The 63734-nt window shown below is 41.6% G+C and overlaps 3 protein-coding genes, 2 long non-coding RNA genes and 4 other non-coding genes across 14 annotated transcripts; 5 read left to right on the top strand and 4 right to left on the bottom strand.

Moving 5' to 3' along the window:
* Positions 1–7018: 7018 nt before the first annotated feature.
* LOC110530060 (uncharacterized) lies at positions 7019–10082 on the bottom strand. Its single transcript, XR_016482433.1, has 5 exons — positions 9676–10082; positions 9006–9116; positions 8835–8911; positions 8099–8198; positions 7019–7854 (listed from the first exon to the last, which is right to left on the bottom strand). It is a non-coding gene; the product is annotated as an uncharacterized LOC110530060 (long non-coding RNA).
* A 5085-nt stretch (positions 10083–15167) lies between these two features.
* dcun1d1 (DCN1, defective in cullin neddylation 1, domain containing 1 (S. cerevisiae)) lies at positions 15168–18827 on the bottom strand. Its single transcript, XM_021612846.3, has 7 exons — positions 18319–18827; positions 17277–17490; positions 16952–17120; positions 16576–16706; positions 16390–16472; positions 16123–16219; positions 15168–15811 (listed from the first exon to the last, which is right to left on the bottom strand). Exons 1-7 carry the CDS (start codon positions 18319–18321, stop codon positions 15735–15737), a joined length of 774 nt encoding a protein of 257 aa, XP_021468521.1. The 5' UTR covers positions 18322–18827; the 3' UTR covers positions 15168–15734.
* Positions 18828–21295: 2468 nt separating this feature from the next.
* Positions 21296–24614, bottom strand: LOC149981689 (uncharacterized). The gene is made up of 2 exons (XR_016482432.1): positions 24281–24614; positions 21296–22232 (listed from the first exon to the last, which is right to left on the bottom strand). It is a non-coding gene; the product is annotated as an uncharacterized LOC149981689 (long non-coding RNA).
* Positions 23681–33481, top strand: eif4a2 (eukaryotic translation initiation factor 4A2). 5 transcript variants are annotated; one of them, XM_090181895.1, is made up of 12 exons: positions 23860–23989; positions 24895–24955; positions 25296–25428; positions 25613–25752; positions 26156–26324; positions 26459–26568; positions 26957–27043; positions 31431–31574; positions 31906–32043; positions 32172–32261; positions 32555–32634; positions 32732–33481. In XM_090181895.1, exons 1-12 carry the CDS (start codon positions 23940–23942, stop codon positions 32874–32876), a joined length of 1347 nt encoding a protein of 448 aa, XP_090038021.1. In that variant the 5' UTR covers positions 23860–23939; the 3' UTR covers positions 32877–33481. The 5 variants fall into 5 exon arrangements, with proteins under 5 accessions (XP_090038019.1, XP_021468520.2, XP_090038021.1 ...); XM_090181893.1 differs by lacking the exon at positions 26957–27043 and having other exon boundaries at positions 23681–23989; positions 26156–26340; XM_021612845.3 differs by lacking the exon at positions 26957–27043 and having other exon boundaries at positions 23754–23989.
* Positions 24689–24759, top strand: LOC118965690 (small nucleolar RNA SNORD2). Its single transcript, XR_005053068.2, has one exon. It is a non-coding gene; the product is annotated as a small nucleolar RNA SNORD2 (small nucleolar RNA).
* LOC118965691 (small nucleolar RNA SNORD2) lies at positions 25125–25195 on the top strand. The gene has a single exon (XR_005053069.2). It is a non-coding gene; the product is annotated as a small nucleolar RNA SNORD2 (small nucleolar RNA).
* LOC118965644 (small nucleolar RNA SNORD2) lies at positions 25486–25555 on the top strand. The gene has a single exon (XR_005053027.1). It is a non-coding gene; the product is annotated as a small nucleolar RNA SNORD2 (small nucleolar RNA).
* LOC118965689 (small nucleolar RNA SNORD2) lies at positions 26012–26082 on the top strand. Its single transcript, XR_005053067.1, has one exon. It is a non-coding gene; the product is annotated as a small nucleolar RNA SNORD2 (small nucleolar RNA).
* Positions 33482–39531: 6050 nt separating the features above from the next.
* Positions 39532–50815, bottom strand: LOC110530057 (lactosylceramide 1,3-N-acetyl-beta-D-glucosaminyltransferase A). Of its 2 annotated transcripts, none has more exons than XM_021612843.3 (2): positions 50394–50815; positions 39532–42073 (listed from the first exon to the last, which is right to left on the bottom strand). In XM_021612843.3, exon 2 carries the CDS (start codon positions 41734–41736, stop codon positions 40573–40575), a length of 1164 nt encoding a protein of 387 aa, XP_021468518.3. In that variant the 5' UTR covers positions 41737–42073; positions 50394–50815; the 3' UTR covers positions 39532–40572. The 2 variants fall into 2 exon arrangements, with proteins under 2 accessions (XP_021468518.3, XP_021468519.3); XM_021612844.3 differs by having other exon boundaries at positions 50263–50725.
* Positions 50816–63734: the final 12919 nt, after the last annotated feature.

The raw sequence follows: 63734 nt of genomic DNA, 5'->3' as shown, positions 1-63734 counted from the left end.
ACCATTCAATTAAATAATTAAGACAATACAAGTAAAAGTTGTGTCTAGTAAAATTGTAATGCCGAGTTCCAGGTCTCTCTCCATTCAGTGACAAGCATGTCTGTAGTCTGGACTTCATAACATCATCTTGCAAATCTCCATGTGCTGGCTCCATACATGTTTCTGTGAACACATACACACAGAGTCACTGTTCTATTACCAAAGGCAGTTAGGGATAGGTGATATCTGACACACAAACTTATATTGCGTTGAAGGTTGAACAGGTCAGATAAAACCTACCCAATTATGGTCTCCCCATCAAACGACCGAGGCCGGCATCTGGCAAAATCATCTACAGTCCTCTCCATCTGTAGAAATGGGCAGAGTTGAGGCAGAGTTCACTAGTGACACATGGTATGACAAGGATGTTGCAAATACTGTCCATTTCTCCTGTACTGTATTATTAGTAATCACCTTCAGTTCCACATTGTGGATGTGTTGAGTGCCAGGTCTCTCTCCATTCAGAGAAGTCAGCATCAAGCCTGTCAGTCAGGACTCAATCACATTGTCTTGCAAGTCTCCAAGTGCTGTCTTCATAGATGCATCTGTGAACACATACACAGTCACTTTTATATTACAATTGTTAAGATAGGTGATATCTGACAAACAAACATATACTATGTTGAAGTTTGAACAGGTCAGACTTAACCTACCTAATTCTGGTCTCCCCATCAACGACCGTTGGTGAGCAGGTAAGAGGTGATGTCTACGCCAGCACTCCGTTGTTGGGCATTACAGGCTAGGTTATGCCCTGGATATTATATGCATCTAAGAAGTAGAAAATAAACAACCAATAATGTCCGTTTACATAAATTAGGGTTTCACAATTTGGTTATCAAATGTATAAAAGTAATTGAAGTGGGTTACCTTCTGTATTTGAGGAGGAGCCTGTGAAAGCAGTTGCTGCTGACAGGTGAAGGTTGCTGGCCGGACACTTCCCAACATGTACAGTTGAAGTCAGAAGTTTACATACACTTAGGTTGGAGTCATTAAAACTTGTTTTTCAACCACTCCACAAATTTCTTGTTAACAAACTATAGTTTTGGCAAGTTGGTTAGCACATCTACTTTGTGCATGACACAAGTCATTTTTCCAACAATTGTTTACAGACATATTATTTCACTTATAATTCACTGCATCACAGTTCCAGTGGGTCAGAAGTTTACATACACTAAGTTGACTGTGCCTTTAAAAAGCTTGGAAAATTCAAGAAAATTATGTCATGGCTTTAGAAACTTCTGATAGGCTGATTGACATCATTTGAGTCAATTTGAGGTGTACCTGTGGGTGTATTTCAAGGCCTACCTTCAAATGCAGTGCCTCTTTGCTTGACATCATGGGATAATCAAAAGAAATCAGCCAAGACCTCAGAAAAAAATTGTAGACCTCCACAAGCCAAGTTCATCCTTGGGAGCAATTTCCAAATGCCTGAAGGCACGTTCATCTGTACAAACAATAGTACACAGGTATAAACACCATGGGACCACGCAGCCGTCATACCGCTCAGGAAGGAGACGAAAGTAGAGATGAATGTACTTATGTGCAAATCAATCAAATAACAACAGCAAAGAACCTTGTGAAGATGCTGGAGGAAACAGGTACAAAAGTATCTATATCCACAGTAAAACAGGTCCTATATCGACATAATCTGAAAGGCCGCTCAGCAAAGAAGAAGCCACTGCTACAAAACCGCCATAAAAAAGCCAGACTACGGTTTGCAACTGCACATGGGGACAAAGAGCATACTTTTTGTAGGAATGTCCTTTGGTCTGATGAAACAAAAATATAACTGTTTGGTCATAATGACCATTGTTATGTTTGGAGGAAAAAGGGAGAGGCTTGCAAGTCGAAGAACACCATCCCAACCATGAAGCACAGGGGTGGCAGCATCATGTTGTGGGGGTGCTTTGCTGCAGGAGGGACTGGTGCACTTCACAAAATAGATGGCATCATGAAGATGGAAAATGTGTGGATATATTGAAGCAACATCTCAAGACATCAGTCAGGAAGTTAAAGCTTGGTCGCAAATGGGTCTTCCAAATGGACAATGATCCCAAGCACACTTCCAAAGTTGTGGCAAAATTGCTTAAAGACAACAAAGTCAAGGTCTTGGAGTGGCCATCACAAAGCCCTGACCTCAATCCCATAGAACATTTGTGGGCAGAACTGAAAAAGCGTGCAAGCAAGGAGGCCAACAAACCTGACTCAGTTACCAGCTCTGACAGGAGGAATGGGCCAAAATTCCCTCAACTTATTGTAGGAAGCTTGTGGAAGGCTACCTGAAACGTTTGACCCAAGTTAAACAATTTAAAGGCAATGCAACCAAATACTAATTACGTGTATGTAAACTTCTGACCCACTGGGAATGTGATGAAATAAATAAAAGCTGAAATAAATCATTATTCTGACATTTCACATTCTTAAAATAAAGTGGTGATACTAACTGCCCTAAGACAGGGAATTTTTACTAGGGTTAAATGTCAGGAATTGTGAAAAACTGAGTTTAAATGTATTTGGCTAAGGTGTATGTAAACTTCCAACTTCAACTGTACTTGTGTCGCATGACACACTTTTATTCTGAGGTTTTGCCTGACAAGCTGTGAAAATAGCAAGTGAACAGTGAATTGAATTATTGTTGGTGGTCGCTAAACCATAGCAATCACATTGCTGGACATGTTATGATACTCAAATGTGCTCCTTCTGGTAGTTCCCGGCATCCGTTCATGACCAGGGAATCAGTCTAAGCACCCAGCTGTGCACTTTGTCTAACAGAAAAACATGGTCAACAATTGTGATCATCCCTCAATTATTAACATAGTTTGAGAAATAGCATAATATTGTTTGAAAGCTAATTCTATGCTTTACTGATATAGACTGACTGGGTCCAGGTTCGACTGAGGGTGGTGACGTCGTTATACTATGCAACCAACTGTTTTGCTACGGCCCCTGGGTTGGTTTGGTGTTATTGCTGCTAGTTAGTACAATGTTGTCGTCAGACATGAGTTAGCTAGTACCACCATAGCTGCAGCCAATATGTATTTGTGCCCTAGACTTTGGTTGCACCTTGGAGGCTAATGTGACTGTTTCATCTACAGTGGGGCAAAAAAGTATTTCGCCAGCCACCAATTGTGCAAGTTCTCCCACTTAAAAAGATGAGAGAGGCCTGTAATTTTCATCATAGGTACACTTCAACTGTGACAGACAAAATGAGAAAAAAAATCCAGAAAATCACATTGTAGGATTTTTAATGAATTTATTTGCAAATTATGGTGGAAAATAAGTATTTGGTCACCTACAAACAAGCAAGATTTCTGGCTCTGCACAATTGGTGGCTGACTAAATACTATTTTGCCCCACTGTATATTGCATTAACTTATGGTGGCATGGAAATACAATGACATTGCTAAAGTCCACAAATAATTAGTAAGAAACAATTTTGCAATATGTCATTAAATTGAACAAAACTGGAACTCAACACATCCACAATGTGGGACTGAAGGTGATTGCTAATAATACAGTACAGCAGAAATGGACAGTATTTGCAACATCCTTTTCATAAGCCGTTTTCAAAGGGATTCGTTGTTTCTTTATGGGCAGTCGCTCTTTACGTTTTCCCAGCCAAGCCGCATTTTGTATAGCAACAATGAGACACCACACAACTCCATGTATAGCCTGCATATAGCCATAGCCATCATGTTCATTCTCACTATCAGGAAATGTCATGTTGTTTAAATGTAATCAGGCTCTGAGGGGTGGCCAGTCCTCTTCTTGCTGTGCCGGGTGGAGATTATAAGAGTACATGGCCATTACGGTCAGATTGTTCTTCAAGATGTTCAAACATGACCAGCAGGGTCAAATAATAATCACAGTGGTTATGAAGGGTGCAACAGGTCAGCACCTCAGGAGTAAATGTCAGTTGGCTTTTCATGGCCGAGCATTGAGAGGTCGAGACAGCAAGTGCAGTAGAGAGAGAGAGAGAGCGAGAGAGAGAGAGAGAGGGTCAAAACAGCAGGTCCAGAATAAGGTAGCTGGTCCGGTGAACAGGTCAGGGTTCCATAACTGCAAGCAGAAACTGGACATTGACCGACAAGGTAGCACATCCGGTGATTGATTACCTTTAGGTTTTATTTTCCTCTCCCTATCCCAACATAAATAGGGTAAAGGAAGCATTCTCTTTTTTATGTGCATAGCTGACTATTTTATTATATATTAAATTAAAACAAATGCTCATATCTTTGAGTTACTGTACTTACTTTATGTTTGCATATAAGCAATGTAAAGAGGCTGTGTATTCTACGGGGAAACCCCTAAAAAAAATCTTGTTTTATTGTAACATTGTATATTATATTTATTGTATTTCATATTGCATTGCCGTCTAACTCAAAAAAAAGTTGCATGAAAAAGAATCAAATCAAATAACTCAGGTGAGTGTTTTGTTGAAAAAGGTGCACTGTACTCGTGGTCATATTGCAAAGAAACTTTCAGCCTTGAATCCCTCCCATTTTGTGGTGCTGAATTAAACCAAAATGAATATAGAACTGTTGTTTCCGATCAACAAATATGTTAGAATTAATGTTGTTGTATTGTACTGGAATACATGACAGCAAACTATAATTTAATGGGTTCAAATAAGAAAAACTATTCTAATAAGATTCTGACTGGGGGGCCAAGACTATTGGATCCAACAGGATTACTTTGGATTTCCAATAGGAAAAAGGTAATCCAATAGGATTCTGATAGAGGTGACAAAAATCCTATATGATTGTTAGAATCCTATAGGATTCTATTGGAAAAATCACTATTCCTATAGGATTTTTTTGACTAGGGTCATATAATTGTATTGTTATATAGAGGCAATTCCATTTTGGATGCTTCCCAATCTACTTAAAAGACTACTGAGAGATGCTGGCATTTAAGCCATTGTTGTAATATCCAGAGTCAGATGATCTGGTGGATACCATTTTTATGTCTCTGCGAGCTGATTGAAGGATTTTGGCGGTAGTTTCATGTGCTAATGCTAACTAGCATTAGCGCAATGACTGGAAGTCTACAGATATGGTAGCAATGCTACTGGAATCCACAAGTTCATCTTTCTCTGGGTCAGTAGAACAAGGGCTTGAATGCCAGAACCTCGCAGTATCCCTTTAAATACTGTCGGGAATTAATCTTGCCTTGGTCTGCAAATGCGATTAAAGATGTGCATTAGCCTATTATAAAGGCCATATGAGCAGCTGCAAGGAGTGTTGTTAGTGAAATAATTCAAGTTTAATTAAAAACTGTATTTTGTTGTGTCATGTAGGTAGCAAGCCATGCATGATACAAATATACTGAGCTGTCCATAGTGCTGAAGTTAGAGATCAATGTACCTGTAATGCAGAAGCCTACAGATCGCCAGCAGGCCACATCAACTCGTGGCACGTGGCCATGGGTACGTGCAGGGCCTTCAGAAAGTATTCACACCCCATTACTTTTTCCACATTTTGTTGTATTACAGATTAATTTAGAATGGATTCAATTGAGATTTTGTGTCACTGGCATACATACAATACCCCATAATGTTAAAGTGGAATTATGTTTTTAGAAATGTTACAAATGAATACAACATTTAAAGCTGAAATGTCAATAAGCCTTCAACCCCTTTTTTATGGCAACCCTACATAACTTCAGGAGTCAAATTTTGCTTAACAAGTCACATAATAAGTTGCATGGACTTACTGTGTGCAATAATAGTGTTCAACATTATTTTTTGAATGACTACTTCATCGCCAAGAAAAATAAAAGAGCTAAGCACAGGCAAAATCCTAGAGGAAAACATCTGCTTTCCAACAGACACTGGGAAACAAATTCACCTTTCAGCAGGACAATAACCTAGGACATTGAATGTCCCTGAGTGGCGTAGTTAGAGTTTTGACTTAAATTGGCTTGAAAATGGCTGTTTAGCCATGATCAACAATCAACTTGACAGAGCTTGAAGAATTTTTAAAGAATAATGGAAAACATACTGTACAATCCAGGTGTACAAAGCTCTAAGAGACTTACCCAGAAAGACTCACAGTTGCCATAGTGAAGATATCAACACGAGGAAATAACACATATGGAATCATGTAGTAACCAAAAAAGTGTTAAACAAATCAAAATATATTTTGAGATTCTTCAAAGTAGCCACCCTTAGCTTTGCACACTCTTGGCATTTTCTCAACCAGCTTCATGAGGTAGTCACCTAGAATGCATTTCAACTAACAGGTGTGCCTTGTTAAAAGTTCATTTGTGGAATTTCTTTCCTTCTTAATGCATTTGAGCCAATCAGTTTTGTTGTGACAAGGTAGGGGTGGTATACAGAAGATTTGCCCTATTTGCCCTATTTGGTAAAAGACCAAGTCTATAAGCAAAGAGAAAAAAAATAAGCAAAGGGAAACGACAGTCCATCATTACTTTAAGACATGAAGGTCAGTCAATATGGAAAATTTCAAGAACTTTGAAAGTTTCTTCAAGTGCAATCGCAAAAACCGCTATGATGAAACTGGCTCTCATGAGGACCGCCACAGGAACGGAAGACCCAGAGTTACCTCTGCTGCGGAAGATAAGTTCATTAGAGTCATCAGCCTCAGACTGCCATCCAAATAAATCCTTCACAGAGTTCAAGTAACAAACACATCTCAACATCAACTGTTCAGAGGAGACTGCGTGAATAAATACTTCATGGTCGAATTGCAGTAACTCGATAAGAACCGTATTCTCCTTCAATAATTATGAATGCCAACATGAGTTGACACATAGCCCTAAATATATGCAAGTGCAAGCAAACAAGCTGCTCTGAGGTAGGCCTTCCTTCAGCACTTTCAAAATGGATACCGACAGCAATTCAGGTAGATGTTAGGTCAGATAAATTCAGCAAGATGTTGACGCCTTAACTTCACTCTTCTTTAAGTCACCACACACACAGAGAGAGAGAGAGAAAGAGAGAGATGCGGTTAGCTTCTTGAAGCTTCTTGAAGTATTTTATTAGGCCTATTTTGGTCTAAAAAGGAAGGAAAACACAATCACGAGGATCCACTTTTATAGACAATATACAGACGCACAGACAGCGCATTGCGCAAACAAAACAACCCTCCAAATATTATCTGAAATCACATGTGTCCATTACTTAACTTTTTGTTGAAAAAAAATATTTGAATGGGAAGAGACTATCACTGGCAAACATGGTTACAGACCCAACAACATTATATAGTATCCCCTCCTAGCGGAAGAAAAGCACATGAGCTAATTATAATACACAAAGTAAGCAAAACAATGAAATGCATAATTCCAACATTGTTTAAAATTATTAGATACTAATGAGATAGACCTATATAACAATTGAGATGTACAAACTATGGCATAAGGGAACGATGAGCGGATAAGAGGCAAGCCGTAATTTCGATTAAGACATTAATGATGAGCAAGCCAAGACCTATTTGTTCAACACTTTTGAAATGGTCAGCGACAGCATTCAGAACATCAGCCATTCTTACAGTATTTTGCCTGTATAGCCAAGTCAGAACTGTAGGATAAATAACGGGGGCATATAAGGAGACAATGAAAGCTCTTATAATATTCGATGATGACATTTCTCTAAAACAGGCTAATCAGTCCACCAAGTCAGAACACGAGGCTAAATTCTGAGAGGGAAAGAGTGTGATTTAGGGTGACACACATGGGCTACTAACAGCTTACTACACAACATCAGGTGGCATGGCAGTCCTTCTTGTGGGCAAACTTTGTCATCAAAGTCTGGCATACTCTGGATTTATGGTGCTTTCAAGACAACTGGGAACGCTGAAAAAAACGAGGTTGAATCATGACGTCAGTGACCTTCAGGTCAAAAAGTCGGAGCTCTAGAAAGAGGCCCGAGTTCTCGACTTGGAATTCAGAGTCGAATACAAACCTCTGTAGCATCTCTTTAAAAAATGTTTACTGAAACAGAATTAAAAATATTGTAGAAAATTCAGTAAGTAGTATAATAGTTCAAATCGGCACACTGTATAAGTTGCAGCACATGATGTGCCATAAAAATGTTAACCTGTTATGCATTGAATCATAATCCATCAAATCTTCTGGACAGTTTTCACAGTCAGCTGAAATTCCAGATTAGGTTGCTGCGCACCAATGACGTCATAGAGCTAGAAGAGAGAATATTTGACGTAATCTTAAACTCATCTGATCCATATCTTATTCCAACAGAAATAATATTATTATAATAGATAACTAATATTCAGTGGAACTATATATAAACTATATACATACAGTACATTGCTACCAGGGAAATACACAAAACAAAAATATAAACACAACAGGTAGTGTTGGTCCCATGCTTCATGAGCTGAATTAAAAGATTCCAGAAATTTTCCAGAAGCATAAAAAGCTTATTTTTCTCACATTTTGTGCACAAATATTTGAGCATTTCTCCTTTGCCAAGATAATTCATCCACCTGACTGGTGTGGCATATTACGAAGCTGATTAAACAGCATGATCATTACACAGGTGCACCTTGTGCTGGGGACAATAAAAGGCCACTCTAAAATGTGCAGTTTTGTCACACAACGCCACAGGTGTCTCAAGTTTTGAGGAAGTGTGCAATTGGCATGCTTTATTGCAAGGATGTCCACCAGAGATGTTGCCAGAGAATTGAATGTTAATTTCAATGAAATTGTTGCATGTTGCGTTTATATTTTTGTTCAGCAGATGCATCACTGTTAGGGTTGAGTTTTTTTTTTTTTATCAAGCAGACCACCATAATTGCAGAAGGAAACATTACCTGACTCAAGACTGGATCAACTGTAGTCTTATTTAGCTCCTGATAAGAAGTGACAGCTGTTCGAAGAATTGCAAATCCTATTAGGGTAAGAGTATTAGATTAATTCAGTACATAAAGACAATTATTAAAGTATCATAATTAAAAGCATGTACTTCATGCTTATATACCCACCACTAGTAGCTGTGTCAGTACCAAAAGGTGGGTCCACATATGGAGTAGTAGGAGCTGGAGGTGTTGTTACCTGTGTTGTACTGTTCACTTGTCCCATTGAAGGTGTTGGAGCTGATGGGGAAAATATTGATGTGAAATTGTATTTCATTAGCCTGAATTCCAGACCTGTTTTATACTAACGTTTCACTCCTTGTACCCAGTGTCATTATGGAAAACATTACAAAGATGACAAGGAGTGGAATGTTAGCCCGAACAGACCCAGTCTAGTATCTCATATCTACTGTATGACCACAACCAGCAATAAAAAAACATGTTTTCCACAGTAATCATCACACTTCTCTACTTTCTTCTAGAATTTTAAATTCCATACACAAAATGATCCAGTTTCAATGATCTGATTCTACCTTTATTTAACTAGGCAAGTCAGTTAAGAACAAATTAACCACTAACCACTAGGCAACCTGCCGTCCTATTGCATTGTTCTATTATTTTCCAACCATAATAAATAAGTTAGACTTACTCATGACTGGAAGACCCACTGACTATTCCATGTCTTCACTGATGTCTGGGTTTGGTCATACTTTAGCAATCATTGTCCTCTGGACTAAAGGTCTCACACACCTTTATTTAGATCATAAACACAAAATAAAATATTAAATGGATAACTTACCAAAGGTTTGCCCTGCAGACAACGCAAAACATCCGCCACAAAATAATAGGAACAGCATTATGTTGTTTCAGATGACAGAACACAGACTGTGCTCTGGTGTGACAAGATTCAGTTCAGCGAGTCTGTCTGACAATCTTTGTGAGGCACAAGGAAGTGGTCGCCTCTTTTCTTTGGGGAAGGGAGTTGCCTTTTGAACAATGCCCAGGTTTTCAAAGAAATCATTTGTGGCACAAGTGATTTGAGCCAAAAAATCAGGCAGCCTCTTCTTGAACCTATTTGAATAGCTATGAGGAAGTTGTTTCATATATCAGACACACCGTTTTATATTTTTTTGCATTTTAACGCCTTTTTCGTTCTCATCGCTGCAACTCCCCAAAAGGGCTCGGGAGGCGAAGGTTTCGTCCTCTGAAACATGACCCGCCAAACCGCGCTTCTTAACACCCGCCCGCTCAAACCGGAAGCCAGCCGCACCAATGTTTCAGAGGAAACACCGTCCAACTGACGACAGAGGTCAGTCTGCAGGCGCCCGGCCCACACAAGGAGTTGCTAGGGCTTGACGAGACAAGTCACCCCCCCCCCCAGCCAAACCATCCCCTAACCCGGATAATGCTGGGCCAATTGTGTGGGCCCTATGGGACTCCCGATCACGGTTGGTTGTGATACAACCCGGGACCAAACCCAGGTCTGTAGTGATGCCTCTAGCACTGCGATGCAGTGCCTTAGACCACTGCACCATTCGGGAGCTCCTTTACCCATTGTATATCAAGACCTCAAACAGCCACTCCTCAGTAAAAAGCACATGACAGCCTGCTTGGAGTTTGCCAAAAGGCACCTAAAGACGCTCAGACGATGAGAAACAAGATTCCCTGGTCTGATGAAACCAAGATTGAACTCTTTGGCCTGAATGCCAAGCGTCGCGTCTGGAGGAAACCTGGCACCATCCCTACGGTAAAACATGGTGGCGGCAGCATCATGCTGTGGGGATGTTATTCAGCACTATTATGCTGAAACATGAGGTGATGGCGGTGGATGAATGGCACGACAATGGACTTCAGGATCTGTGCATTCAAATTGCCATCAATAAAATGCAATTGCGTTTGTTGTCCGTAACCTATTGTTATAGCACATGACATTAGTGGTTATGTACCCTGTGTTATAGAGGCAGTTGACATAAGGGCACATTACAACAAAGTTGCCTGTCATCGATAGCAATCATTATCACTGCCTACGACAGACATAACGTCTTATGTAACTGTTATAAAGGTTTTATTATGAATGCATACATAAGGGGGACTACAGTAAAGTGTTACCCAATATTTCAATGTTTTGCAATTCATGGTTTGTTTTCTGTCATAGAATAATGGTAACACACTTGTTATCATGCTGGGAAACCAGTTCTTTGTTCATGGACAGGATCCGTGACTAGGTCTCTTCAGTCCTATCGTTCAGAAACGCCCCCTTGAAGCAGGCTGTGGAGTGTATTGTTCATGCCCTAACGATAGAAACCTCAAACAAACAAACACGTAAATACACACACACCCGCACGCACAAACATACAGACGACACACGCACAGATTTGATTGTACTGTCAGGTAGTTAAGAGTGAGTTGTCAGAGGAGTCTATTTTCGACCTCTATTGTTCTTGGGACGCGAGGGAATGTTATTAACACAAGCAGCCAATGTAAGCCAGGTAATGAACAAAAAAGGAGAGAGATAATGATAGGGCTTAGGACAAATCTAGAACACTGCACATGAGAAAGGCAGAGAAAGAGAGAAAGAAAGAGAATGGTAAAGTAACACAAAATGGAAATTAAGTACACAAAAGGCGATTACAAACTGGGTGGTTCGAGCCCGGAATGCTGATTGGCTGAAAGCCGTGTTAAATCAGACTACAGGCTGTATCCAGGCACTCCGCGTTGTGTCGTGCATAAGAACAGCCCTTAGCCGTGTTATATTGTCCATATACCATACCACCTCGGGCCTTATTGCTTAATTATACTCCAGGTTCATAAACGTGTGAGGAGAAGATGATGGCCCAGTGGAAAACCCACGCTCACGTAATGGCTAGGGCCAGGAGTTTTTCCCTGGTCAGGTCCATGTCGTCTCCTGATACTCCTCACCTTCAAAACACAACAGGCATAGAGGCCTGAGCTGTAGGAATCAGGTTGTCTCACTAGGAACGTTTCCTCATACTGTACGTACTGGATTCAGTCACTTGGTTGAAGGATTTGCGATAGGTTGTATCGTGCCTGTTGACGACGTGGAGCGTGTTCTCCAGTGCTCGGATCACCTTCTCCTCTTTCTCTCGGTCAGCCTTACAAGAAGCACATCACCCATGCTAGAAACATTATCAGTTGATTTGGAAACAAAGTTCCATTCTCTTAAAACAATTAACACAAATGTCAAAACTAAACTCAGCAAAAAAAGAAACGTCTCTTTCTCAGGACCCTGTCGTTCAAAGATAATTCGTAAAAATCCAAATAACTTCACAGATCTTCATTGTAAAGGGTTTAAACACTGTTTCCCATGATTGTTCAATGAACCATAAACAATTAATTAATATGCACCTGTGGAATGGTCGTTAAGAAACTAACAGCTTACAGACAGTGGGCAATTAAGGTAACAGTTATGAAAACTTAGGACACTAAAGAGGCCTTTCTACTGACTCTTAAAAACACAAAAAGAAAGATGCCCAGGGTCCCTGCTCATCTGCGTGAACGTGCCTGAGGCATGCTGCAAGGAGGCATGAGGACTGCAGATGTGGTCAGGGCAATAAATTGCCATGTCCGTACTGTGAGACACCTACGACAGCGCTACAGGGAGACAGGACGAACAGCTGATCGTCCTCGCAGTGGCAGACCACGTGTAACAACCCCTGCACAGGATCAGAACATCACACCTGCGGGACAGGTACAGGATTGGCAACAACTGCCTGGAGGGTCTGTCATGGTCTGGGGCGGTGTGTCACAGCATCATTGGACTGAGCTTGTCTTCATTGCAGGCAATCTCAACACTGTGCGTTACAGGGAAGTCATCCTCCTCCCTCATGTGGTACCCTTCCTGCAGGCTCATCTTGACATGACTCTCCAGCATGACAATGCCACCAGCCATAGTGCTCGTTCTGTGCGTGATTTCCTGCAAGACAGGAATGTCAGTGTTCTGCCATGGCCAGCGAAGAGCCCAAATCTCAAACCCATTGAGCACGTCTGGGTCCTGTTGGATCGGAGGGTGAGGGCTAGGGCCATTCCCCCCAGAAATGTCAGGGAACTTGCAGGTGCCTTGGTGGAAGAGTGGGGTAACTTCTCACAGCAAGAACTGGAAAATCTGGTGCAGTCCATGAGGAGGTGGCCACACCAGATACTGGCTGTTACTTTTGATTTTGACCACCCTTTGTTCAAGGACACATTATTCAATTTCTGTTAGTCACATGTCTGTGGAACATGTTCAGTTTATGTCTCAGTTGTTGAATCTTATGTTCATATAAATATTTACACATGTTACGTTTGCTGAAACACCATTAACAGTGAGAGGACGTTCTTTTTTTGCTGAGTTTACATAGCATAGTCAAAAGTCAAAATTGGCTTTATCGTAAAAATGTATGAAAACTAAAATATTTTTCTTGGTCTAAATTTAAGGTTAGGGTTAGTAATGAGGTTGTTTAAAATCAGATGTTAATAAGACAAATTGTAGAAATATATTAAATATACACGTCTACCAGCCTTGCGACTGTGATATATAGGCCTAAAGGCCGAGACAATAAGAAGACACGGTGGCAGAATAAATTCAACCACACCGTTGTTGTTTCACAAAACGAGATAGCAACCTCTTTCCAATGAAGTCCACAAAGCATATTGAAATGTACAGTAACAAACAATTACATGACCTACAGCATGATCATGCAAGTTAATGTTTCCGAAATTTTACAACCACTAAACAACTATTGATTAAGAACCACAGGGAGTTACCGCAAGTCGCAAAGAAAACAGGGGCTGCCTCCACTATTCCAGCATCATCAAATCACCTCTACTTAGTCTAATAGTGACAACTAAAATATATTTTAAAACAATTTAGTCCAATCAACGTAAGCTAAATATGATCTGGCTGGCCATGGTTCTGTACGCTCCTGCAAGTAGAAAAACATGTTGACTCACTTTACTTGTAGAGAAACGCCAATACCATCCTCCTCTCATGTTGATGAAACGGTCTGTCACTCAGAAGGTTTTATTTTTTGTTGTCTTAAGATATCTGGCTAAAATGCTTGCTCGCCAACCTAACTTCCATTCATGGGCAACATTAGCTAGTTAACAGTAGCCTTCTACATCTAGCTACATATTGAACTTCCATCCTCTCAGGTCAGGGGCACAACAATGTATGAATTAATGGTTGGATCAGAATTGCCATTTTAGCTAGCTGGCTAGCTAGCCACCAGACGACAACATCACAACGAGATGTAACAATTCTATTTTATGTCTATATGCTCTAAATGGGATTTGATAGGAGTGATGCCAAATCCAAGCTGGTTTCCCATGACACTTTTTGTTGGTGCGCCAGGACCATTCACGGTTGAGCTCGCTCAGTTTAATGCAAGGCTGATTTGTCAGGGGAGGCCAGATGCTCGCTGGCTTCCCTTTCAGTCAATGCTACGGGCGGCAACAATTTCGTACTCAGTTGGACAGCATCAGATAAATGGCCTAGACGTAGAGAGATAGTGGGGCGCTGTTTCGCTCGCTCGGATGCTTTCTCCTGTGAGATACATTCAGCCTCTTACAAACACAGACGAAAGACGCTTTTTTGGGGCGGAGCCTGGCTTCCCTTGGCATCCAAGAATATACGCCACTGTACGTTGATGAGAGGTCGAAGGAGAATGGCAAGAATCATGCAAACTAACCACAAACAGGTAAATAATTGCACAGTGCAACAGTGGTGTGCAGAACGGTATCTCAGAACGCACTTGTCGGTCATTGTCACGGATGGGCTATTGCCGCAGACTACCACATCTGGTTCTACTCCTATCAGCTAAGAACAAAAGCAGCTCCAGTGGGCACGCGATCACCAACACTTGAGTGAAACAACATCACCTAGTCCGACTAATCCCTGACCCTGTTGCGTCATGCTGATGGCAGAACCAGGATTTGGCGTAAAGAGCAGAGTCCATGGCCGCATCCTACCTGGTGTCAACGGAATATAATCACTCATTTGTAGAATGCAAATTGACAGCAAGAAGCCCAAACAGATGTCATATTTGACTAAAACAATTTAAAACTTTTCTTAGTATACGATCACATCTCTCTACTAGTGGGAATATTTTGGAACATAATTTTTTAATTTAAAAAAAATATATAACCCCCCCCAAAATTGGAAGAATAGTACATCCTTTCAGCATATGCCAGACAAGTTCATATGAAATGCAACTTTCCGGTATAAACTTTTGCATATAAAAATGACAGACAAGTGTGCATCATCAACACACAAAGAGCCTTGGACACATTAAAGAGATACCAAATTGAAACATTTTATTACCTTATACATGTGTATTGAAAAGCATTATGCTTAAAACCAAAAAAAAAATATTACAATCAATGCTTTTGTACTGGTCAGTCACACAAATGTCTCATAAAACAAAATTCATAGCAGGAATGCACACAAAGTATTAAAATTCTATTTCATATTTAAAGAATGACATTCCCTCACGGACCCTTGTATTTAGAATACGATACAATTGTATTTGTCTTTTCGGGGTGTTGGTTTGCTTCACGCGAACCTTGACCGCGTATACTAAACACTGGGACAGGAACTGTAAGGTCCAGGATGGCGACTCCTCTCCAGGAGGCTAGAGTCGACGCAAAAAAGCCCCATACTAAAGATAAAAGCCCAAACCACCACAAGACGACCGACGAGGAGACATGCCTTTTATATAGTCTTTGTGTAAAACATCTCAGTCCTGAGGGTTGGAAAAGGCAACATAGATCTCAGCTCAGTGCAGTCCCCTGTACTCCGTTTCACCGCCTTGGTTGTGTTTTTTGTATAAACAAACGTATGGACGTTCCGAGTTTGGGAACCTAGACTGCTGTGCTTTTGGTACCGATGTGCGGCCGCGCAAACTCCACAAAATCGTCAATGAGGACTGGCCACGCTCCTTGGAGGGAAGAGACAAAAATGACAGAAAAACAATGAAATGTCTCTATTAGACCCATGAGGTAGAACATTGACTAGACAATATTCTCACTAATGTTTCATGCTTAAAATGAAACTTGCTTTATCTTAAAAATGGAAGCACAAAAGATGCTGGGTTAAGAAAGAAAACAAACTTTAATATCTAGTGATTATTGGAAGAGGCAACAAGTGGGCTGACTCCATATTGTTCTATTCACAACAAATTCCATTGTCATGCACACGACCTGAGGCAATGGATAGCTATAGTTTAGTTCAATTTTAAAAAACACAAACCTTCCTCGTCATAATTGGACATGTCATCAGTTATCATTGTGCTGAAGTCTAACAAGAGGTTCCAGGTGTCCTTAGGGATTGATCGTTTATGGTGCTCCTGCAGGGGAAGTAGAGGAAAACATCCAAATGAGCATCAAGAGAAACAACTAACCTCCATTTATCGTCCAACATGTTTATTGAAGCCTTCAACTGAAGCAAACCCACCATTCCATTTCCCTTCGGGGGACCAATAAAATGTATTAAATTAAGTGAAAATAAATAACTTACCACTAAAAATGTATTCCACAGGTCCAGGAATTTGAATCTTCCAGCCAGTACTAAATTCCAATACGCAATTGCCATTTCTAAGTCTAGAAAATGCACAACAATGAGCACATGTCTGAGAGAAATCCAAGTCCAAGGAGCAGAGTAGACTATGAAAATAGATCAGGAGAGTCAAAATTGATTGCTTACCCAAACCTTTCTGGCCAGGATTCTTTGCAAAGTTAAATGTAAATTGGTAAAAGTCCTTAAATTTCCCTTGGTCCTTTAACTCTTGCTCCATTTTTGGTAGTTGGGCTTTTAGTTTCTCTATACTGTCACACCTGAGGAGAACAAAATAAGCTTTAGCACCAATTACTGGTTTAAGTGTTAGCCTACCCGATGTGGAGAAAGAGCTTAACCTACATTCGGTTACACAACTAAATGGCTGATAGTGATGGATGATGGATGACAATTTCCTCTATAGTTACATGATGAAACCAGGTAACACAAAAACATGTCACTTAGAGTCTGTCAAATTGGACACAGAAATAAAGTGAAACCTATCTCTTGCAAAGCTAGTCCTCACCCTTGTTCTGCCATCCCGTCCATGAACTCCTGTCTGGAGAACTCGCACTGTGTTGCTGCCCGGAACTTCCAGGCAATGAGGAGCACACTAATACTGGCCGGGTCCAGGCCCAAGTCGTCACAGAACTGCTGGATGCCATCTATACCGATCTTGTTGTCATCTTGTGGGTCTAAGTAAAGGATAAAGGGGGTGGGTTCAATTAATACTTTCATCACTGTGAGCAACAGCATGCATGGCATACAGCAGTTTTTATGTTTACAGCCAGTAATACTGCTGTTGTTTTTACTGTCTTAAAACCTTCACAACCTTGAGTTATGACACTTACCTCTGTATCTGTTGTAGAGCTGTTCTAACTTTTTCTTGTCTAATGCTCCTTTTAGATTCGAATGGTAGAGGTCTGGATTTTGGAAAAAGTTGTCTGTGGCGACATCTAGTTTCCAGTCATTCTGTGACAGACAGGTCAATGCAGTCTTCTCATTCGATTGTGTGAAGATCATGAACTGTCGAACTTTATCCTTCTGTGAGGACTTCAGCTTGTTCTGTGTAAAGAGACATTTTCAGGACAAACTATATGGAGTACGCAGGTTAAAAGACAACCTGTAGCTTTCATGCTGACAATGCTTTGTCAAAACCATTCATTTTAACTCCTGCGCATTTTCCAAATGACACCCTGAAGTATAGCTCTACTCAGGCTCAGAATTGTGAGAACTTTCAAAACTGTATAGCCTTAGGTAGAAATGCCATTCCTGGCATCATTCAGCAAACCTAACAATACATGCATCCATTGCACACTTCTTCTGATGGTATCTTGTCAATAAGCACAACATTCAATGCATGTAGTCATTTAGTTTTGTAATGACTTTCCTCTAGGTTTCTACTCAACATAACGTAACACTGCTTAGTCGACTATGCATGCGAGGTTTGGGTGCAGAACATTGTTACCATGACATACAGAGTACAACAATTAAGTTGTAAGGCCTACTCAAAGCTATGATCCGCGACGGCGCATACATGTTCATTTTAACGACAAGCTAGCGGAGATTGGTCGGCTTCTTTAGCAAAGTTAGATTGCTAAATTGACTCTCTAGTATATGTTGTTGGCTATAGCGGTCTGACAACCTAGCTATGCTGCATTATTGACACGCTAGCTAGCCTGGTTGTTCAATGACAATGAACCGAAATCCAGCCGAGTTGCTAAAAAACTAGCTAGCTAGCGTTAGCAATGTTTAGGATGAAAAACAAAGGTAACAGATAACCGTTTACGCAAGTTTGTTTGAATTCAGTGTTCATTGTGTTAATGTCATAAACTAAAGAGGGGATAACTACAAATAGACACCAAAACGAAATAAACAGAACATATTCCTCACCATGTTTGTAATTGCCCGACTCTCGTTTTCCCACCGCTGTGAAGCAGGCAAGAATAACTAGCTAAACTCTTCCGGGTCACGGATTTTTGCAACCCTTCAGAATAATGGTGTGTTCGTAAATTCACTTTGGAATGCCTGAATGAGATCTGAGCGTTCATATATTCAGAGCTTTCGCTCTCGGAGCGCACACTGGACCCTCTGGCCGAGGAGTAGGGTTGATCCGAGCGTTCTGACCTCACAACGGCAGTCAAGCACCCAAGCTAAAGTTGGCTGGCTAGCTAGCTAGAAACTTACATACACAAGTGAGAGAACTCACTCTGACAATTTTACTCGCCTTAGCATACTTAACTCGCATGTAACTGTGCTGCTGGCAACAGTTTAATTACGTTTTGTTACACCGGTCATATTGAGCGTTCGTAACTTCATCAGTTTTTCTGCACTCTGGCACATTCAGACGAGAGCGCTCTGAAATAGGAGTAGATAGCCAGAGCGAATTTACGAACGCACCCTAAGAAATGTATGTAATTTTTAGGAAGTCCTGTCCTGTTAACTTTGTAAATGAATTATTATGGGAAATGGGGACCATTGTCGATATATTTTACAATAGTTATCATACAAATAATGATTAAAAATATTTCTATAAAATGTGGTTTTTTTCAAGACTAAATTATCAACACATGTTTTGTGTGTGTAATCTTATAATTTATTGGACTGTACACAATTTTCTGTACGTTGTGTCGCAGTGAAATGGTGGCCCATTCTACTCAGGAGTATTTCTACACTCCAAATCATTGTGCACAGTGGAAACCCGTCATTCAAATCAGCTTTTGCAGTTCCGATTTTTTCGCGGCAAAAATCATTCTTCATTGACAGCATGGCCAATTTTGAATGTTTATCATTTTAAACTAAGAAAATAGAACCTTAATCTTAGACTTGGGACCACACAGCCACTCTGCTGAATAGCAGGCTAATGATTGGACCTGTTTTGAGCTCCACATTTTTACTAAACCATTTTTGGGGGGGGGGCTTGCCTGTTTTGCATGTTATTTTGGCATTAAAATCAGTTTGCAACAATGTAAAAATATATATATATATCACTGAGTTAATAAAGCCACATACAAACATGGTCTCTTATTTGTTTTCTTGAGTAAGGCAGCTTCAAAATGCAGGTGTTTCAGCCTAGCTCAGTGCTTTCTGTGGTGGTGCCAAGTCTAAAATTAATTCGATAATTCAAGCCCCTTGGGTGCTGCCATAAGAGTTACATTAGAAGTGCCCATCCACGAAGGCTCAAGGTCCTTGGCCACAGATCAAATGATGTCAAATCACGTTATATCTACAGTAGTTTTGATTGGACTTTCAAAATCTTAGCTAGCAGTCATCATCATGAATCAAGTCAACAATCTACTGGCAAATCCTTTTTAATCCTTGTCATATGAAATAATGAAGAGAAATTATATATAAACTGTATCGGTGCTCATCGTCCATTGAACATAAACATTACACAAGTTGGAAATTCAACAATGAGTGGTTTGGAAGGAATCAGTGTCTAACTGCAAGCATTGCAAAGCAATCATTAGCCTGCTATTCAGTGGAGTGGCTGTGTGGTCCCAAGTCTAAGATCAAGGGTCTCTTTTCCTAGTTTACAATGATAAACATTCAACATTGGCCATGCTGTCAATGAAGAATGTTTGTGCCCCATGTAGGTTATAGGCTACATGTGGTGCACATGTAGCCTATAACCTGTTTTTAAGAAACTTAATCATTGAATATTGTAAGAGCTTTCATTGTCAGCTCATATACCCCCTTTATTTATCCTACGGTTCTGACTTGGTGTACAGGGAGAACACTGTAAGAAAGCTCCATGTTCTGAATTCTGTCGCTGTGCATTTCAAAAGTGCTGAACAAATATTTATATTGACTACATCCGTCCGAACTCGTCCATTAATGTCTTAATCGAAATTACGGATTACCTCTTATCCGCTTTTCGTCCCCTTATGCCATAGTTTGTACATCTCAATTGTCAGTAGAAACCACATTTGTTTAAGCAAGTCAGCCATATCAGCTATGTTTTTTTTAAAGGCAGTAAATGAGGCTGAATTAACGGTTTCACTGCCAGACAAGGCTCCACTAATGGCCAGGTGTAGCAGTGGTATAGTGCGATTAATGTATTGTTTAGTCTTGTGTTGTGTAATGATTTTGCTGGCATGCATCCCACATCTAATTTTTTTTTGCCCCAAAGATTTACTTGCTAAAATCGACACTGATTGTGTGGCCCTTAAGGCCAGTTACTCTAGATTTTTTGTTTGTTGCATCTACCTATCAATTTTGCATTTTGTTGGTATTTTGGTCCATTAACATTAGTATTTTCAAAAGGTAAACTGAACAATTTCCAAAACTTTAGGAAAATGTATATGTCTTTAGTTTGTCATACTAATTTTAAATTGTGTTACATTTAGATTTTTTTTGTCACTGGCCTACACACAATACCCCATAATATCAAAGTAGAATTATATTTAGAAATTAATTAAAAATGAAAAGCTGGAAAGTCTTGAGTCAATAAGTATTCAAACCACTTGTTATGGCAAGCCTAAATCAGTTCAGGAATAACAATTTGCTTAACAATTCACACATTGTGTGCAATAATAGTGTTTCTCATGATTTTTGAATGACTACCTCATCTCTGTACCCCACACATACGATTATCTGAAAGGTCCCTGGGTCGAGCAGTACATTTCAAACACAGATTCAACCATAAATACCAGGGAGTTATTCCAATGCCTTGCAAAGAAGGGCACCTATTGGTAGATGGGTAAAAAAAAAGCAGACATTAAATATCCCTGTGAGCGTGGTGATGTTACAAAATACACTTTGGATGATGTATCAATACACCTAGTCATTACAAAGATACAGGTGTCCGTCCTAACTCATTGCCAGAGAGGAAGGAGCCCGCTCAGGGATTTCACCATGAGCCCAATGGTGACTTTAAAACAGATACAGAGTTTAATGGCTGTGATAGGAGAAGCTGAGGCTGGATCAACAAAATCGTAGTTACTCCACAATACTAACCTAATTGACAGAGTGAGAAGGAAGTCTGTACAGAATAAAAATATTTCAAAACATACATCATGTTTGCACCAAAGCAATAAAGTAATACTGGAAAACAAATGTGACAGAGTAATTCGTTTTTTGTCCTGAATACAAAGTGTTACATTTCAGGCATATCCAATACAACACATTACTGAGGACCACTCTCCATATTTTCAAGCATAGTGGTGGCTGCATCATGTTATAGGTGTGCTTGTAATCACTAAGGACTGGGGAGTGTTTTAGAATAAAAAGGAAACAGTATGAAGCTAAGAACAGGAAAAATCTTAGAGGAAAACCTGGTGCAGTCTGCTTTCCACCAGACACTAGGAGATGAATTTGCCTTTCAGCAGGACAATAACCTATAACACAAGGCCAAATCTACACTGGAGTTGCTTACCAAGAAGACAGTGAATGTTCCTGAGTTGCCGAGTTACAGTTAAATCTACAGTCGTGGCCAACAGTTTTGAGAATGACACAAATATAAATTTTCACAAAGTCTGCTGCCTCAGTTTGTATGATGGCAATTTGCATATACTCCAGAATGTTATGAAGAGTGATTATATGAATTGCAATTCATTGCAAAGTCTCTCTTTGCCATGCAAATGAACTGAATCTCCCAAAAACATTTCCACTGCATTTCAGCCCTGCCACAAAAGGACCAGCTGACATCATGTCAGTGATTCTCTCATTAACACAGGTGTGAGTGTTGAGGAGGACAAGGCTGGAGATCACTCTGTCATGCTGATTGAGTTTGAATAACAGACTGGAAGCTTCAAAAGGAGGGTGGTGCTTGGAATCATTGTTCTTCCTCTGTCATCCATGGTTACCTGCAAGGAAACACGTGCCATCATCATTGCTTTGCACAAAAAGGGCTTCACAGGCAAGGATATTGCAACCAGTAAGATTGCACCAAAATTAACCATTTATCGGATCATCAAGAACTTCAAGGAGAGCGGTTCAATTGTTGTGAAGAAGGCTTCAGAGCGCCCAAGAAAGTCCAGCAAGCGCCAGGACCGTCTCCTAAAGTTGATTCAGCTGCGGGATTGGGGCACCACCAGTACAGAGCTTGCTCAGGAATGGCAGCAGGCATTTTCATCTCACTGTGCGTGCAGATGCACGCACAGTGAGATTAAAACTTTTGGAGGATGGCCTGGTGTCAAGAAGGGCAGCAAAGAAGCCACTTCTCTCCAGGAAAAACATCAGGGATAGATTGATATTCTGCAAAAGGTTCATGGATTGGACTGCTGAGGACTGGGTTAAAGTTATTTTCTCTGATGAATCCCCTTTCCGATTGTTTGAGGCATCTGGAAAAAAGCATGTCCGGAGAAGACAAGGTGAGCTCTACCATCAGTCCTGTGTCATGACAACAGTAAAGCATCCTGAGACCATTCATGTGTGGGGTTGCTTCTCAGCCAAGGGAGTGGGCTCACTCACAATTTTGCCTAAGAACACAGCCATGAATAAAGAATGGTACAACACATCCTCCGAGAGCAACTTCTCCCAACCATCCAGGAACAGTTTGGTGACAAACAGCCTTTTCCAGCATGATGGAGCACCTTGCCATAAGGCAAACGTGATAATTAAGTGGCTCGGGGAACAAAACATCAATATTTTGGGTCCATGGCCAGGAAACTCCCCAGACCTTAATCCCATTGAGAACTTGTGGTCAATCCTCAAGAGGTGGGTGGTCAAACATAAACCCACAAATTCTGACACACTCCAAGCATTGATTATGCAGGAATGGGCTGCCATCAGTCAGGATGTGGCCCAGAAGTTAATTGACAGCATGCCAGGGAGGATTGCAGAGGTCTTGAAAAAGAAGGGACAACACTGCAAATATTGACTCTTTGCATCAACTTCATGTAATTGTCACTAAAAGCCTTTGACACTTATGAAATGCTTGTAATTTTTATTTTTCCTTTATTTAACTAGGCAAGTCAGTTAAGAACAAATTCTTATTTTCAATGACGGCCTAGGAACAGTGGGTTAACTGCCTGTTCAGGGGTAGAACGACAGATTTGTACCTTGTCAGCTCGGGGGTTTGAACTTGCAACCTTCCGGTTACTAGTCCAACGCTCTAACCACTTGGCTACCATTATACTTCAGTGGTACTATACATGAGAAATGAGGAACAGAGGAGACTGTGTGAGGTTAGACATTTTTTCATAAAGTTGATATGTTGTCTTGGCAAAGGTGCATGCACAATTTTGAGTAAATTCCCCATAGAATTTAGCATGCCATAAATTTTGACATGATGAGAACGCCGTAGTAACCCAAACACATGCAACTTGTGCTGCAATATCCTTCCGCTATAAAATATAGTCTACCTATTTTGTTGTTTTCGCGTTGTAGAACGCAGCTTCACAGTATCAACACATAAAACACAAATATTAGTGTACTAAAAATATTGTCTTTGTGTGGAGAATGTCTTGTCTGTCCCGAAAAATGACCAGATTGACTCTTTACATAGCAGTGAAAATAGTCCGGCCATATAAAATCGCTTGTCCTCCTCGCTGTAGATCTTTTCCAGTCGCATGTTGAAGTTTGAACTGATCATGTCTAGCGATTCTCCTGATTACAACAGGTAAAAGCCTTGTTTCCTGGCGTCACCTTAAAATGACATGCATTTTCCATTAATCTTGTAGCTATTCGTAGAAAACTAGCTAGCTAGGTGGTTTACAACGCCGGACCCCATTGCCATTAGCTTGCTAGCTAAACGTTAGTTAACGTTAGCTAGCCACGTTAGTGTTCTGTCAATATGGTAGTTCACGTCCGCCTCATGGTTCGCTGATGCAAAGAACATGCAGGAAAATATACAATTTGATTATCTAGACACAATTTTGACATGCCTACAGTCAGTGAATGTGATGCTTACCACTAAAACCAGCTAGACAACGTCATATGGTGTCAACGGCCTAGTTCCAACCTAGGTTGACTTAAGTTTCAGCCAGACTAGAGTAATCAATTTATGGCTTTGACTCCAGCTAGTTTGGCTAAAGGATCTAGGTAGTTGGCTGACGTTAGCTAGTCAGCTTGCAAACATTTCAACGCACTGACTGAGTTGGCCGCAGGAATAGAAGAGGAGAAACTGTTTGTTGATCTTATTGAATTTCATAGGCTTATCAGCCCCAACGAAGATTAGTTAGCTAATGTTATGTAACTTGTGCCCCATCGGGATGTTGACACGTGCGAGACAAACCAACCAAATCGGTGACGTTGGGACACCACAGGTCTTACTCCATAAGCAACACTAGCTAAATGTAATTTAGATTCTACTGATGTAGTGTGGGATGATGGCACACCATCTTTCGGGACTGACCCTGGAATTTCAACTTTGTATTTTACTCATCACACTTTCATGTTAAACTTGGCTGATGTGGATTTTCCTGTCATTTATCCACCAACCCTCTCCCAATAACCATATTCAGGTTAATCTGAATGTTTTGGTTGCTCCGTTTGTCTGACTCTGCCCCTTATTTTCACCTATAGCTCAAGAGATCGTGAGCATGACGCAGGGCCAGAGGGGATGGAGCCTGATGGTGTCATCGAGGTACGTTTTCAACTCACTCCTTGCTAAATACAAATTACTTTGGTTAAAATAAATGCTGGATCAGATTATTGGTGTAATCTCTTCATGACTGCGTTGGTCTGAAAGTTTACCCGACTCCTTGCACACCACTTGTTAAAGAGGATTTCAGTTCCCTTCTGTAACAAGGGTTGAGTGAAATGATGGCTTTTCATCTTTCGGGACAGACCTGATGATGGTGACTACTTTTTATTCTGATCACTCAACCTCCAGCATAGACCTGCAGTTGACTCCCTGTAATAAACTACTTTTGTCGTCTTTATAATTTGTACACTGTAAACTAAATACTAATGTCATTGTGCAGAGCAACTGGAATGAGATTACAGACAACTTTGATGACATGGTCCTGAAGGAGACACTCCTTAGGGGTATTTATGCGTATGGTTTTGAGAAGCCATCGGCCATTCAACAGAGGGCAATCATTCCTTGTATCAAAGGTATGTAAATCAATGGTTTGTTTATACCAATAAATGAAAGTTAAACATCCTCTTATTCATTGAAATGATGGCATACCATCGTTCGGGACTGCAGTGGAGAACTACTTTTTAGTCTTACTGATCACTCAAGTGAATGAGGACTTAATTTGCATTCTGATCATGAAACCCCTTTGCTCCCACCCAGGCTACGATGTCATTGCCCAAGCCCAGTCGGGCACTGGCAAGACTGCCACGTTTGCCATCTCTATTTTGCAGCAACTGGACATGGAGCAGAAAGAGACCCAGGCTTTGGTACTGGCCCCCACCAGGGAGCTGGCTCAGCAGGTATGCTGTACCTGAGGTCAGGATAAACTTAAGTGTGTATCAGACCAAGGCGGCATATTAAATCTCAAACAAAAAGGTATTTATATTTTCCCCACTTCCTTCCTTCATGCAAAATCAACAAATTGGACTAAAGGAGGTGACGGATCTCTTAGGATCGGTGTAGTCTCTGTCCATGGCTGCATTGCTCTGAAAGTTGACCTGACTCCTTGCACACCACTTGTTATGGGGGGGGTTTCAGTTCCCTTCTGTAACGGGGGTTGAGTGAAATGATGGCATTTCATCTTTCGGGACAGACCTGATAATGGTGACTACTTTTTAGACTGATCACTCGAGAAACCCTCAAGTCAATATAATGCATTGATGTCAAGCGTAACTCACCATTAAACATTTTGACTCGTTTCAGATCCAGAAGGTGATTCTGGCTCTGGGAGACTACATGGGGGCTGCCTGCCACGCCTGCATTGGGGGCACCAACGTCCGCAACGAGATGCAGAAGCTGACGGCCGAGGCCCCCCACATAGTGGTTGGGACTCCAGGCCGGGTGTTTGACATGCTTAACAGGAGATACCTGTGTAAGTACTCATCAGTGTAAGTATCTGCCATCTGACCAACTCATTTCTCTCGTCCATTGGTAATCTTTAGAGGCCTTCCTAGCTTGTTGATAAAATGCATGTGCTAAATTGCAGTCTTGTCTACTATATTATAGCTCCAAAATGCATCAAGATGTTTGTCCTGGACGAAGCTGATGAGATGCTGAGTCGTGGTTTTAAGGATCAGATCTATGAGATCTTTCAGAAACTGAGCACAAACATTCAAGTAGGTCTCCTCTTTATATACACACGGAACATGTATACATACACACATACATGTAAAGTGTTGGTTTCGTGAGCTGAAATGAAAAGATCCCAGAAAATGACCATACTAAAAGCTTGTGTTTCAAATGTGGTGCACAAATTTGTTTACATCCCTGTTAGTGAGCATTTTTCCTTTGCCAAGCTGATCCATCCACCCGACAGGTGCTGCATATCAAGAAGCTGATTAACAGGGATGCAAACTAGTCGCCTTTCAGCGAAATGTATCGTTTTGAATCCAAAACGGGTAACCTACGTGATCTGTGTAGATCAGATGAAAAAAGGCTCAGCCAATTGTTTACGTAACCGAATCCAGCACGTGACTGAAGAGACAACCAACTTGCTAGTTACAGCATCAGCGTGCGTTCTGGAAAGACCGCGGCAAGTGGAAAGGCAGTTTGCCCGTTAGAGCAGCGCGTCCCCTGAATGATAACGAAGAGGTAGGTGAGAAGCCTGACCACGGGGGTGGGAAGGTGATAACGTGTACTTCATGAGCTGTAACCGAAAAACACTGGCGTTATTTGGAAAGTTTGAGTTGCGGGAGCAAGTGTGGTGGAACAAGAATTGTTAGCATTAAGTATCTTGCTAGCTGGATTGAATTCTCCATTAGCTAGCCAGAGAAATGTTGAGCAACTTAGCTGATCAAATAATTGAGTTTGATGTGAAAATTAACTGGATAATAGTCAGACCGCTTGCTAACGTTAGTAACATAAACAATTCGCTATAGTATTAAGTGGTATACGACTCCTTGACAATCCTCAAGTTAGTTGCGTACTGGACCCTGGCAATCTTTGTGAAATGTTAGTTTCTCTATGAACTAATGTCTTCCTTCTACGGTATGTGGTTAATTTTCAGGGTGAAGAATTGGGTCAAAAATTAGGCGGTAGTTGTCAGAAAAGTGGATTCAGGGATCAAGTGTAGCTGGAGCTGGGCCTGGCTTAAGCTGGATGCCACTATAGAGGTGAAGGGAACACCACACTTCCCCCTCTTTCTCGCTTGTTCACTTTTTCAATACAGTGGATAAAAAGAGCTGTGCCAACAAAGGGGCTCTTGTTGGCACATTGTAGAACCCATGTACACTTTGCCTGTGGAAAATGTAATAACGTGCAGTGTAGCCCAGAGATATTGCTTTTGTTGTGTTGAACTTGACAGTAACACGTGTGGGAAGGGGGATTATTATGTTTTTATTCAGTGAACGTTTTTGCACACATGTAGCCTTGTGCACTTGATTGACTTTTTTCTGTAGTTGTCGCTATAAAAGAGCAAAAATAGAATGCCTATTTCATTCTATTTCTGACTGTCTCAGATACCGCAGGTGAATGAATTTCTACTCGAACAGTGTCAGGGAAGCTCATCTGCATGGTCGTCCTCAGTAGGGTCTTGACCTGACTGCAGTTTGGCGTCGTAACTGACTTCAGTGGGGAAAATGCTCACCTCCGATGGCCACTGGCACGCTGGAGAAGTGTGCTCTTCACAGATGAGTGTTTCAACAGTACCGAGCACACTGTATGCTGTCGTGTGGGCAAGTTGTTTGCTGAAGTTAACGTTGTGACGCGTGGCCCATGGTGGAGGTAGGGTTATGGTATGGGCAGGAATTAGCTATGAACAGTGTTTTTTATCAATGGCAATTTGAATGCAGAGACAGTGACGAGATCCTGAGGCCCATTGTCGTGCCATTTAATCCGCTGCCATAACCTCATGTTTCAGCATAATGCTTGAAGGATCTGTACACAATTCCTGGAAGCTGAACATTTCCCAGTTCCATGGCCTGCATACTAACCAGACATGTCACCCATCGATAATATTAGGGATGCTCTGGGTCGATGTTATCCAGCAACTGCAAAACCTGGACCCGTACAAATCAGCTGGGCTTGACAATCTGGACCCTCTATTTCTGAAACTATCCGCCGCCATTGTCGCAACCCCTATTACCAGCCTGTTCAACCTCTCTTATCATATCGTCTGAGATCCCCAAGGATTGGAAAGCTGCCGCAGTCATCCCCCTCTTCAAAGGGGGAGACACCCTGGACCCAAACTGTTACAGACCTATATCCATCCTGCCCAGCCTATCTAAGGTCTTCGAAAGCCAAGTCAACAAACAGATCACTGACCATCTTGAATCCCACCGTACCTTCTCCGCTATGCAATCTGGTTTCCGAGCCGGTCACGGGTGCACCTCAGCCACGCTCAAGGTACTAAACGATATAACCGCTATCGATAAAAGACAGTACTGTGCAGCCGTCTTCATCGACCTGGCCAAGGCTTTCGACTCTGTCAATCACCATATTCTTATCGGCAGACTCAGTAGCCTCGGTTTTTCCAATGACTGCCTTGCCTGGTTCACCGACTACTTTGCAGACAGAGTTCAGTGTGTCAAATCGGAGGGCATGTTGTCCGGTCCTCTGGCAGTCTCTATGGGGGTGCCACAGGGTTCAATTCTCGGGCCGACTCTTTTCTCTGTATAAATCAATGATGTTGCTCTTGCTGCGGGCGATTCCCTGATCCACCTCTACGCAGACGACACCATTCTCTATACATCCGGCCCTTCCTTGGACACTGTGCTATCTAACCTCCAAACGAGCTTCAATGCCATTCAACACTCCTTCCGTGGCCTCCAACTGTTCTTAAACGCTAGTAAAACCAAATGCATGCTTTTCAACTGTTCGCTGCCTGTTCGCTTCAGAGCTCGGGTATTTTCTGTGTACCAGGGAGCTAGTTTCTTATGAGAAATGTTTTTAGTTTTTAGGGGTGCAACAGCATCTAGGGTATTGCGCAAGGTTAAATTGAGTTCCTCAGTTAGGTGGTTAACTGATTTTTGTCCTCTGGCGTCCTTTGGTAGACAGAGAGAATCTGGAAGGACATCAAGGAATCTTTGTGTTGTCTGTGAATTTATAGCACGACTTTTGATGTTCCTTGGTTGGGGTCTAAGCAGATTATTTGTTGCAATTGCAAACGTAATAAAATGGTGGTCCGATAGTCCAGGATTATGAGGAAAAACATTAACATCCACAACATTTATTCCATGGGACAAAACTAGGTACAGAGTATGACTGACAGTGAGTGGGTCCAGAGACATGTTGGACAAAACCCACTGAGTCGATGATGGCTCCGAAAGCCTTTTGGAGTGGGTCTGTGGACTTTTCCATGTGAATATTAAAGTCACCAAAGATTAGAATATTATCTGCTATGACTACAAGGTCCGAGGAATTCAGGGAACTCAATGAGGAACGCTGTATATGGCCCAGGAGGCCTGTAAACAGTAGCTATAAAAAGTGATTGAGTAGGCTGCATAAATTTGACTAGAAACTCAAAAGACGAAAACGTCTTTTTTTTTTTGTAAATTGAAACGTCTGCATTTGCATCTGAAGCTGGGCTTGTAGCACAGCTATCCTCACCGTAAGGCGATCGTTCTCCTGTATATTAGGAGTACAGTGACTGCAATTAGAAGGCATCATGTTAATGTTACTACTTAGCTTCGGCTGTTGGAGGTCCTGACGAACCATGTCCAGATAAAGCGTCCGGAGTGAAAAAGTTGAGGGGGAAAAAAATATAAACGGTAATTAAAAAGTAAAAACCGTAAAGTTGTCAGGTAGCAAAATAGGTTGGCAACAAAATGTACAGCAACACGTAAACAAGTCTAAGCTGGATGTGGAGGATCTGGGCTGGCGCGGTTACACGTGGCCTGTGGTTGTGAGGCCGTTTTGGCTGTACTACCAAATTCTCAAACTGTTCAAATCAAATTTTATTTGTCACATACACATGGTTAGCAGATGTTAATGCGAGTGTAGCGAAATGCTTGTGCTTCTAGTTCCGACAATGCAGTAATAACAAGTAATCTAACTAACAATTCCAAAACTACTGTCTTGTACACAGTGTAAGGGGATAAAGAATATGTACATAAGGATATATGAATGAGTGATGGTACAGAGCAGCATAGGCAAGATACAGTAGATGGTATCGGGTACAGTATGTACAAATGAGATGAGTATGTAAACAAAGTGGCATAGTATAGTATAAAGTGGCTAGTGATACATGTATTACATAAGGATACCGTCGATGATATAGAGTACAGTATATACGTATGCATATGAGATGAATAATGTAGGGTAAGTAACATTTATATAAGGTAGCATTGTTCGAGGTGGCTTATGGTAGATTAACATTAAAATCTCAGACAACAGCTCTGGTGAACGTTCCTGCAGTTTGCATGCCAATTACACACTCCCTCAACCTGAGACATTTGTGGCATTGTGTCCCCAGCACAAGGTGCATCTGTAATGATCATGCTGTTTAGTCAGCTTTTTGAAGTGCTACATGTGTCAGTGCTACATGATTATCTTGGCAAAATAAGAAATGCTGATGTAAACCATTTTATACACAATTTTTGGTTTGGACATTTTCTGGGGTCTTCAGCTCAAACATGGGACCAACATTTTACATGTTGCATTTTTAACATTTTTGTACAGTAACTCAGTAAAATGTTGTGCAAGTATACACAACTGTTTTGCAGTCTTTGCTGAAGAGCATAGAAGCTGAATATGTGACCTTATATTCACAAGGCAATCATATGGGATTGTTTTCCCTAGTCACTTTATGTGGAAGTGGGGTGACTGGTTAGCTTGGTTTCTGCCATAATGCCAGCAGAGTATTGCGTGGAGGGAGAGCACTACGCGCTGTGCTGGAAATGCGTCGGGGTCTAACCTCATTCTTAATATTCGTTAACTTCTGTCTCGAGGCCCAGTGCGACAATGAATCGGCCACTTTGGATGACAAAGTGCATGTCTCCAGTTCACCTTGTTACAAGTGTTTTCTCCGGTATATCCACAGGTGGTCCTCCTCTCTGCTACCATGCCTGCGGATGTCCTGGAGGTGACCAAGAAGTTCATGCGAGAGCCCATTCGCATCCTGGTGAAGAAGGAGGAGCTTACCCTGGAGGGTATCAAGCAGTTCTACATCAATGTAGAGCGCGAGGTGGGTTGTGCTCACCAACACCATGGCTCCACATTTATTCAGTTGCAAATATTGAGTTCCTGTAGTCCAACCAAGTATATAGCATTTAAAGCACCCCGCTAAAATTGTCGGGGGTGAAGCCTCTGGGCTTGACCCTTGTGAGCATGGGTACACCAAAGGAAGAGAAGTGAAGGCAGCGCCGCCAATGAGACTAGGGCGAGCCATTTACTGTCCGGTGTCTTGTGTCTCAAGGTTCTGTGCTACAATCTAATGATCCATTTAGAAATAATTTGTCATAAGGCTAGCCAGGCCTGCTCAGTAAAATGACCTGTACCCTTCCTGTTTCTTCCAGGAGTGGAAGTTGGACACGCTGTGTGACCTGTACGAGACTCTGACAATCACTCAGGCAGTCATCTTCCTCAACACCAGGAGGAAGGTTGACTGGCTGACGGAGAAGATGCACGCAAGGGACTTCACTGTCTCTGCTCTTGTAAGATCACCAAACACATTGCTATGAGAATTATAATGGAGATCAAAATGCCTTCATGTTGGACAGTTGTATTGTAAAGTTCAGGTTGAATGAACATGTTTTAAATGTGTTTTTCTTTCTTTTTTTAGCATGGAGACATGGATCAGAAGGAAAGGGATGTGATCATGAGGGAGTTCCGATCTGGCTCCAGCAGAGTGCTCATCACTACTGACTTACTGGTGAGGCTAGAATATCACTGCTCTGTCATTAGTGATGATTTTTAACATGGGTACATGTTGCGTTATCCCAAAATGCAACCCCAAAGGATTTTTCCTCTGCGATGGCCCTGTTATGGCTTTGAGCTAATATCTTTTGGGAGATGAAAGGTCTGTTCTCCACCACGGGTTTCTCTCGCTGTAGGAATCTGTTACTTAATGTCAGACTACATTTCAAAATCAATTGTGCTTTTGATATTCATGTCGGTGCCTCAACTTTGCTTCTTTCTAACTAGTGTTATGTGTTGCTATTCCAGGCTCGAGGAATTGATGTGCAGCAGGTTTCCCTTGTCATAAACTATGACCTTCCTACAAACCGAGAGAATTATATTCACCGGTATGTAGTTTGAAGTAGATGCCTTGTGGTATGACTTGAGTCTTTAATGTAGTTGCCAAGTTTGGACCTGATATTGTGTTCCCCCTCATTTCTACAGAATTGGTCGCGGTGGCCGTTTTGGCCGAAAAGGCGTGGCTATTAACTTTGTGACCGAAGAGGACAAGCGTATCCTTCGGGATATCGAGACGTTTTACAATACGACAGTTGATGAGATGCCTTTGAACGTGGCTGACCTGATTTGAACCAGTGGTTTGAGAATTTTAATTTTTAGCGCGGTGCTAGCGGTCGTACACTTGCATTGTGCTTACGTTAATTGTTCGAGGTAAACTTCTCTCAATGCTATGCCTGAATCAGACTTTGGATATTTTGTAGGATAAGGCGACGTCGAATGGTCTCTGGTGGACAGTTGTAGATTCAAACCTTTTTTAAAGAGTTTGTTGGTCAGAGCTACGAAAGCCTTGGCGACAGGTAATATTATGGTTCTCATCACTTTATTTCGGTGTTCAACAAAGGTTTGTGTAGTAGATGTGCTTGACCGTTTAGTGATCTTCTTGTGGACAAAACGGTATAAGTGCTGTATTAATAAGTCTGCCAATTATGTTACGCTAACAAATGTTCTGTGTAATTGCAATTCTGCACTATTTGTTATAGATTTAACCCTCTATTTTATGCAATGTGTCAATTTAAGTGTACTCTATTTTATCACTTTGTCCAAGTCCTTGGTTTTACCATATTTTGCTCACATGCAGTTTACCTCTTAGTTTTTCCAGAACACAACGTTTAGAGCGTGTAGCTATTCTCCCTTAAACTATGAATGTATTAATAAAACCGAACTTGCTGTACTAAATGATAGCATGCATTGTAATTTATTACATGTTTTAAATCGTTGGCGAATTACCTACTTTTCAAACCTCTCCCTGGGGACCTCAAGCAGTTTCATGCATTTATCTATACCGGAGCTACTAGCGCACCTGATTTTTATCTTGTCAGCTGATATCCAGCCCTTGTTTAGATCTAATCAGGTGTTCTATTTCAGGGCTACAATCAGGGAGGGAGGCTTCAGTGTTGTAATTTTTTGAATTTATTTTTGAATTAAAAAAATAAATAAATTGTGCGCATTTTCTGACACGTTACATTGGTGTCAAGTGATCGGACCTTGCAGCCACGACAGTGCGTGCGCTTGGCCAGTGAGCGCCTATAATACCCTGAATACATCTGCAAAAATAAATGTAGAAATCTGTTATTCAGTTATTGCACCCACACTGCTCGCGGGTGTCAACAAGCGTCTGCGTTGCCACGGGCTAAAATAGAAGTGCTTTCTATTTTTGGCGCAGATTGCGCTGCAAGTCCTGCCTCTCCCATCTCCTCGGTTTATAGAAGCAGATACCCACGTGCCAGCTCATTGATTATACCCACGTGGGTGATTGAGAGATGAGCTGTGTTGCCTGTCGTGGTGGTGAAACTATGAAAGTTTAGATAAACCACAACCATGGTTAAGTTCTCTCTCACTCACCTCAACACCAGTTCCACTGCTTTTCATTGTTCCCCTCTGAACAGGGACTAATTTAGACCTGGGACACCAGGTGGGTGCATTAATTCAGGTAGAACAGAACAGCAGGCTCTGGACCTCGTATTGTAAGCGTTTGAAGACCCCTGGTGTAGTTGATACGTTATCTTGTCCAATGAGAACATGACTTCTTAGGGTGTTTTCACACTTGGTCCCTTTCAGACAGTTTTTGTGAACTGTTCACTTACATATTTTTAGGGCAATGTGAACACAAAGCTCCCCAGGTTTGCTTGTCATGATTCCCACACCACACACTAGACTAATGCAACACCGTTTCCCCTGACACAACCTCTCGCATTGGTGCCACAAAAGAGAAGATTTTGACGGTTGTGCTATTTTTTTGGATATTGATTAGCGATTGTCAAGGACACAGGTTTTTAGTTCAGATTCTTTGTTTGCAATTTATAAGCTAAGAGAGCTTCTGAAGCTGTTGATTGAGTGTGGGAAGATGACATCTTTTGGTGACATCACAATCTATTCTCCCTCTTAAATGCGCAGTAGCCTAACTTGGGTGTACAATATAATTACGGCGTTATTTGATATTTAGTTTTTATTTGCTATTTATTCTGTTAGCAGAAAATGTACATGTAATCAGAAGATACTATTAACAACTCATGTCTCATATTTCAATTTAATCGCATTCTATTAGCTTCCGAAGTGCAAGTAGGTGTATATCTAGCTGTCCGATAACACATTCTGATTGAATGTCTAGTCTTGCACTTTGTAAAAACCCAGAGTGCATTTTGGGAAAAGATCTTGATTCCTTTCTAAAGGATTCGGTCCACAAAATGGGTGAAGTGAACTGGCAAAAGAGTTGCCGACTCATTCAAAAGCAAGGGCAGTGTGACTACGAAGAGAACTGAGTTATTTTGTTTCTTTTTGACCCCGCTTTAAAGAGGACTGAGATCGGTTATTTTAAAGAGAACTATATTTAAAAACACCCTTAGTTTCATGTTCATGTCAGTTCAGCATCTTCTGCTGTGCCGTACGGAACTGAGGCCTTTCTCAGCTCAATGTTGCCACCTAGTGGATCAAAGCTAGCATAAATTGTGGAGAACCTTTTGGTGTGTCCTATTACACCAATCAAGGACAACCAGTAGATCTATGCTCACTGAGTATTAGGATATTGTTGCAGAAGGCTGCTAGTGGATTTTCCTGCTAATGATTTCCAAAATTGTATCTTGGTGAACAAATGGTTTCTCTTATGATTTGACTAAGCGATTAGTAGTCAATGGATAACTATTGAGTACTTGTAGACTTACAGGTGCCATGCTTTAGTAAACATTACATATGGGAGCATAGACACATCTGTATGTCACAACACAAATGGCCTACATGGACTGTTTACTCAGAGATTATGGATATACTCAGATTGTCCCAGATTTGAGACCATACTTGAATTCAGGACAGTCGAGTTAGTATGATATGTTTACGTTTGATATGGTTATGAGACAGAAGGTTAATTAAGGCAAAAACAAGAGGGTGGTTGATCGGGCATATAACATGAACATCCAAAAGTTGCGTGTTCGAATGTCATCACTGACAATTTGAGCTATTTAGCAACTTTGAAACTACTTGGCATGTCAGCTAACCTTAATCCTTTTAGCTGAAATTTAACCGAAATCCTAACCTTAACCCCTTGTCTAGCTGACATTAGCCACAACCAATTGGAATTCGTAACATGCGCATCTTGCAAATTAGTAACATATTGTACGAATTGCAATTCATAACATATCATACGAAATAGATGATGGACATCGACAAACTAACACATATCATACAAATCAAGTATCCATATCTCTGTGCATGTGTATAGGTCTGAGGCAGGCAGGCAGGTTAGTTATAATTATAGTCTGCCTCGGGGGCACTGAGCAGCTCAGTGACTGCGTAATTGGCTATGATATGTGCATTTATTTTTAGCACATTAACTCTGTTCTTTGACTCCCACGTTCACAGAAGTCAATGCAATTATGCTGGCAGGGTCGCTTCGGGAGGGAGGAGAAAAATCTATTAACTCATATTGGATATTTAGATGACTTCAGAGTGTCTGATCCTGCTTGGCCCGGTTTTCCTTGCAGAGAAGCCAGTCTTCCAAAGGACTGGAGGACTGGAAAGAAACATGGAAATACAATGTTTATTATTGTAAAGCTACAATCTTAAAGTGACAACCAACTAAAAGGATTATGTTTGGGTAGTTTTGTCATTCTGAACAGGACGTTACAATAGCAACCCAAGGGCAAGATGAATGTTAAAGCTAAATGTCCAGTATAGTGGCTATGAATTGTTTGCGTTAGGTTGTTGGAGCCTGTTTTGGGCTCTTCTTTGAACCATTTGAGTGAATTATTTTCTCTGGCGTTGCCTTGGAAACAGGCCCACTGTTTGGAGAGTGGCTAATCTCAAAGATATCCCTACGCACCTCTTTCAGCACGAGTGGTGGGCCATCAGGCATAGAAAACACACAAAAGGAAAAAGGCTCAAGAGAAAATGGATGCGAGGGATATACACTATATATACAAAAGTATGTGGACACCCCTTCAAATTGGTGGATTTGGCTATTTCAGCCACACTAATTTCTGACAGGTGTATAAAATCAAGCACGCAGCCATGCAATCTTTTTAGACAAACATTGGCAGTAGAATAGCCCGTACTGAAGAGCTCAGTGACTTTCAACGTGCCACCTTTCCAACAAGTCAGTTTCTCAAATGTCTGCCCTGCTGGAACGGCCCTGTCAACTTTAAGTGCTGTGATTGTGAATTGAAAACATCTTGGAGCAACAACGGCTCAGCCCCGAAGTGGTAGGTCACACAAGCTCACAGAACCGGACCGCCAAGTGCTGTGCGGTTCGTAAAAATCGCCTGTCCTCGGTTGCAACACTCACTACAGAGTTCCAAACGGCCTCTGGAAGCAACGTTGGCACAAGTACAATTTTTACGCACTCGGCGGTCCCGTTCTGTGAGGGGCAGCTCTAGCAGGGCAGAAAGGACGAACTGACTTGTTGGAAAGGCGGAATCCTATGACTGTGCCACTTTGGAAGTCACTGAGCTCTTCAGTAAGGCCATTCTCCTGCCAATGTTTGTTCCTGGAGATTGCATGGCTGTGTGATCGATTTTTATACACAACGCTGTGGCTGAAATAGCCGAATCCACTAATTTGAAGGGGTGTGCAAATACTTTTGTAAATATAGTGTACATAAGGGTTACATTTTATTTTATTATTTTTGTACAATTCAACCACTTATCTTACTCAAGCCACATATCAGAAATGCACTCACTCAAAACAATTGTAGATTGTTATTGTGGAGACTGAAAAGCCCAGTTTTAATGTCTTATATCAACAGAAATAGAGCTCCAGTTTTTAGGCTACTGTCACTGAGGACCTGAAATTGTCCCGTCACGCAACAGCTCCTCTTCAACCTCAGCAGGCTGAAGAAATTTGGCTTGGCCCCTAAGACTCTCACAAACTTATACAGATGCACCATTGAGAGTATTCTGTCGGGCTGTATCACTGCCTGGTATGGCAACTGCATCTCCCGCAACCGCAGGGCTCCCCAGAGGGTGGTTAGCCAAACGCACCATCGGGGGCACACTGCCTGCCCTCCAGGACATTGACAGCACCCGGTGTCAAAGGAAGGCCAATAGGATCATCAAGGACCTCAATCTCCTGAGCCACCCAGTTTCCATCTAGAAGGCGGAGACAGTACAGATGCATCAAAGCGGGGACCGAGAGACTGATAAACAGCTTCTGTCTCCAGGCCCTCTGACTGTTGAACAGTCATCACTAGCCGGCCTATGCCCGGTACCCTGCCCTGAGCCTTAGAGACTGCTGCCCTATGTACACAAAGTCATTGAACATTGCTCACGTTAATAATGTTTACATACTGCTTTACCCACTTTATGTGTATATACTATATTCTAGTCATGGCTCATCCTATATAACTACTGATGTACACACCTTTTCTATACACACACCAGAGTTGTGGCCCCACCATGCGGGTCATTTGTTTTAGTGGCCCCCGCTCTTGACGGCAGAGATACGTTTTCTGCAGTTCTATACATTTTGGGGTGGAGAAAAATTTTGGCTATTTTATTTCAAATGTCATGCAATTCAATTAACTTTGCTACGGGGCAGAGAGACATTTTTGCAGTTTTAAAGCCAATTTCCTGCACTTCTACTAATTTTTCCATAACTTATGCCATGTTAATGATATCTGAAGGAGAGTGACTAATGGTACAGACACACTGCAAAATCTGACTGCCGATAGGTACTTATGAGGCCGTTACTTCTCTTGATAGAACAAAAGATGTCCCTGCTGTGTACCGACCTGGTACCGACGAACCTGCTGTTTCTACTGTAGAAAAACAATGCTTGTTAGTGGCTGAGAATTTGACTTTGAACCAATTAGAAAGCACGAACCTCCACGTGGGGAGCCGACAGATGGCTAGTGTCAACAATAGCTTACTACAAATTCTAGCTAGCTAGCAACAACATTAGCCACAGAAGGGACAAGCAAAACAAACTGCTCCCACCATATGGTGTGGAGTATTTAAAACAAAGCAAATCAGAGGTAAAACTTTTCTATATGAGAAACAATAAGTTAACTGCCGACACTCTGGGCAGAAGTGCTAAGTACCCATCAGCAGTCAGATTTCTCAGTGTGTCTGACCCTTAACAAAAATCAATGGGGGCCTCCTGGAGGTCATGGCCCCTGGGCACGTGCTCTGTGTGCATGGTCGGTATTCGGCCATAATTACTGCAGGTTTAGATAACTGGCAAGACTCATTTACCAATCAAAAAATTGGTAGCTGACATGGCTAATTGAGTGACTGTCAGCGACTGACAAAACAAGAGAAGAACTGCGGATGAACAACCAAATTTCAACAGTAAGTTGAGACCCAGTCTGAGTTCCCCCTCAAAAATAACTCAAAATAGTTCATCCTTGGAGCTGGCCCTGAGTCTATCACATTTCAGTCTACCTGGAAGCCCATTGTTTGTTTCCTGTTTACTTTGCGACAGGTTGAAAAGGCTGCCAATATGCTTTGGGCTGGGTTTCCAAATGAAATAAAAAAGAAATTGCTTGAAAGCTGCTGTATATTTCACCTGCATCCTCACGTAATTTACAGAACAATTCATTAATTAAGAAGAAGCAATCAGCTGACATGCACAATACTTTGAATCTGCAGGTGGAATTTTGCACCTCGCAACATAGACATTTTTGGCACTCACACATAATACAGTGTGTGTCAGTGTCACTATTCACCACTAACAACTCACACATAGGCTACACATTAATGTACTGCTACACCCCAGACAGCTTACACCTTACGACTGCAGAGTTTGTAAGACTTTTATTAACCTCAGTTTCAAATGACTGCTTGCAGTTTCATACTGCCGGCCAACCATATGGACTGTTAAGTTATAATAAAGTTATAAACAGTCTCTTCTCGTTAACCTTAGCTAACCTTACCGGGAAACGACAGACAATGAGCCAATTGTGTTCATGCGCAGTTAGTTTTAAACCGCATAATCAACAGAGTTCAAGGCCAGGGAAACATTCTCTCAATCAGTTTAACGGAAAGAGATGGGGGAGTGGGAGAAGAAATTCACTGTGAATCCTATGTTTCAACATAATGTCTGGACAGCATCTCCTTGGGAAGCATCTGTTGTTCATCACATTCAGCCTCTGCCCTCCCAGAGAGGTGGGACTGTTCAATACATCTTAAAGCTAGCAAGAACTGGACCACTGCCGGCCATATAGATAGACAGTTACTGTAAAACCATATAGATAGACAGTTACTGTAAAACCATATAGATAGACAGTTACTGTAAAACCATATAGATAGACAGTTACTGTAAAACCATATAGATAGACAGTTGCTGTAAAACCATATAGATAGACAGTTACTGTAAAACCATATAGATAGACAGTTACTGTAAAACCATATAGATAGACAGTTACTGTAAAACCATATAGATAGACAGTTGCTGTAAAACCATATAGATAGACAGTTGCTGTAAAACCATATAGATAGACAGTTGCTGTAAAACCATATAGATAGACAGTTACTGTAAAACCATATAGATAGACAGTTACTGTAAAACCATATAGATAGACAGTTGCTGTAAAACCATATAGATAGACAGTTACTGTAAAACCATATAGATAGACAGTTACTGTAAAACCATATAGATAGACAGTTACTGTAAAACCATATAGGTAGATGGTTAATGTAAAACCCACATTTACAGCAATAGATATGACTCATGCGTTTCTCCCTCCCCCTTCCCTCCTCAAGTCTTTTCAAATAATGGGAGTGATGAAAGCAAAATGATCCCGCACTCCGTTTTGGACCAAACACAGTAAGTTTACAGTACTACAACAAGGCTGCCTTGCAGGGGTAGGTGTTGAAGAAGTAGGGTCTGCACAGAAGGGTGAGTTTCACTGCCGTGCAGTACAACCTCCCAAGAAGTCCCGATGTGACCCTTTTGACCTCCGGGTTTGTGGCGGCTTCCCAGAGCTCATAAATGTCGGCCACATGGCCGTGCGATGTCATCATCTTGTCGTAGATGCACAAGTGGTAGGGCGCCTTGCCTTCGCCTGAGAAGTACACGTGTTCCTGTGGCGACACGCCCATGGCATTGGCACAGATGCCCATGAAGACATCGTCAATGTACAGCGAGGCATTGAGCGTCAATGAGGCCTGGTAGATTTTGTCCGCCACGTCTCTTGAGACGACGTAACCGGCCCCTGCCGTGTAGTCCGGGTATGACGCCCAAGGGTACATCTCTTGCGGGACGTAGTACTTGCTTTCCTTCTGGCGGATCGGTGGCGCGCCTCTGTGCACGTGACCGATCCAGAAGTCCGTCACGCCCTTCCTGTCCATGTCCTGCAGGTAGCGCACCAGGTTGGGCATGTGCACGAAGATATCATTGTCAGCTGTCATGAGGAAGCGGGCATGCGGGCAGTAGAAATGAGCCCAGCGGAACTGTAGCAGAAGCTTGAGGGTGAGGTTGTGGAACGTGTCCACAAAGTCCTGCTGGACCATGTCGCCATGCCTGCGGTCCTCATCGACCAGGCTGTCCTGGATACCTCCACTCCTCCCCCTCCACGTCTGGGCAGTCTCATGCTGCTTGGGAAGGCCCAGCACAAACATCACCTTCACTGTCACCCCCAGGTCTTGGCGAATGTAGGTCTCGTTGCCCCACGTCGACCGTATGGCTCGCCGTCTCTCGAAGTTCTCCGGGGAGGACTTGATGAGCAGAAGCAGTAAAATGTCCTTCTCTCCTGAGCACTTGTATGGGTGGTTGAGTAGGTAGCGGTGGTTACTGAACATGTGGGCCTCCTGTCGTGGGATGGTGAAGCTCTTGTTGATGAAAGTGTAGCTGTTGACCAGGTAACGGTAAGAGTAGGAGTTGATGTGGCTCACCATGCCACTGTCCAGCTGCTCCCAGCATACCATCACCACCGACAGCACCAGGCATGTGGTCATCAACTGCACGCACTGGCACTTGCGGATCCGCCGGAAATTCACAAACATCCTGGAAAATGTATTCCGGAACCTTCCGGTGTTCTTCCTCTGTCAGGTCAGAGTGGTGATGGCAACAGTGGTATGCGTGTCTTTGTGTGTGAAAGAGCAGCTGCTGAGGTAGTTGTTCCTGTGGCTCTTTGCAGAGCAGTGTGTGTGTGTTCCATCCTAGTTTTCCCACCTGGAGCAGGAGTCATGCGTGTTTCGGGGAGATTCACAGGAGGGCCTCCCCGGAAAGCATCGCCTCTATCTGGCGAGTCACTCACACTCCTGTTGTTACTGATTCCCACACAGCCGTCCTCATAGTGGCTCGGACTCGTCCAGCATCCCCAGGTTGCCGACCATCGCTCTGAAATGGAACAGAGAATGCACGTTTTATTCTGTGTTGACAATTAAGTGCAATAAAGTGTTCCTTAGAATAAGCCAGACAAACAGATCAATCAACGACTCGGGGTCTGGTCGTTCTGGTCTGGTCGTTTGACGGGGTCTGGTCGTTCTTAAACATTTGGAAACATTTCCCATTAGGCTGCTCTGCTGTGTATTTACTCTGTAATTCATCTAGAAACTACAATGTTTTAACTTCTCAATACAATGTTAGTTAATGCAATGTTATCACTAGAGTAATAACAACATTACTACACAGGTACAAGAGCAACTTAATGTAAAGACTTAACATTTTTAATGTAAAGTGTTAGCTACCAAACAGTTGCTATATTTACTCATAGTTAGCTTAGCTTTTGCTTCTATAACTTAAGCTTGCTTGCATAACCCCGGTTCTCTGATATTATGAGTGAGACATCTCAGTAGAGAGATTCCCCAGAATCTTATAACAGTCTTGAAGAACGAATCATACACGTCTGTCGGAGACCGTCAGGTCGAATGGCAAATGAGGGAGCCCCTCCCCCCACACTAAAGAGCCACTCGCCTGGTTTGTGAGACATTCTCGAGCATGCCGAACTTCCTCACACTCTTGCAAGTAGGGGAATGTGGTGAGATGTCTTACTCATAATGTCAGAGAACCTGGATTACAACAAGTAACCTTAAGTTCTCTTTCAATGATTTGATTTGACATCTCACTAGAGGGATATGGCCCACTCCCGTATCGCACATGCTCTCCGAAGCCAGGTAGTTCCAACGTATCAACACTCAGAGGTCCCGACACTGAGGGACAGTATGCGCCAATGAAGGTGCAGTGGCATCTAGTCGGTAGAACCTCATAAAAGTATGAGGGAATGCCCAGCAAGCTGCTTGGCAAATCTCCTGTAAGGAGATGCCCTTGAACAGAGCCACAAGCTCCAAGGCGAGACAATTGTAATTGGCACTAACTTTCGGCATAAAGGCAGGGTTGAGTAACAAGGTAACCTTCGAAAAGCCCCAGGCAAATTGTAAACACTAATGGTGAACTGACAGTGCATGGACTCACTCACTTTGTCGAGGTAAGGGCGACCAGTTACATGGTCTTAAAGGAGATATTTCATCTCCACCATTCCCAGTGACTCAGAAGGTAGCTGTGAAAAATCCCACGACGGGACTAAAGACTTGGGAACCAGACGTAACAGGAAACAACATAACGGGGTGTCTTGTCGAAGCCTGTATGACAGGCCGAGATAGCGGCTAGAGAGAGAACTTACAACCCCTATAGGTCTAAGCCCTTACATCGCAATATCTAAAATGTATAATTTAGCCATTTTAGGACCCCTGTAGGTATAATATCTATTGAATTTGTCCTTTACTGCTATAGCCCATAGAAATGCATTGAATAACACATTTGTAAATAGCAAAACAGACAGTCTAAAAATAAAATATTAGGAACAAGGTTTTGAAGCGTTTGAAATTTAGAACCATGTTTGATCACATTATTCAGGGCACATTTTACCCCCTATGCACTTTTTGTCGTTTTTACAGCCCGGTACTGGGTTACCTTCAGAAGACTCCCCTGAAGCATGTGTGTGTCGTAAAGCAAAACAACCCACACCTTCGTGTTTGTGAGATATTGGTGAGATATTAGTTTGTAGCTCCAACGGTTCGGTCTGGACAGTTGGTCTTGTGAGAAGACCTCTTAAAAATGAGGACGTCCGCGACAGAGTTCAGACAACTGCCGCAAAGCTTGTGGATGTCGTAGAGCCAAACAACCGACACGGTTGGGTTCATGAGAGTCACATTTTTTTGTAAGGTGGTGACTTATTAGTTTTACATACAATTTCATGAGGATTTCCTTGTCCAGTTCTTCTTGTGTAGGAAAAGGCAGCTTTCACAAGACTGATCTTATGGAATAGGCACAAACTTTATATCTACGAATGCTTGACCGTATCTTTCCCAGATCTGTTTCACCACTTTGGGGAGAAGTCTCCATCCCCTAGATTGGGACTCCCTCTGGAAAATAAGTCAGCGCCTGTGTTCGGTACGACATGAGTCTCTCGTAGGGACGGTAAGTGTGCGCTGCTTCACAGGATAATCCAGACGGATAGTCTGTTTAAACACAGTGCCACTCTGGCGGTTGACGTATGCCACCACAGTCGTATTGTCCGTTCTGATCAAGACAATTCCAAAGGGAGAGTCGAAAGTGTTTCAGTGAAAAAATGCACTATCAACATTTCAATGTCATTTATGTGAGAAATGCTGAGTTGTGGAGTCTAAACTCCTTTTATTGCATTTCCCCCATGTGAACTGTGTCCCAGCCCTTGAGTGATGCATCTGTCTTCACCACTATCTACCCTAGGGGAGTGCCAGGAACAAAGATCAATTTTTTTTCCTCCCAGTGACAGAGAGCCAAGAGACACATGGAAGTTACCTCTATCTGGCAATTGAGCTGAAGCCGTGTACACAGGTTTGGGGCTAACATCCAGCGCTGGAAGTCTCTCATCCTCAGTAGACCAAGAGGTACGGAGATGGTGGATGCCATCAACCCCAGCACTTGGAGGCAAATCCTGAACACACGTTGTGGAACAGGGAGAGGCACTGTCAAAGGGACATGATGCGGTCTTCCAAGCGAGAGAATCCAGCATTAAGCCTAGGTATTCTATTCTCTGTGATAGCACCAAGCAGCTATTTTTCTGAATGATCTGGAACCCTGGCTCGGAGAGGTGGGTTTACCAGGGAAGTTGTGTCTTGTTCCGCTTGTCCCCGTGTTGGGGAGCAAAGCAGGTAATTGTCTATGTAGGTGGAGACTCAGCCCCTTGTTTCTCAAGGGTGTGAGCGCTACCTCTACACACTTTCTGGACGTTCAGGAAGTTAGCGCTAGCCTCAGACACCTGTAGGTTCACCGAGGTAAACCAGTCGCCTGGACGAATAGAGACAGCACGTTGAACGCACACATGTACACTCTTTTTTTTTTATTATTTTTTTTTTACCCCCTTTTCTCTCCAATTTTCGTGGTATCCAATTGGTAGTTACAGTCCTGTCCCAACCCACAACGCCCGCTTAATCTGGAAGCCAGCCGTACCAATGTGTCAGAGGAAACACTGTACACCTGGCGACCGTGTTGCTGAGAATTTTCCTGTACATCAGGAAATTCAAACTTTAATAGCTTTTTAAACTCAGGCTTTAAAAAGGCTCCTAAAGTTTGTAATTTCCACTAACTAAAAATGTATCAACTCCTACAAAATAATATTTTCTTGCTGAACAAATTGGCTCAAATTAAGATCGTACCTCTGTAAGCAGACGGAATGTGAATTTCGTCAAATAGCTGTCGAGGACACATAGGTCCAGAATGGAGCAAAACCCTCCCCATTTCTTGGGAAGCAGGAAGTACCGGGAAGTAGAAGCCGAGGTGGCTCTCTGCTATTGCTATCGCCCTGATAGGCCCTTTGCTTAATGAAGAGAAGATTTCCTGCTTTATTATGCGTGCCGAGTCGCCAGTCTCTACTGATTCCAAAATTCAGTTGAAAACTATTTACTATAAACTATTATGGAATCATAATTGACTGTAGCGCATATACAGCAACCACAAGCTACCGGTGGCTGAAAACACAATCATCGCGGGATGAACGAGTGACAAATTTCAGCCCAAGGATGGTCCATTTAAAAATCATTCCCTCCTCCCTCGCCCTGCAAGTGTATACTCATCAGACGTCATGATATGTCATCAGAAGTGTCCAGTTAATTTGAGGGCTGAGGGCATAGGGTGTGTCTTTTAAGTGTTTGGACCGTAGTCATGGTTTGATATGTTAGCCTTGTTCTGGCCACTACTATGAATCTTCCCCCCCTCAACAGCCTCCTATGCTATTTTTGTACCTGTTTGAAATCTATAGGCTTGTCATTCAAACTAAAGCAGTTTCATACCATAAAAAGAAGTACTTCTGTTTTGTTCCTCTTCTCTGACTTCCTGTTGTGTGTTTGTGTGACATAAGCTGAGAAGTCAAACGTGTGGCCGGTGAATGATAAAAGCCAGCACAGCCAAATGTGGCGCTGGGGGTTCTCCCATAATGGAGGGGTTTAAGATGTGGACCCACCAAAACCGCTGAGAGCCGTGGAAAGTGTACGGCACACAATGGAGGGCATCAGAATAGCTCTGGGAGCACAATGAGAGCGTGGATGAGAATAGGCTGTTCCGCCCATTTGGCCTGGGTAAAAACCAAGGGGGGGGGGGGGGGGGGGATCATGGATGGGCTTGGGAATCCAGGCAAACCACCGGGCTGTCGCGCCCCGAGAGCTTTTTAAACATCATTAGCCTGCCTCTTCCTAATGGGGTCACTCACTCAGAATCTCTCTCGTTCTACCCTTCTCTCTTCATAGTTATCTCTCTCTCTCTGCCTGAGAAATGTGTCAGCCTTCTAATACATGTGAGATGAGGCAATTTGTCAAACCTCAAAAAAACTTTCAGAAACCCTCATGTATTAATGAGAATGTTGACTGTTTGTGTGTTACAGTAAAGTCCATGCCTGGATGAGTCCGTGTTTAGATGTAATGAACTGTTTAGACAGTGTTCAGACAATGGCTCAAGAAAACGTTTTTTTTTTTGTGTGTTCTTTCACTACCTCCTCTGTGAACTTTGATATGTTTAACCAGCTTTTTGAACGAGAAAAGTGTCTGCAAATGTTCTAGTTGAGCTAAATCTGGAGTTTATCGGGAATGGAAAGTTCAAGCACACCACTCCACTCTCACAACAGCTTACCCTATATGAAATGAGGTGTCATTATTCATTGCTAAATGAAAGTACTAAGTCAATATTTTAATATGCGACTCTGAATAGCAGTCAACGTTGTGTTACTACGATGTATTGCGAGCCATGTAATTGTGTGTGTACTGGCATCTTTGACGTAAGAGATAATGAGTATACTGCCCAGGCACTTAGGTACTCTGTTAAAAAGATAAGGTTTTTTTATTGTCTTTCCCGGAGATGGTGCCATGGCCTAACAATCTAACAAAGACCAAGGTGTGCCTCCCCTCAAGTCTCATCATTGACGTCTGCCAGTAAAACGTGTTCAACAGGTTTTGTTTGGCAGCTGTTGGAAGTCAAACATGATTTCTGTCATAGGTATGTGTGCGGTTTGTAATATGTGGTATGTCCTTACCTTTACTTAAGCTACTTCATTCCTTTAACCTTTCAAGTAAATGCAACCCTGTGATTTGTTGCGCAGGTAGATCCTGTTCACTCAAACATGTCGTTCAGGAAATACAGTGCCTTGCGAAAGTATTTGGCCCCCTTGAACTTTGCGACCTTTTGCCACATTTCAGGCTTCAAACATAAAGATATAAAACTGTATTTTTTTGTGAAGAATCAACAACAAGTGGGACACAATCATGAAGTGGAACGACATTTATTGGATATTTCAAACTTTTTTAACAAATCAAAAACTGAAAAATTGGGCGTGCAAAATTATTCAGCCCCCTTAAGTTAAAACTTTGTAGCGCCACCTTTTGCTGCGATTACAGCTGTAAGTCGCTTGGGGTATGTCTCTATCAGTTTTGCAAATCGAGAGACTGACATTTTTTCACATTCCTCCTTGCAAAACAGCTCGAGCTCAGTGAGGTTGGATGGAGAGCATTTGTGAACAGCAGTTTTCAGTTCTTTCCACAGATTCTCGATTGGATTCAGGTCTGGACTTTGACTTGGCCATTCTAACACCTGGATATGTTTATTTTTGAACCATTCCATTGTAGATTTTGCTTTATGTTTTGGATCATTGTCTTGTTGGAAGACAAATCTCTGTCCCAGTCTCAGGTCTTTTGCAGACTCCATCAGGTTTTCTTCCAGAATGGTCCTGTATTTGGCTCCATCCATCTTCCCATCAATTTTAACCATCTTCCCTGTCCCTGCTGAAGAAAAGCAGGCCCAAACCATGATGCTGCCATCACCATGTTTGACAGTGGGGATGGTGTGTTCAGGGTGATGAGCTGTGTTGCTTTTACGCCAAACATAACGTTTTGCATTGTTGCCAAAAAGTTCAATTTTGGTTTCATCTGACCAGAGCACCTTCTTCCACATGTTTGGTGTGTCTCCCAGGTGGCTTGTGGCAAACTTTAAACGACACTTTTTATGGATATCTTTAAGAAATGGCTTTCTTCTTGCCACTCTTCCATAAAGGCCAGATTTGTGCAATATACAACTGATTGTTGTCCTATGGACAGAGTCTCCCACCTCAGCTGTAGATCTCTGCAGTTCATCCAGAGTGATCATGGGCCTCTTGGCTGCATCTCTGATCAGTCTTCTCCTTGTATGAGCTGAAAGTTTAGAGGGACGGCCAGGTCTTGGTAGATTTGCAGTGGTCTGATACTCCTTCCATTTCAATATTATCGCTTGCACAGTGCTCCTTGGGATGTTTAAAGCTTGGGAAATCTTTTTGTATCCAAATCCGGCTTTAAACTTCTTCACAACAGTATCTCGAGCCTGCCTGGTGTGTTCCTTGTTCTTCATGATGCTCTCTGCGCTTTTAACGGACCTCTGAGACTATCCCAGTGCAGGTGCATTTATACGGAGACTTGATTACACACAGGTGGATTGTATTTATCATCATTAGTCATTTAGGTCAACATTGGATCATTCAGAGATCCTCACTGAACTTCTGGAGAGAGTTTGCTGCACTGAAAGTAAAGGGGCTGAATAATTTTGCACGCCCAATTTTTCAGTTTTTGATTTGTTAAAAAAGTTTGAAATATCCAATAAATGTTGTTCCACTTCATGATTGTGTCCCACTTGTTGTTGATTCTTCACAAAAAAATACAGTTTTATATCTTTATGTTTGAAGCCTGAAATGTGGCAAAAGGTCGCAAAGTTCAAGGGGGCCGAATACTTTCGCAAGGCACTGTATCAGCATTGCCTTGGGTTTGATGTTAAAAGTCCAATGCAGATGTTTTTTTTATTTTTTATCTCAATATCAAATCATTTCTCAATAACAATGAAGTGCCTTACTGTGATTGTTTTCAATTAAGATGGTAAGAAAGAAACAGCTTCTTAGCAAAGACCAATTTCTCAGTCAAGAATTTAGCTAGGACCGTCTGGGAGTGGTCTGAGTGGGGAATACTAAAAACTAGCTGTTATTGGCAGAGAGGTCTTTCTTATTGGTCTATTAACTCATTTACAGGCAGGCCAAAGGTCCATCCCACCAAAACAGGCAGACATTTCAGGCAATCTTTTTAAACAGCTCTTACGCTAAAAGGGCATTATCATAATTCTCACAGTATTATTCCAACCTCACATTGCGTAAATAGAGTGTACAAAACATTAGGAACGTAGGCGAATACAGGTAAAAGCTATGATCCCTTATTGATTTCACCTGTTGAATCCACTTCAATCAGTGTAGATGAAGGGGAGGAGACCGGTTAAAGGAGGATTTTTTTTAACTCTTGAGACATGGATTGTGTATACGTGCCATTCAAAGAGTGAATGGGAAGATCAAACATTGAAGTGCCTTTGAACGGAGTATGGTAGACACCGGTTTGAGTGTGTCAAACTGCAAAGCTGCTGGGTATTTCACGCTCAACAGTTTCCTGTGTGTGTCAAGAATGGTCCACCACCCAAAGGACATCCAGCCAACTTGACACAACTGTGGGAAGCATTGGAGTCAACATGGGCCAGCAAGGTACCGGTAAAGATCAACAAAGCAAACTGTGTTACTAAATTGCCTCGGCATGAGACCTGTCTTAAAGAGACATCACTATGCCGGGCTGACAGGTGCGCTACATCCACTGCCAACTGTGTTAATTCCAATTGAATTGGTCACCTTGTCTTCAACACTGGATAAAATATTCCTGCAATGTGATACACTCTTAGACAGCACTAAAAGGCAAAAAAATAAAAAACACTGAAGCTAGTTGTTCAGTTGCTCACATGACAACCAACTTCAAATCAACTTATTTACCATTAATATTTCTTACTCCATCTTGGGTGAAATAAAATGAAACGGACATAGTTTGGCCTCGGTACAATCCTCAGTATACATCCTGAAACAGTTTAAACAGATTCTGCTAATCATTTTTGATAATATAAATGGTTTTGATGATATTATTGTTTCAAATGAAAATGGTAAGAAATAGCTTCTCAACAAATTAAATTCTTCATGGAAGCGCATGTTTAATCCCAGTGGGTTCCTTACTCACACAATTAACTCAGTCTAAAACCAGCTTCTGTGAAAGTGAGCCTTCTCTGTCAGCGTAGCTCCAAAGTCACAGGTCGTATAAATAGATCTCACACTTGAAAGAATCCTTGCTGAGCACACCATGCCACTTACCGCTGAGAGAAAGTATCAATGCTGCTGCTATGTATCCAAGTGACTAGTTGTAAGAAGAAGTAGTCCCAGTAGCCTAATAACAACCACCTTCTGTTGAGTTCAGTGAATTGAGTTCTCTCGCTCTCTCCCCTCCTGTACAGATTCTCTCCTTGTAATAGCTCTGGAAGTATTTCAATGTACCTCTCTCTGGAGTGATTAGGATGTAGTCACACACACACACACTCTACTTTTCAGGAGCAGTGGCAGCAGCTGCCAGTTAGGCTGTGTGTTAGTGTATGAGCCTCACTCTGTCCAGAGCATGTGAATGCTCTGCTTGTGAGTATCTGTTGCCTTGGTTGCTACTACCTCCTGCTCATTTCCCCTCACACACACTGTGAGGGTGCGGCAGAGGAAGTGAGGGAGGAAGAAGCACAGATGAGGGAGCACTTTTGCTCCCTCATCTGTGCTTCTTCCTCCCTCACTTCCTCTGCCGCACCTCCACAGCCTGCCCACACATTTACAAGCAGAGGTTTTCCCTTGACAATATTACATCTATAAACAAACAGAACAGCAACTTTAGTTCCAGATCGTGAATACATTTCCACACATACCGTAATACTCATCTCATAAAGAGAAAGTAAAGACAAAGGAAATTATCTGTGTCATGTATCTATTACCATATGAGGCTGGGTTGAGATTGTCACGTCTTTCCAACAAAACACTATACACATCTACATATAACATTATACACATCTACTTATAACATAATACTCATCTACATATAACTTTATACACATTACATATAAAATTATATACATCTACGTTAAACATTATACACATCTACATATGATATGATACTCATCTACATACAACACGATACTCATCTACACATAACATTATACACATCTACATATAACATGATACTCATCTACAGTGGCTTGTGAAAATATTCACCCCCCTTGGCATTTTTCCTCTTTTGTTGCATTACAACTTGGAATTAAAATTGACTTTGGGGGGGGGGGGGGTTGTATCATTTGATTTACACACCATGCCTACCACTCTGAAGATGCAAAATATTTGCTATTGTGTAACAATAAAAATAAGACAAAAAAACAGGACTTGAGCGTGCTTAACTATTCACGCCCCAAAGTCAATACTTTGTAGAGCCACCTTTTGTAGCAATTACAGCTGCAAGTCTCTCGGGGTATGTCTCTATAAGCTTGGCACATCTAGCCACTGGGATTTTTGCCCATTGTTCAAGGCAAAACTGCTCCTTCAAGTTGGATGGGTTCCGCTGGTGTACAGCATTCTTTAAGTCATACCACAGATCCTCAATTAGATTGAGGTCTGGGCTTTGACTAGGCCATTCCAAGACATTTAAATGTTTCCCCTTAAACCACTCGAGTGTTGCTTTAGCAGTATGCTTAGGGTCATTGTCCTGCTGGAAGGTGAACCTCTGTCCCAATCTCAAATCTCTGGAAGACTGAAACAGGTTTCCCTCAAGAATTTCCCTGTATTTAGCACCACCCAGCATTCCTTCAATTCTGACCAGTTTCCCAGTACCTGCCGATGAAAAACATCCCCACAGCATGATGCTGCCACCACCATGCTTCACTGTGAGAGTGGTGTTCTCGGGGTGATGAGAGGTGTTGGGTTTGCGCCAGACATAGCATTTTTCTTGTTGACCAAAAAGCTCCATTTTAGTCTCATCTGACCAGAGTACCTTCTTCCATATGTTTGGGGAGCCTCCCACGTGCCTTTTGGCAAACACCAAACGTGTTTGCTAATTTTTTTCTTTAAGCAAGGGCTTTTTTCTGGCCACTATTCCATAAAGCCGAGCTCTGTGGAGCGTATGATTTAAAGTGGTCCTATGGACAGATACTCCAATCTCTGCTGTGGAGTTTTGCAGCTCCTTCAGGGTTATCGTTGGTCTCTTTGTTGCCTCTCTGATTAATAACCTCCTTGCCTGGTCCGTGAGTTTTGGTGGGCGGCCATCTCTTGGCAGGTTTGCTGTGGTGCCATATACTTTCCATTTTTTAATAATGGATTTAATGGTGCTCCGTGGGATGTTCAAAGATTTTGATATTTTTTTATAACCCAACCCTGATCTGTACTTCCCACAACTTTCTTCCTGACCTGTTTGGAGAGCTCCTTGGTCATCATTGTGCTGCTTGCTTGTTGGTTCCCCTTGCTTAGTAGTGTTGCAGACTCTGGGGCCTTTCAGAACAGGTGTATTATACTGAGATCATGTGACACTTAGACTGCACACACGTGGACTTTATTTAACTAATTATGTGACTTCTGAAGGTAATTTGTTGCACCAGATCTTATTTAGGGGCTTCATAGCAAAGGTGGTGAATACATATGCACGGACCACTTTTCCATTTATTAAAAAAAAAATGTATGAAACAAATTATTTTTTACATTTCACTTCACCGATTTGGACTATTTTGTGTATGTCCATTACATGATATCCAAATAAAAATCAATTTAAATTAGAGGTTGTAATGCAACAAAATAGAAAAAATGCCAAGGGGGGTGAATACTTTCGCAAGTCTCTGTACGTATAACATTATACTCATCTAATAATGAAAGTAAAGACAAGCAAATAAGTCTGGTTGCACAGCCGATTGGCAAACATACCGTAAATTGGGAAATCATGTGACTAAACAAAAAGATGAAACAGTACTTTGGAACAACGATCGATGATATGAAGGATGATCGTAAAAATATTTGGAATACCTTAAATGAAATGTTGTCCAAAAAGGCAAACTCAGCTTCATCCTTCATAGAATCAGATGTTTCATTCATTATTAATTTATCAGATGGCTCATTATACTAAGATAACATGGAAATGTTTTAAGATGGTCATACCATGGATTATTTAGCAATTCGATTTTGAATTTTAGAACCCCTTTAGGTATAAAAATATATATTTGATAAAATATTGAATTTGGCTTTTACTACTACAGCCCACAAGCGCATTGAATAACACACTCATAAATTGCAAAAAATAAATAAATCATAAGGAATAAGGTTTTGAAGTGTCTATCCTACATTTAGAAGATATAAGAAAGCTCAGGAAATATTAAAGTTTTTTTGGACACATACAGTTGAAGTCGGAGGTTTACATACACCTTAGCCAAATCATTTAAAAACAGTTTTTCACAATTCCTGACATTTAATCCTAGTAAAAATTCCCTGTTTTAGGTCAGTTAGGATCACCACTTTATTTTAAGAATATGAAATGTCAGAATAATAGTAGCGAGAATGATTTATTTATTTCATCTCATTCCCAGTGGGTCAGAAGTTTATATACACTCAATTAGTATTTAGTAGCATTGCCTTTAAATTGATTGAATTGGGTCAAACGTCTTGGGTAGCCGTCACAAGCTTCCCACAATAAGTTGGGTGAATTTTGGCCCAATCCTCCTGACAGAGCTGGTGTAACTGAGTCAGGTTTGTAGGCCTCCTTGCTTGTACATGCTTTTTCAGTTCTAACCACAAATGTTCTATGGGATTGAGGTCAGGGCTTGTGATGGCCACTCCAATACCTTTACTTTGTTGTCCTTGAGACATTTTGCACAACTTTGGAAGTATGCTTGGGGTCATTGTCCATTTGGAAGACCCATTTGAGACCAAGCTTTCACTTCCTGACTGATGTCTTGAGATGTTGCTTCAATATACCCACATAATTGTCCTCCTCATGATGCCATCTATTTTGTGAAATGCACCAGTCCCTCCTGCAGCAAAGCACCCCCACAACATGATGCTGCCACCCCCGTGCCTCATGGTTGGGATGGTGTTCTTCGGGCTTGCAAGTCTCCCCATTTTTCCTCCAAACATAACGATGGTCATTATGGCCAAACATTTCTATTTTTGTTTCATTAGACCAGAGGACAATTCTCCAAAAAAGTACAATCTTTGTCCCCATGTGCAGTGCAAACCGTAGTCTTGCTTTTTTGTGGCGGTTTTGGAGCAGTGGCTTCTTCCTTGCTGAGCAGCCTTTCAGGTTATGTCGATATAGGACTCGTTTTACTGTGGATATAGATACTTTTGTACCTGTTTCCTCCAGCATCTTCACAAGGTCCTTTGCTGTTGTTTTGGGATTGATTTGCACTTTTCACACATAAGTACGTTCAACTCTAGGAGACAGAACACATCTCCTTCCTGAGCGGTATGACAGCTGCGTGGTCCCATGGTGTTTATACTTGCGTGCTCTTGTTTGTACAGATGAATGTGGTACCTTCAGGCATTTTGAATTTGCTCCCAAGGATGAACCAGACTTGTGGAGGTCTACATTTTTTTCTGAGGTCTTGGCTGATTTCTTTTGATTTCCCCATGATGTCAAGCAAAGAGGCACTGAGTTTGAAGGTAGGCCTTGAAATACATCCACAAGTACACCTCCAATTGACTCAAATGATGTCAATAAGCCTATCAGAAGCTTCTAAAGCCATGACATCCTTTTCTGGCATTTTCCAAGCTGTTTGAAGGCACAGTCAATTTAGTGTATGTAAACTTCTGACCCACTGGAATTGTGATACAGTGAATTATAAGTTAAATAATCTGTCTGTAAACAATTGTTGGAAACATGACTTGTGTCATGCACCAAGTAGTTGTCCTAACCTATAGTTTGTCAACAATACATTTGTGGAGTGGTTGAAAAATGAGTTTTAATGACTCCAACCTAAGTGTTTGTACATTTCCGACTTCAACTGTATTTAACCCCTTATTTTTGTTGGCACAAAACTACCTCCATACTTCCATTTATTTGTAGGGGTATCCTACACCATCTTGTTCATGGGAGTCTCATCTTTCCATAGAGTTGAGCAAACTGTTCAGAGGCTGCACATGTTTTTGGGAGAAGATCGATGGTGTCGTGGTCTGACAAACAGCACTGTAGCACTGCCACTTTCCACCGCATATGCGGAAGAGCGACATAGACGGATGTGATGAATTGAGACGCAGCTCATGGAAAAAACGGAAATCTCTAGTTTAAACTGACAGATTTTTATGGTGATTCTTTATGTTCATTAGATTGACGCACATGTGTCAATAGACTCTTAATAGTATATGAATATTGCTTCCAGAGAAAAGTGAAATATTCTTTGTTATCTGGAAGTGTGAGATGTCAGAATCAATGAAACTCTCATGTTCTATGACCGAGTGGAATTTCTTTGAATTGCACTGAATTCCATTATATTTCCTGTCACTCAAATTCAAATTCTACATCTTGTGGGGTGTTGCCAATTCAATTTCAATTTCAACTCATGAGTTGAATGGTAGTCAATTCCAAAATTCTGAATTGAACACAACCCTGCTGTCTATCAAGACAAATCACCTGGCACTGACAACTTTGATGGAAAATTACTGAGGATGGTAGCGGACTATATTGCCACTTTGCCATCTCTTCAGTCTCTTCCTACAGGAAAGTATGTGCCCATAGGAACTGGAGGGAAGCAAAGGTCATTCCACTACCCAAGAATAGCAAAGCACTCTTTACTGATTCCAACAGCTTACCAATCAGCCTAAGCCTGCTATCGACCCTTTGTAAACTTTTGGAAAAAAGGGTGTTTGACCGGATACATTGGTATTTCACAGTAAACAAATTAACAACAGACTTTCAGCACGCTTATAGGGAATTACCTAACGTAGCAGGTGTACAAAGACGCCTGAGCGGAGTTCCCACTTCCGCCTTTCAGGGGAAACAAAAGTTAGGTTGAAAATACTGTATCCCTGAAAATCAAATCAAATCAAATCAAATTTTATTTGTCACATACACATGGTTAGCAGATGTTAATGCGAGTGTAGCGAAATGCTTGTGCTTCTAGTTCCGACAATGCAGTAATAACCAACAAGTAATCTAGCTAACAATTCCAAAACTACTACCTTATAGACACAAGTGTAAGGGGATAAAGAATATGTACATAAAGATATATGAATGAGTGATGGTACAGAGCGGCATAGGCAAGATACAGTAGATGGTATTGAGTGCAGTATATACATATGAGATGAGTATGTAAACAAAGTGGCATAGTTAAAGTGGCTAGTGATACATGTATTACATAAAGATGCAGTAGATGATATAGAGTACAGTATATACATATACATATGAGATGAATAATGTAGGGTATGTAACATTATATTAGGTAGCATTGTTTAAAGTGGCTAGTGATAAATTTTACATCATTTCCCATCAATTCCCATTATTAAAGTGGCTGGAGTTGAGTCAGTGTGTTGGCAGCAGCCACTCAATGTGGATGTTAGCATTTTTTTGGCGACTCCGCATATGCTATAGGGAAGGGTACTCATGATTGGCTGTAAGTAATTGATAATAAACAGTGGGAGCTGTTTTGTTAGACTTCAGTGCAGCTTTTGACATTATCAATCATAATCTGCTACTGAAAAAAATGTATGTGTTCTGGCCTTACATCCTCTGCCATATTGTGGGTTTCGAGCTACCTATTTAACAGAACACAGAGGGTTTTCTTTAATGGAAGCCTCTCTAACGTAAACCAGGTAAAGTGTGGTATGTACTGTATACCTCAAGGCAGCTGTCTTGGTCTTTTCCTGTTTTCTATGTTTTACTAATGACTTACCACTAGCCTTGAGTAAAGCCTTGTGCTGATGACTCAACATTATACACGTCAGCTACCACAGAAAGTTAATTCACAGAGACCCTAAACAAAGAGGTGCAGTCAGGTTTAGAATGGGTGGATAGTAATAGGCTAGTCCTAAATATATAAAAAACAAAAAGCATTGTATTTGGGACAAATCACTCGTATAACCCTAAACCTCATATAAATCTTGTAATGAATAATGTGGCAATTGAGCAAATTGAGGAGACTAAACTGCTTGATGTAACTCTAGATTTTAAATTGACAGGATCCAAAGATATTGATGCAACAGTTGCTAAGATGGGGTGTTGTGGAAAAATGATGTATTCACCTTATTTGTTTTCCCAGTATTTACTTTATGAAATCTCTAGTAATTGATTATACACACATAGAATTTAACATTCTTTTTTTTCATGTCTTCACAGAATTAATATATAACGTAGGACATTTTCGGTACTTACAATAATGAATCACTCCAATTCCAATGACTCCTCATTCATACACTCCCAGAGGAACCCAAAAATGTTTGTTTCTGTCACGCCCTGGACATAGAGAGGCTTCTCTATTTTGGTTAGGCCAGGGTGTGACTAGGGTGGCCATTCTAGTGTCTTTATTTCTATGTTTTGTGCCGAGTGTGGTTCTCAATCAGAGGCAACTGTCTATCGTTGTCTCTGATTGGGAATCATACTTAGGCAGCCTTTTTCCCACCTGTGTTTTGTGGGTAGTTGTTTTCTGTATAGTTTATTTGCCTTACAGAACTGTTTGTTTTTTCACTTTGTTATTTTGTTTGAGTGTGTTGATAAATAAAAATCACTTACCACGCTGCGCTTTGGTCCGATCCTCATTCTGACAAAAGACGTTACAGTTTCTCGGGCGCTGCCCTATGGGAATAATTCTCAACAGTTCTCTAGTCTTCCAGAAATGATAGAATAACATCTAGTGCTTAATAATACCACTCAGTGATATTCTATGATGGGCAGTGTTGAACGGAACCTCAAGATAATGCTACATATCTTATTATCCAAATGTAAGATTAACACTTATTTATAGACTCACAAAACTCTCATTCACACAATACTGTTCCCGAAACAAATCAAATCAAATCCAATCGAATCAAATTTATTTATATAGCCCTTCGTACATCAGCTGATATCTCAAAGTGCTGTACAGAAACCCAGCCTAAAACCCCAAACAGCAAGCAATGCAGGTGTAGAAGCACGGTGGCTAGGAAAAACTCCCTAGAAAGGCCAAAACCTAGGAAGAAACCTAGAGAGGAACCAGGCTATGTGGGGTGGCCAGTCCTCTTCTGGCTGTGCCGGGTGGAGATTATAACAGAACATGGCCAAGATGTTCAAATGTTCATAAATGACCAGCATGGTCGAATAATAATAAGGCAGAACAGTTGAAACTGGAGCAGCAGCACGGTCAGGTGGACTGGGGACAGCAAGGAGTCATCATGTCAGGTAGTCCTGGGGCATGGTCCTAGGGCTCAGGTCTGGAGCAGCAGCACGGCCAGGTGGACTGGGGACAGCAAGGAGTCATCATGTCAGGTAGTCCTGGGGCATGGTCCTAGGGCTCAGGTCCTAGGGCTCAGGTCCTCCGAGAGAGAGAAAGAAAGAGAGAAGGAGAGAATTAGAGAATGCACACTTAGATTCACACAGGACAACGATTAGGACAGGAGAAGTACTCCAGACATAACAAACTGACCACAGCCCCCCGACACATAAACTACTGCAGCATAAATACTGGAGGCTGAGATAGGAGGGGTCAGGAGACACTGTGGCCCCATCCGAGGACACCCCCGGACAGGGCCAAACAGGAAGGATATAACCCCACCCACTTTGCCAAAGCACAGCCCCCACAGAAACATACTTCCCTCACACTCTCTCGTATCACATTCACAGAAAATACAAATAAAAAACGCAGAGGGGAATGAGATAGACAAGGAAAACCGGTTAGCCTGTTTCTAGATTTGAAAACCCAGTCTATATAAACAGGGCACCCCATACCATTGTCAAAATATTGCCTAATTAGTGGTCCCACAACGGGGTATTGTATCCACACTGGGATAACGCCTACTGCGATTACTATGGTATGGATTATTTTATGTCTATCCAAATGTGCAAAACTACCAACAGAGTACCCATGTCTGCTATGAAATTGCGTAACACGAACCCAAAATATCCAACCTTAACTCATATTTAAGTGTCAGGATGTAACGGTCGTCGTATGAAGAAGGTGAGGACCAAGGTGCAGCTTGGTACGTGTTCATCTTTTTTATTGGAACTGAACACTGAATAACAAAACAACAAAGACAACAAAGAAACCGAAACAGTTCTGTCTGGTGCAGACACAAAAACAGAAAACAACTACCCACAACCCATAGTGGGAAAACAGGCTGCCTAAGTATGGTTCTGTCACTAGAATTTCATAATTCCAATATGTTTATGCTATTCTATGAGAATTTGTAAGATTCTTAGTTGCATAAAATGGACAGAGACCAGTCTAATCAAAATTAGATAATAGTATTTATTCTCGGAGCGCGCTGCCATGTAACCACGAACAACAGTTTATATACAAAAGATGACGTCATAGGTTATTTATTCTCCTTCCTCCTATCGACAAGGACAGAACAGTTCAAAAGTTTATTCCAACCCACTAGCTCGCTCACTCCAGACACCCACTTATCTAGATTAACTTCTGGAATCTTCACCTTCATCCATCACTATTTAGAAAACAGTTCCAGATAATGGAAAACCCAGGAAAACACTCTCTGCCTTATCTAAACATCCCATTGAGTCAGTTCAACCATAGGTTAACGACCTTTTTTGCTTACTTAAAAACCCACAATTCCAGTGTTCTCCAACCTGACTGGAATGGTATTTATTTTATTTAATTACCCCCTGTTTCATGCTCCACAATCCCTTCCTTATGAATATTGTTTAATCAGATATAATAAAACAGAGTATAAGTTTTATTAGTTATAGTTCTATTTAAAATGTACAGTGGGGCAAAAAAGTATTTAGTCAGCCACCAATTGTGCAAGTTCTCCCACTTAAAAAGATGAGAGAGGCCTGTAATTTTCATCATAAGTACACTTCAACTATGACAGACAAAATGAGATTTTTTTTCCCAGAAAATCACATTGTAGGATTTTTAAAGAATTTCTTTGCCAGGACGACTGATCCGTGTAAAGGAAAGAATGAATGGAGCCACGTATCGTGAGATTTTAAGTGAAAACCTCCTTCCATCAGCAAGGGCATTGAAGATGAAACGTGGCTGGGTCTTTCAGCGTGACAATACTTTTTGCCCCACTGTAGATATTGTTTAGTCATTATTCATAATATTCCTAACAATCCACCCTAAATGACAAAACAAGTCATGCCAACATATCAAACATTATATGGAAATTTCAATGATATACGAGAATAAACCAAATCAATACATGTATTTATACACAATCAACTTCAATGACTGTTCTAACCTACATCAGAATCATAACTCTACTTATCAGGATTTTCCGTTACAATCTTCATAAAAAACACAGTCTATACATTGAAACAAGAAACCATCTAAATTCCCTAAACATCAAATAGGATCTCCTCGTGAGTGAAAGAATCCGGATTCATCTCCGGAGCCATGTATTCAGCATTCCACTGGTCAGAGCTTAGGATTGGTCCATATATCACCATCTGTTGTCCTCGAATACTCCCGAGTCCTAGAAATTAGTTCCTTTCTCACAACACCCACACAAAACTAACACATTCACACAGGTGAAGGTTGCCCCAAACACAGTAATCACAACATTTTTCCATCTTCCAATTACACTGTCAACCCAATTAGCCAGAGAAGTATCCACCCCTGAGCACTGCCAACTCGTGAGCTAGGGTGTGTAAACCAGCCAAGGCCTTGGTAACTGATCCATCCAGAGCTGTGTCATCGGCTCCCACCCTTTCCAGCCAGCAAACATATCCAAGACTATTCTATTCTGCCAAGCCATTCATCACATCTCTGGTATAATTGATGAAGCGCTGTGGATTAAAATAAATATAATTGATCCAGTTCACATTCTTATTTGAGAGTGGACCATTAGAAAATATTTGACTCCTATCCTGCTAGGATCTGATTACCCTCTGGCCACACTTCCACTTCTATGAACAAACACAGGGAGGAAATGACTGGAAAAGGAAGTCTTCGTTAGAGAGATGGCCCCCGGAATCCTGTTGAATCAAGTTCTCCTCTCTAACTGTAACGGTTTTCTTCATCTGAAGGAGAGGCGAACCAAAATGCAGCGTGGTGGTTATTCATGATTCTTTAATAAAGAAAACTATACATGAATAAACTAACAAAAAAACAATAAACGTGCGAAAACCTAACAGCCTATCTGGTGAACAAACAAACACAGAGACAGGAACAATCACCCACAAACACACAGTGAAACCCAGGCTACCTAAGTATGATTCTCAATCAGAGACAACTAATGACACCTCCCTCTGATTGAGAACCATACTAGGCCGAAACATAGAAATACCCCAAAACATAGAAAAACAAACATAGACTGCCCACCCAACTCACGCCCTGACCATACTAAATAAATACAAAACAAAGGAAATAAAGGTCAGAAAGTGACACTAACACTGTGATCGACAGTGTCATTTGTGTCCTACCCCTTTGCAGTGCGACATGAATCCAGGTACTCTTTCACCTATTCTCACAGCAAAGGCTGTCACCAGGAGTCCTTGATATGGCCCCTTCCAATGGGCTGCTTCCCGTCTATTCTACTCAGGGACTGGATTGAGTGAATCACCTTCTCCTGTAATTCACCTGTAGTGCATAAAATCTTGGACAAACAGGTTTGGTTAACAAACAGTTTCTAATTTGTTCTGATTATATCTTTAATAAGTTAGCAAATCAAATGTGCGTATAAAAGCAACACAAGTAAAGTAATGTGCATGTAAGAACAATACAACCATATGTAAATGAACAAAATATGTTGGTTGGGTGACTAAACTACAAAGCGTGTTATCGTGTGCAATGGGCAAATAGAGTCTGCAGACACGATGCATATAGCAGCAGAACAACGTGTAGTGTTTTTACAAGAGTAGGTAACACTGAAAGCTTTAGTTTACATTATTGACAAGCTATTAGCAAGTTATACAGACAAACCATGACATTTTTCCCCATTCCGAAGTCCCCACATCATACATTGAGCTAAAAGTTAACTTACCTTGCATTCTCTATAAAGTAATGGGAGGTGGTCACAAAATTGACTCAAGAGATTTGAAATGTTACCCCCTTTCGCAGAGATTTTCTTTTGCATGTTCTGCAGACAGGGTGACCATCTTCGACTAAGTTTCCCTCAGCACGCTTGTAAAACCCAAAATACGACCACACTTCAGATTTGGTTCTCTTTGAAGGCTGAAAAATCTCAGAGCGCTGTCACTGCCTTCCTCCATGTTTTCACACAAAACAAAACCCACGTTGCCAGCGTCAGACTGTTGCTAACTTTGGTTGATGCTGGACAGTATTTACCATGAGTTTTTCAAACCACGGTCAAACACTGTTTTAATGATAACTACAATTTGAAACGGTAATACTAACTGTCGGGAATTTTACCCTGGTTTATCGTGCAACCAGTAACTGTTTCATCCATAATGCCCAGACGATGTTGGGCTTTGCAAATAAGACAGCGAAGTTGGAAGGGGATCTTTGTTCTTTATTACGAGGAAGGGAAGCAGAAATCTAAAGGAAAGTGAAGGATTTCTTCCTACGTGATGATGTAAGTCGTATAACAATCGGCCGCAAACAAACCATCACAGGAGTAAAGAACAAAATGCAGAAGAGGCTTCTGACTGACACAATGAAGAAACAGCACAGGAAATTCCTGTCTGAGGAACTTGGTCAGTTGTCCTATACCTCCTTCTGCCGCCTTAGGCCATTTCAGGTTGTTACACCCAATGACGCAAATCCCATGAGAATGTACAGTTCATGGCAAATTCTCTTCACAGCCTTGGGCTTTTGTCCACCAAAAACCTTGAGGACATGGTCGACTCAAGTATGTGTGACCTGAAATCGAAGCTATGTGAATGTAAGGATTGCTTCGTCACCAATCATCCAACTCTGAAACCTCCTGGAAATGTAGAAGTTCCTCTGACATAATGGACCTTGGAGAAGATCCAAAACGACGAAGAGAAGTGCTCCATGATAATCGTGAAGAGGGTCAAAATAACAGAAACTGAACTGGTCAGTCAGTTTCAAGATAGGCTCGCCAAGTTTAGGCAACACATCTTTAATATCAAGTGGTAATACCGGGCCTATAGAGAGTTTAGGGAGATTCTGGAGAACAATGAATGCTTGCTGCACATTTACTTCAGCGAAAACTACTCATGCAAATACAGGCAAGAGATCCAGTCCATGCATTTTGGAGGATCTCATCAGCAAGCCACTCTCCACACTGGAGTGTTTTACACTGCTGCAGACCAACCACCAATTGCTTTTTGCTCCATTTCACCATCATGGAGACATGATCCACTCGCCATTTGGGTCCACCTTGATCCGGTTCTTGGTATGTTGAAGCAGAAGTACCCTGATGTCAGCCTGCTTCATTTCTTTACTGACGGGCCGGCTACACAATAAAAGCATAAGGGAACTTCTACCTACTTGCCACAGAACCACACAAACAAGGCTTTCAAGAGGTCAACTGGAATTTCTTTGAGGCCAGCCACGGCAAGGGGGCACCAGTTGG

The sequence above is a fragment of the Oncorhynchus mykiss genome, chromosome 8 (assembly GCF_057628025.1).
Source record: "Oncorhynchus mykiss isolate SJ-2025 chromosome 8, ASM5762802v1, whole genome shotgun sequence".
NCBI lineage: Eukaryota > Metazoa > Chordata > Actinopteri > Salmoniformes > Salmonidae > Oncorhynchus > Oncorhynchus mykiss.
The sequence above is the reverse complement of the archived record's forward strand: the minus strand, read 5'-3'. Positions and strand labels throughout refer to the sequence as shown.

Coding starts and splice junctions, on each gene's coding strand:
- dcun1d1 (XM_021612846.3), bottom strand. Junction 16,707..16,951: donor GACGGGATGGCAGAACAAGG/GTGAGGACTAGC, acceptor TGTTCTCCTCAG/GTGTGACAGTATAGAGAAAC. Junction 15,812..16,122: donor GTCCAATTATGACGAGGAAG/GTTTGTGTTTTT, acceptor CTTCCCTCCAAG/GAGCGTGGCCAGTCCTCATT.
- eif4a2 (XM_090181895.1), top strand. CDS start 23,940: ATGTTGAAGTTTGAACTGATCATGTCTAGCGATTCTCCTGATTACAAC. Junction 25,429..25,612: donor AATCATTCCTTGTATCAAAG/GTATGTAAATCA, acceptor GCTCCCACCCAG/GCTACGATGTCATTGCCCAA. Junction 32,044..32,171: donor ACTTCACTGTCTCTGCTCTT/GTAAGATCACCA, acceptor TTCTTTTTTTAG/CATGGAGACATGGATCAGAA.
- LOC110530057 (XM_021612843.3), bottom strand. CDS start 41,736: ATGTTTGTGAATTTCCGGCGGATCCGCAAGTGCCAGTGCGTGCAGTTG.